Genomic DNA, 72,089 nt, shown 5'->3' with positions numbered 1-72,089 from the left:
CAGAAACTCAAAGTATAAAACCTTCACTGAAGCTTAATTTTAGAAAAATTAAAAACAATTTAGGGCACAATTCCTCTGACACATAAGGGTGTTCATCTGGAGATGTGCTGGGCTGGACTCCTAATTTCTGCACATAGCAGAACTCCACTGATGGTAAATAGAGTCTTATGTATTTATAGTGGTAGATATTATATTCTAATTCAGACTTATTTCTTTTTTTTCCTTCATACTTGAAGGGTGAAAATCAATTATTATTTGAGGCAACATTTTTACCGCATTTTCTTCAGTTGTTTGAGATTCTTTTTCTTTTTTCTTTTTCTTTTTTTTCCCCTTTCTTTGTAAAGTTTAAAGAAAATCCATGTGTCTGGTGTGGAACTACGAGGTAAGAGAAAAAGTGTATTCCATTCCGAAAATATTTCTCCCTTCTGTGTGAACCCACAACTCAAAACCAGGCTGATTTTAAACAAGCACTTTGTTATGAGGAGACGACTTTTCCTGGTCTGAAAAGAGATAGGACCGAAACAATATATGCACATCTATTTAAAAATCATAATTTTTTAATGTGAAATACAGTGCTAACTGTGTTTCTTTAGGCAGCTATGACAAAGTTAATTATCTTTAATGAGCACAAGAGTTAGAAATGAGGAAAACACTCAAAAAGATTGTATAATTTTTTTCCTCTCAAGTAACTAACCCTTTGAGCAATAAGACTTCTACTTTTGTTTAACTTGCATTTGGCTCCTTTATGTGTGTTAATAATAAATCCTTTTATCTGTTGCTTCCGTTCCCGATAGAAAATATTCCATTTATGAAGAAAATATTGTTCTTGTTAAATTGTGAAGCCTGATTTACCCAGGAAGACAGACTTGATTGACTAAAATTCCTTTCTGCTTGTAAATTTATGGATTTTATGATAGTTGGTTCTCTATCTCAAACCCTGTCAAAGTAATCTTGACTTCTAAGAGCAAGTGCTCAGAGCTGCACTCACTCGGAATTCGATGTGCAGCTTCACTGTTGTGCATGGACATAAGCCGTATAATTGCATATGTGTTTGTCCCCTAGCTACACATAAGTGGTCATGACACTTGTGAGAATGATTTTAACTGAAATGAACCTTGCCTTTGGAACAATCAAGGCACTGCATCATCTCTGCCTCGAAGCGCAGTGAGAGCAGGAAAATAGGGTGTGACACCAACTGTTTGGCTTCTACATGCTAATGTTATTGTCCAGCCCTTATGAGTCATTATGTGCAGGGTTCAGACTTAATAGAAATTTTAATTGTTGCTTGAAGCAGTGGATTTTGTCTAGTGAGACCTTCAGAGCAAGTAATCCAGTGTAATCCAGAGTAAATTCTGTGTAGAGCGGCCCTATCTCCTTGCATTGTTCACACCCCACACTAGAAGACTTGTCAGAATTGTCTGATTTATTAGTTGTTGCAGTTGCTGGTGTGACAGAGCAGCTCCTCCTCCACTGAGAATGCAGATGTTGTCCTTCTATAACAGGCAGTCATTATTTAGGGGAGTACAGGCGACTCTGGAGATCTGGAATATATTTAGCAAGATGTAGTTTATCAATTTGTGGAAAGTTTCCTCACGTCATGTGTACTGCCTTATTGATTCACTCTTTTAAATTAGAAGACTAGATATCCATGTGAATGTGGTTGCCATAGCAATAATTTTCTTAATTTGTGCTGACCTTGGTCAGGTCACAGATATAGTGGAGGCCTCAGATAGTATTAACATTCTTCACAGCCTTATAAACTCTCAAACTCCTTTTTCTAATGCTACGATTCACACCTACTTCCTCACCAGGCTCTTTCTATGCATATCACACTTGAGTTAAAGCAGAAGACTTATGCTGATGGATATTAACTTCATCATCATCTCTCTGCTGTACCTCTGCGTATATGGAGAGGGAGAGAGAGAGAGTCAGTCTTTATTAAAGTAAGTGGGACTCTTCTTTCTAGTTCTTCACCTTTCTTGTTCTAAGATACATTGTCAATTTTCTTTATAACCACATGCAATTTATAGATATAATTTGAAAAGCAAAACCCAAATGTTCCTTTCAGATCCACTCATCCATCAATCCCTCCCTTTAAAGTGACGTTACTAATTTGATTATCAAACAACAAAGCAACAAAATGCGTATCTTATTCTTTGATCATATTTATAAAATCTTCAATAAGAAAGCTGTTGATGGTCTATGTAACAGAGAAACTGGAGCTGGCTACCCACTAAAATTTTTCTCAGAATAAAGTTTTTAAAAACTTGTGGGAAAATTAATTATGAGAATGGCAGCTGTTACCTACAAATTGACAGTAAAATGGTTTTCCAAACTAATAGTGCTCCATTAAAGCAGTAAAGAGTTGTGTGCAGACAGTTTTGGATGAAGAATTTGGTCATAATTTTTGAAACCTTAGAAGAAAGCAGAATAATTCGTACATTAGCCTCTAGCCTTCTGGCAGCAAATGTGGAAAGAGTTAGATTGGAACTTCAGAGCATGTTCTTGGGTGTGTGGTGTTGAAAATTTTGTGTACTGAAGGAAGAAAATCTTAAAAATGCAGTGAAATGAAAAAGGATTTTTTGTTTGTTTGTTTTAATACAGGATCTTTTTCATACCCCATTCAGTTTGAAATCACTCCTAGAAGTGTTAAGATCAGTAAATAAAGACTATAAGCAAGTATACTAAATATTATTGCTAAGCAGGTCAAAACAAATAGATTGTGACTTTTGAGTTTGTGGCTCATATAAAATCACATCATATTCTGAGAGCTAAATGAAAAAGAAATATATCTGAAATTATGTGTTATTTTTCAATATTTCAGTTAAATTGTCTTTTATGTTTAAATTAGTACATATATGCAGACACACAAATACATATATTTTTCATATATATATATATATAACACATCTATCTGCACACATATACTTGAAATGAGAACATGAAGTTTAAAAATGAACCTAGGAGAAAAATTCTCAGTGTCTGAAAACTGTCACTGATGTTATGGAGTTGTATGTTGACATATGAGTGGAGAACCTAGTCTGTATAAATCATTCAAGCAAATTTTGAGGAATATTGCTGCATTTAAGAAAACATTTAATCATGTATTGAATTTGCATCAAGGTTAATGTAAAAAAGATATTGAACTTGAACCCATAATTCAGTGCTAAAATTTACAGTTGCAAAGCAACATTTAAGCAAAAATTAATCTTCATTGTTATCTTAAATTGCTGAATTTGGAATTTAAACATTTTGTAAGCAAAAGTTGAAGTTCAAAGAGCAATCTAGAATAAATAGGAGGGGTGTCATACAGTGATGTTCTCACTGAGCAATGGAGCACAAAGCAGAAATCTGGCAGGTTTACATCCGCGTACTATAATTAACAAAGACATGACATCAGGATGCTAAAAAAAATTAAATCTCTGATATTGTCCATGCTGAGCTTCCAGTTTGCCTTTCAGATATAATAATCTGTATTTATATCCTCTATATGTTTATCTCTATCTACACCTGCCTCTAAATGGTTTTGTTACAGAGTGTCAAAAATGTATGTAGTGGAAAAATCTATTTGCTTTAAGTATATTTTGAATTATATTGGAAAGAACAAGTAATATACCACAGAAAATATTTTATTCAAATTTCATATAGAGTGAAATAGAGAAATAAGTAATTGTATTACAATTCTCACTATACCGTGGGTCTGCATATTTCTAAATATTTCTACTTTAAACTGGAGCATTCTGGAGTGGGAACATTCATAGAACACACACAAAAATAATTAAGATTTTAATCCACTAAATAAAATGAATCCATAAATCCTACATATCTGAACCACATTTTAATTAGTCATCAGTATTCCCTGCAAGAAATATCTGATAGAAAAAGAATGACCAGTCTGTTTTTTTTTTCCTAGATGCTGTTTGAAATTTAGATTTCAGGTTCTTTAACTGACTAAAGTGACACCTATGTAGCTCAGAAGGACACTGACACGTAATTTCAGTCACTTTAACTGAGTGGAAATTCCATATGTTTCCACTACAGTTATTTTAAAGAGATGAACATTCTAAACTTATAATTCAGATGCAAGGTCAATTGTCTATCATATTAGACTGACTACAAGAGAAACTTAGGCTTAGTAAGTTCCTAATTCAAGTGTCTCTTTTAGGTACTCACTGCAAGGTTTCATAAAGCTCAACAAAATGCTATAATTTTACAAGAATGAAGAGATGCATGCTGTCTTGTACTTTATATTTCAGTGATATGGCTGAAGCACAGATGAACTTTGGTCGTTTCTAGCTTGTATGAAAGGTCTTTTGATACTGAAATACCTTACTTTTAGCTGAAGTTATTTGTCATTCACATCTTCACTTGTACTTGTTGATGATCTTGGGGAGTTTATTTTTTTATTAGCAAAACCTTTGCCACTCTCCTTCAAATTTTGAAATTAGTAGCGACAGCTTACATACTTTAAAAACATGTACAGTTATCCACCATAGAAAAAAAAGTATCATTTTAACATTTTAAAACAAACAAATAAGTACTTGTTTGACAAAACCATCCTGAAACCTTGCTGGAAACTAACACATGATACGACAAGTGGTTTATTTTTCATATCAGTCTCTTTTTTGCTATTGTATATTCAAGTTATGGCACTTGATATTAAATTGCACACAGTCTAGAACACAGAGCTCTGTGGTCTGTAATGATCTGTCCCTTCTTTGCCCAGACAGAAGTAAACATCATACATGTGGTACTCATTTCACATAAATTTCAGTTTCTGATCGGTGGTTACTGTCACTCGTTCAAGATAACAAACACAAAATTACGGGAGAGCAATGTGGTGCAAAGTAGCCTGGAAGTTATCCACAGAGCACGTCTTTTATATCTCAAGTTGTAATCCAGCTCACAAGAATGCCTTTCATGTATGAAGAAAGAGGTTATTATCCTATCAGTATACAATCTGTTAATAACAAACATCAGGGGAGAGCAATTCATTTGCCTTGACAGCTTTGTTGAACAGGCTTAGAAACTGTTCTGAATAGTGAAATACATTAAGAAAAAGATGTTATTTATGGCAGAAGACAGGAAAGGGAGCTTTCCTCCTGGAATTTAGTAAACTTCAGCCAGCCAAAACATAGAAAAATTTCCAAAATATGTTTGCAAGATTAATGAAAGACAGACCTCTTATTTTCACCTCAGATTTAAAGGTGAAGGCCATGTCACTTGACACATTTTTCAAGGAACAATATTGAAAAGCTACCAATTTTACTCATACAAAAACAGGCAGATATGAGTTCCTGTGAAAAGCTGGTCATTTTATTGGTCTGACCTCTGATTTAATTTTATTTCAGTATTGTTGATCTGAATAATTAATTTTATTCAACCTGCACTTCTGCATACTCTGGTCCTATCTGGCCTTTCTCAAGAAATATGGAATAGGAGATGGAGGCAACTTGTTTGTGCCCACATGGGCCTAGGCATAACCTACTTATATAATAAACCTCCAGACTTACTGTTTGTGATTGCTGTATTTGATATTACATGTGTATTTGATATTATATTTGCATTTGATATTATATTTATATTTTATATATAAAATATATATACACACCCCTATAATAAAAGATATTTTTGTTACTGAGTATCCTTCTCTCTGATTATGACCATGGTACCATCAACAATTCACTTAGAGCTAATAAAACAAGAGGTAAAGATTAAAAACAAGAAGAGATTAAAAACAATTATGCTGATAATTATTTTGTGCTACCTTAAGAAATGGTTGCACAGACATGGAGATGTATCTGAACAATTCAGAAATTCAGATTTTCTGATTACATGTATTTTGTACAGTGGGATTTGCAATATATGGTAGATTTGCAATAAGTTCTTGTCAGTTGTAACAAAAAGTTCTGAAAGAGTTCAGCAAAGGATCCGTGTGCTCCTTCAATCGGTGAAAGGAGGTTCTCCTTGTTTTGACAGCTTACATATTTCATCAATAATAGAAGTGAAAACAGAGCTAGAGAATTCCTTCCTTCCTCTTCCTCCTCGTAAGTGCTAAATCTGAGAATAAAATCCAGGTTTCCTCCCAGTCTAGTGCCTTCGTTACTTTACTCTCAGGCAAGCTGCTACGATGTGTGTGGGTCATTCAGTTGCAGGTGGCTGTTGGAGGTGCTGCTTGGCGAGGCAGAACCTCGGCCAGCCACAGGAGGCCACTACGCTCTGACAGCTGCTCAGAAAATACATGTATCAGAGATGATGAGCATGATAGAGACTTTATCAAGCTGGGTAAGTACTTCAAACAATAGCACAAAAATACCATTGTTGAATCTGACTTTCCTTGGTTCCCTGTTACATTCCTGTCCTGGTCTCCTGTAATTTTTTGGAATGAACCTTTGGTTTTGTAGTAAGAATATATACCTCCCACCTGCAATTTTACAAGTGTGAAATAATAACATCTGAAACCAACCTTTAGTGAAAAGGGACCTAACAATTTTTGCAATACTATGTTGTAAAATACATTTATAGTTCCTGCTCTTATTATTTGTGTTTTACGCTCACATGCAATATTTTCAAAGAAATGTGAGAGATTAAAAAAAAAAACCAAAAACACATGTAACAGTTTAGTTTTCCATTTATGAAGCAAAAGCTACTGTCCTTAATAGAAAAGATAATTCAGCAATCCAATTAAAGTATTATTGATCTGTTATGGTCATTACACAGTGAAAAGATTGACTGTGAGCTATTTTTTTACAAATATTTATTCACATTTCATGGTGGTTTGCTTTTTTTTTTAATGAACTCATCAGCTGATGAAAAGGTGCTGAACTTGCAGGCTGAAGTCCACTATTTATGTAAAAAAGACACGTAAAAGCAGGAAACCAGCATTTTCATTTCTTAAGAGGAAATATTTTCTGTAAGGATTCAATATTTCCTCTCTGCAGGACTAACAAGGGAAATCCATGTAGGGTAATACACCGAAACAAAATCCAACAAACTATATCATAGGCTTCTGTGAAGAACACAGACACCAGACAGCCTAATGAAGTTGATTTCTTTTGGATCTGGAATTCTGACTCGTCAATCAAACAATGAGCCTTCCCACTCTGTATTGCGTTAGTATGCGTCAGCCTACTCAGATAAGAGCTGGAAATCCTCGGTGAAGAAAGCATTATCTGTGAAGGGACGGCCAAACAGATATCTACTAAATCACAAAGGCTGAACTAGTTGGGAAAATCCATTTTGCATCTGTTGCCATCTGATAGATGGAGTAGGAGTGGATGAAAGATTTAAAGATAAATATTTTTCTATCTCAATGGTATTTTTTATTATCAGTCTTCTATCTTCAAGATTAACAGTTCATTAATGTTAGACACACGGATATCTTATGGTCCAAATTTCTATCAAATCTCTCATACAAGTTGAAGTGAAATCCATATGTGCATTCAAAAATTCGCATTTTCATCGCTAGCTGGTGACGAGAAGAGACAGTTATCCAAATCACATGTGCAGTAAAGATCAAGGATGGCAAGGTCGGTCTGAGGACTGAAAAAACTCGGCCCACAGGTGCATTTTTAAGTTCAAGTGATTTCTTACGAAAATAGAAGTGTTTATTCCAGGGCTTGGGTAATTAGGAAGAAGAAGAAACAGCCACCACCGGAAGTGCACACACAAATATATTTTTATTGTCATTTCAGCTTAAGTGATTTGTAGATGGCCTTTCTTCACAAGATCTTTCTCTAAGAGTGAGGATGTAATTAAGAGTGTTTCAAATGAAGAAAGAGAAAAGTGAGAAAAGACAGTTTTGCAAGTTCACATAGAAGTAGGTGTTTACTGAGATCCCTTATTAACACAACATCAAATGTACTTCCAGAAGAGATTCCTTTTTTATCCAGTTTATTGAGATTATAATTCAAGTGTTCAGTTGGGCATGATTGCAGCCCTCACTTTCTGCAGCATTTTTTTCAACTGCCATTTTAGAGCTATGGAAATTGGCCACATAATACCTTCCCGTGCTTTGAGCCTCAGGCTTTGTATTGCAAACCAAATCGACATTCCCCTTTAAATTCTATATAATAAATAGGAAGCTCTGAGTGTGATATTTTCTCAACAAAGACATCTGTAGAAACTGGGAAATCCATTTGGAAAGTCACTGAACAAAGTGACTTTGGATCAGAAAGACTAGTATTAGTGGCATTTAATTCAAGAGGGATGCATAGGGCATCCAAAGCCAGAGAGCGATTCAGACAGCTGCCAGATTTTTCCCATGTTACGACGACTCATTTTATATTTATGTGCTCCAGAGATACAAGTCAATCTACAAACCACTATTGCAAGACAGATAAAAGTTATTATCTGTGTTATAACGTTGAAGAACCCAAGACTGCGAAATTGTGAGACTTCACCTGGAGTACTGCATTCAGCTCTAAGGCCTCTAACATAAGAAGGGCATGGACCTCTCGAATTAGGTCCAGAGGAGGGCCACAAAGGTGATCCAAAGGCTGGAGCACCTATCCTATGAAGACAAGGCTGAAAGATTTGGGGTTGCTCAGCCTGGAGAAGAAAAGGCTCTGGGGAGACCTTCTAGCAGCCTTCCAGTACCTGAAGGGCACCTACAAGAAAGCTGGAGAGGGACTTTTTACAAGGGCATGTAGCAATAGAATGAGGGGCAATGGCTTTAAACTGGATGAGGGTAGATTTAGATTAGATCTGAGGAAGAAATTATTAACTGTGAGGGTGGTGAGACACAGGAACAAGTTGCCCAGAGAAGTTGTGACTGCCCTCTCCCTGGAAGTGTTCAAGGCCAGGTTGCATGAGTCTTTGAGAAATGTGATGTAGTGGAAGGTGTCCATGCCCATAGCAGAGGGGTTGAAACTACTTGATCTTTAAGGACTCTTCCAACCCAAACCATTCTATGATTCTATGACTCAAGCAAAATGTTGGATTCTCAACCATTACTATGCTTCATCACATTTTCAGTCCGGAAATTTATCTTTGTTCATGGTCAGAAAAAAATCATTGTGGAAAGACATATTCAGAATAGATGTTTTTTCCAGATAGCTATGGATGTTTGGGAGAGGCCGGCAGCTGTATGCATACACATTTACAGACATACAGCCCCACATTCACAACATTAAACTATTTCGGAATGTACTAATAGTGTCTTGCCTTTTCTCTAACTGCTTTTATCTGAGAAGATCCTGAAGAGCACTATAAAGTGTCAAATATATTGAGCTCTGCTGAAAACCAACTTCTTATATACCTGTTTACTAGTGGGTAGTTATGCCAAAGGCAGAAGTATAAAAAAATCCTTGTGTTTAAAAATTGTATGAGTTTGTTTCGGAGAGTCTCTACTAGCTTTGAAAAGGCACACTAGATTTTGTTCCCTCTCAACATTTCATGTGGAAGATGATCTCTCTCACCCTAGTAAGACTGGAGACAGCAATATGGAGAAAAGTAACTTGAATCTGTTTCATAAGCCATCAGGAAATACCAGCAGCTAAGACATATTATGGGATTTTTTTTCCTATCAGGAAGATCTTGAAGTCTTATTCAGTGTTTCTCTTGCTCTGTGCTGAGACCTGTGCTGTCTCTATGAGCTAAGGAAAACTTACCGGTGATGTCAGTTGTCCCTTACCGGTTGCTCATGGGCATTAGATTTTGTTTCCAACCAAAAAGAAAATAAAGAAAGAACTACAAATACTTACTCGCATGAAAGTCTGAGCGAGTCTCTATGACTTCCTAGAAAGTTATAGAGAGAGCAGAAAAAAAAAGTTACTAATCATATAGCCCAAATAGCAAAGTAACTATAATACATATGGTCATTCTGATGGATAGTACATTAAAAATACCCAGCATGGGCTGAAATGTCTTCCACCAAATGCATTTGAAAACTACATGAATAAAAATTTTTAGTTTACATTTTGGAATTGTTCCTCAAGAAATAATGTTTGATTACAATTATGTTAGTCAAAATAATTTTTGTTCATCAGTATCGTCTACTGATTTAGTAACAGCTGTTTGAAAAATTTTACTTCAGTGATGGGCTTGGTATTATCTATACAGGGCCAGCAGTAAACTAAATGCACAAGACCTTCACCTTTGGAATGAGGAGGTAGTAAAGAATATTTTTTCTAAGGAAAAATATGATATATTGCCTAAAATATCTTTTAATCTTTCACGAACTTTTATTAGAGCTCATGGTAAGCCAGTCCTTTGCAAACAACAGACCATCTTTAAAATCCCTTAATACTTGCTGATTTGCTTTAATTTCACAGTTTCAGTATAACAAACAATATTTCTGGACTTTTGTCCATTGCAGCTATTGTCTGTGGATGATTGTTAGGCTGGCTTGACACTTTTATACTAGAAACAAATGACTCAATCAAGAGGATATAACAAGTCTGAGTCACTCAAACATTTCCAAGAAGTCAAACCAGGATTTCATTTTAAAGTGAAAAAGACATCAATTTTTAACTATAATTGTAAATATTAGAAAATATTGTGATGAAGATGGTTCTCATAAGAGAATCTGACACCAGTGAACTTGATGAAGAAAAACTCACAAACTAAATTAAACATGTCCAGATTTCAATATAATCTTCTTGGGATGCACATAGCTATGAAATAGTAGATGAGGTGGCAAGGTTACATTTTCCTTTCTATGTACTCTTTTTCTATGTTATTGTCTGTAACAGGTTTGTTAGCCAGACTTGATTCAGCATGTTACAAATTAGTATGTACCGTATTCTTTAATAGAGATATTACCTTTGTTCTTAGTTCCATTTATATTTTTCCCTTCTAATAAAATAAATCATTCAAACTGAAATGTATCTCTAGGATTCAGATTTTTTTTAGTTAGCTGGTTGTAGCTGGTTTTGGTCTTTCTTGTGCTTATGACTATTACATTTTAGAAGAACAAACAAATGCAAGATGTTTCACAGGAGAGTTTTTATCACATTATACTTCCAGTTCAGTTCCAAATCCAGATAGCTGAGTAATGAATATGAATCCAACAAAAAACTAAACTTCCAAATATGTCAAGGTTCAGCAGAAAGTTCCAGTGTATTTCATACATGCAGTTTTGATATCTTATAAGATTTTAAGCTACGGTTTTCCAAAGAACTTCAGAGTATAGGGAACTGTTGCCTGTTTTCTTTAGTTTCTCCTAGCTATATTTGGCTTAATTTCAGAAGACCTTATTTTTCCTTTCAGAAGTCTCATGACCATAAATGTTATGTCAAAGGGTTTTGTTTTGTGGTTTTTTTTAATCTTACAATTACTAGTTACGAATTCAAAACATCTTAAAATGAAATAGCTTTTGGATTCCTGATTTGTGGGAAGTGTTTGACTGTAAGATATGAGCACACTAAAACATATCAGCTGTTAATCCGCTAACATTAAAGTTACTACTTTAATGCTACTAACATTAAAGTTAAGAAATAGTTCATATTTATTTATATTTCTGATAATTATGCTCCATATTGGTAATTATTGTTATTATTAAATACAGGGTTTAAATGTGTATGAAGAAAGTCTAGGCTAGTTCTATAACAGATTATACAAATGTGAAAGTGGAGACATCTTAATTTTTACCCAGTTCCATAAAAGCAAGTAAAATAGACTTTAAAATCTTGATTTTTGTGACTGTATACTAATACAAGTTGGTGGATTGGTGATGTTGGGGAAGACAGTCATCAGCCTTCACACGCTGCCTTGCCAGTGTGCTCCATCAAGGTCCCACACGCATTTCTGTGGCAAAGTAGAGACTCTTACTTTGATTCTAAGATAACACCACTAATGCATCAGCTAAATATTATTGAGAAGATTACACCTTTTATATATTTTTATCTTTGCTTGCAGAAACAGCAACAGCTTCCTTCAGGCACTATACATTAGAAAAATATGCATAATATCTGATCTAAGAAATCTGCTATATATAATAGCTAAATATGTCTAATGTAGATGTAAGTTTATGTATTTTTTTTCTTTTGGTTTGGGCAATATTTTTTTGACTCCACAGTTAATAAAACCCTTAAGGGTAGAAAAAAGTGACATTTAATTTTCTTGGCTTTGTCTACCACATTGTTGTGTCCACATGTGCATGCACTCATCTACTGCTGCTCATACCCACCCTGCCACCCACCCATATACACACGAAGCTAATCACAATGTTTTTTAAACAAAATAATTCCTTACTGCCTAACCACAATGACAACTTTGCCAGCTCATTTGACTCACCATGAATAAAATACATGGAATACTCCGCTAGAGAATCTTTTGGTTAAAATGAACATTATTTAAAACCACAGTATTTAAGGTTTTGGTAATTGAGCTGTGTTGTCTTCATTGTGATTCTGTGACAGTGTTAACAGAATTTGAGTTCACAGAGTTCATGATAAGTCAAGATCATGAAGCACTGCAGATCAAATGTGCTAATCTGCTCTGGAGCGTTGCCTCTTCCCGTCTGAAAAGTCTGTATTTGTGTTGAAGACATAACAAAGAGAACTTCTACTTTAAGACTCACTGAAGGTATTTTAAATACTCATCATGCTAAGAATCTCATTTATCATCAGTGCATTCAAATACCAATTTGATAAATGTACATTTGTATATATCACCTAGACATTGGAGATTTACATCTCTCACTTTCTCCACTCAGGGAATCAAGGAAATAAAACAATTAGTTTTGGTTTTTTTTTTTTATTTCCTTCCTGCAGGGCTAGATCTTTTACTTTAAAACTGGGAAAATATATGAGTTAAAGCCAAATCCCACGGTTGGAGTGCTTTTAAGACTTGGAACAAGTTAAGATGTATGTTTTCTTATTTATGAAAGAAGTAAAGAATGGCAGACAAAGGATATGATAAAGAGAAACTGCACTTTTGTAATTATAATGTGTGTAGCTGCAAACTGAGAGCTCTTTGCAGAGATTGTGTGATATTGGCCTTTCCCATGAAACAGGAAAAGATAAGACCTTAACAATGTTTAGAGGAGCTGAAATGCTTTGTACCAAACAGAAAAAACTCATCCTGTGGTGCACGATCCTTAATGGAACACGCCTCTAATTACTTTCTCCAATAACCCATTTTCAATAATGAAGTTTGGGTTTGTAATCTTTAACAGCTTTCATTACTAATATTGTCAGAGGTATGGCTATAATACAAGGGCATGCATAAGCACATTTCCACATTCATACTGTGTTAAAAGATGTTGCAAACTCAAGGAATCAAAATTAAGAAAATATAATTTTAATTCCACCAACTTAGGTACATACATTCTTCACAGTTTTGGAGTTTGTGATCCAATACTGCCTCAGTCACTGCCAAGGATGAATAATGTAGTGTCATGAACAATTATTTTTTTCTTTATGTTTAAATTCTTACTGCACTAAATTAATGCACTGCTCCAAGTGAGGTCTCACCAAAGAAGAGTAGAGGGAGAGAATCACTTCCCTTGACCTGCTGGCTATGCTTCTTTTTATGCAGACCAGGATGTGATTGGTTTTCCAGGCTGAGAGCGGACATTGAAGACTTGTGTCTAGCTTTTCATCCAACAGTACTCCCAAGTCTTTCTTAGCAGGGCTGCTCACAATCCCCTCATCTCCCAGCCTATAACCATTTTTGGGATTGCCCTAGCACATGTACAGGACCTTGCACTTAGCCTTGATGAAGGCGTCCACCTGGACTTGTGCAAGACGTTTGACACTGTCCCACATGACATCCTTGTTTTTAAAATGGAGAGACACAGATCTGACAGATGGACCACTTGGTGGATAAAGAACTGGCTGGATGGTCACACTCAAAGAGTTGTGGTCAATGGCGCAATGTCTACATGGAGAACAGTGTCAAGCGATGTTCCTCAGGGGTCTGTTCTGGGTCCAGTGCTGTTCAACATCTTTGTCAGCGACATGGATGATGGCATTGAGTGCACCCTCAGTAAGATTGCCGATGACACCAAGCTGCATGGTGCCGTGGACTCACTTGGGGGAAGAGAGATCATCCAGAGGGACCTTGATAGGCTTGAGAAATGGGCCAGTGCAAACTACATGACCTTCAACAAGTCAAAAAGCAAGGTCCTTCACCTGGGCTGGGCCAATCCTAGGCACAAATACAAACTGGGCACAGAGTGGGTTGAGAGTAGCCCTGAAGAGAAAGATTTGGGGGTGTTTATAAATGAGAAGTTCAACATGAGCCGGCAGTGCGCTCATGGAGGTGTTCAAGGCCAGATTGGATGAGGCTTTGGGCAACCTGGTGTAGTGGAGGATTTCCCTGCCCATGGCAGGGAGGTTGGGACTAGATGATGTTTGAGGTCCCTTCCAACCCTAACCATTCTATGATTCTATGATTCATGCAGCCCAGAAGGCCAACCGCATCCTGGGATGTATCAAGAGAAGCGTGGTCAGCAGGTCAAGAGAGGTGATTCTCCCCCTCTACTCTGCTCTTGTGAGACCCCGCCTTGAATACTGCCTCCAGTTCTGGTGTCCCCACCATAAGAGAGACAGATTTGTTGGAGCGTGTTCAGAGGAGGACCACAAAGATGATCCAGGGGCTGGAGCACCTCTGCTACAAGGACAGGTTGCGGGAGCTGGGATTGTTCAGCCTTGAAAAGAGAAGACTTTGGGGGCACCTAATAGCTGCCTTCCAATACCTGAAGAGATCCTACAAGAAGGCTGGGGAGGGACTTTTTACAAGAGTGTCCACTGATAGGACAAGGGGAAATGGGTTTAAGTTGAAGGAGAACAGATTTAGATGAGATCTTAGGAAAAAATTCTTCAATATGAGGGTGGTAAGACTTTGGAATAAATTGCCCAGAGAAGTTGTGGATGCCCCCTCCCTGGAGCTGTTCAAGGCCAAATTGGACAGAGCCTTGAGTAGTCTGATCTAGTTTAGAGGCGTCCCTGCCCATGACAGGGAGGTTGGATTAGATGATCTCTAAGGTCCCTTCCAGACTATGCCATTCTATGATTCTATGATTCTATGATCTTCATGAGGTCTGCAGAGGCCCACCTCTCAAGCCTATCAAGGTCCCTCCGATGACATGTCTTCCCTCCAGAGTGTCAACTATACCACACAGCTTGGTGCCATCAGCAAACTTGTGTGCACTCCATCCTACTGTCCATGTTACCGACAAAGATGTTAAAGAGCACTGGTCCTGATGCTCACCCTGAGGGACATCACTCGTCACTGTTCTCCACTTGGACATTGAGACGTCTACTGCCACTTTTTGAGTATGACCATCCAGCCAATTCCTTATACACCTGTGATAGTTTGATGTGTGGCGGGGTGTTCTGGTGGCAGGGGAGGGGATTTGCTCCCTGTGCCACCAGATCTGAGTCCCATCCCCCCCCCCCGGGGGGAGGTTGAGCCAAATTGGCGCCTCTGCGAATTGCCCTATTTAAGTTGGGACAAAGGGGCGGGAAATGGCTTTTTGCTCAGGAGCGAGGAGAGAGAGCAGGAGGGCGCTGCCCTCGCTCCTGGCTCCCAGCCGGGCGGCTGCCCGGGCCCGGGCCGGCGCCATGTGCTCAAGATGGCGCCGGGGGAGCCACATGGGGGACTCGGGAAGCGCCTCGCTCCCGGGGTGCCCGCCGGGCCGAGCTCCCCTAGAGAGGATTAATATCTAAGAGAAAACAACCACAACGACCAGGTCAGTTAAGGATGGAGCAGGAGGAGGTGTACTGGAGCTGAGGCTTCCCTTGCAAATCGGTGTGAGATGGCAGGCAGCCCCCCTGCAGCCAAGGTGTACTCGGCGGAGCAGAGACCCACTCGTGGCCCGTGGAGAAACTCACGTCGGGAAGGAGATGCCTGAGCCCAGGAGAGGTCGTGGAGCAGGGGATGCGCAACCAGGTACTGTTAATAATGGGGCATGGAATGCACGACAAGGTCGTGGAGGCATCTGGAATCTGTGGGACGACCCATGCCGACGCGAGTGGCAGCAGCTCCCTAAGAGACCGAGACTGGTAAAGCCCGAACTGGTACAATCCATGGGGAAGGATTGCAATCCTGCGGGCAGGACTCACGTTGGAAAAGTTTGGGGACTTTTTTTTCTTCGTGAGTAGGGGATCCACCGAAGCAAGGGAAAAATGGTGTAAAGACTCCTCCTCCTTTAAGAAAGGAGCGGCAGTTAACAACACGGGTGAACTGATCTGCACTCCCCCATTCCCTGTCCCCCTGCGCCGCTGGGGGGGAGGTAGAGCCAGGAACGGAAGAAAATAGGGGGGTGGGGAGGTTGTTGTTTTAAGATCTGGCCTTGTTTTCTCTTTTCTCCTCTCAAGTAACCGGTTTCGTTCCTTGTGTCTCTTGTTCGGTAACTGTTAATAAATTGTTTTGTTTTAAGAAGAAAGCCTGAGTCATGTGTTGCCCGGGACCATGGTTGGTGGGTGCTCCCTCTCGGTTCTTGTCTCGACCCTCAGTCCAAAAACCACGACAACACCAACTGGTCCACCTGTCAAATCCATCTCTCCAATTTAGAGATTAGGAAGTTGTGCGGGACAGAATCAAATTCTTTGTACAAGTCCAAGTAGATGACATTAGTTACTCTTCCCTTATCCACCAATGCTGTAACCTCATCGTAGAAGGCCATCAAATTTGTCAGACATGATTTGCCCTTAGTGAAGCTGTGTTGGCTGTCTCCAGTCACCTTTCTGTTTTCCATATGACTTAGCATAGTTTCCAGGAGGATCTTGCTAGGCACGGAGGTGAGACTGACTGGCCTGTAGTTCTCCGAGTCTTCCTTTTTTCCCCTTTTAAAAATAGGGGTTATGTTTCCCCTCTTCCAATCACGGGGAACTTCACCAGTCTGTCATGACTTTTCTAATATGATGGATAGTGGCTCACCAGCTTCGTCTGTGAGTTTCCTCAGGGCCCATGGACGTTTCTTATCAGGTTCCAGGGACTTTTGCACCTTCGGATTCCTTAGATGGTCTTGATGTAGAACTTTTCCTATAGTGGGCAGTTCTTCATTCTCCCAGTCCCTGCCTTTGGATTCTGTATTTAACTTTTTTCATAGTTCTATGGGGTACGGAAAAGGAACTATTAAAATCACAGAATGAGTTTAGATTTTTAGGTGTGGGAATGGAAATAAATATCTTCTTAGATAGTTCCCTGTTAATTATTAGAAGAATTTTTGATATCTTTCTTTTCCTTCCTTTATTCTTAATTATTTTATTTCACTTTGAGTTTTGGGAAAAGTTCTTGGTGTCTTCGGAAGCTGATATTTTATTACTGTGGTTAAGTTACGAAAGCTCTTGTTGAAAAGTGAAAAGAGTTATTTGTCTAGTGTAACATTTGCCAGTCTTTGACTCCTTTTGGTTCCTGGTGGCCACTCTTCAGGATATTTTCAGAAGCCTAGAGCAAGTAATTTTAAGATTTGTCCTTAACTCCCACAGACAGTATATCTCTTTCAAACCAGAGAAAACCCAAGACAGTAGCCATTGCTTTGAACAGTATAGTACCAGAAGAAAAAAAAAGCTATTATGATTAGTACTAAGACTTATAAAGTTACAATAATATTGTCTACATTACATCTGATGTGTAAATAGTTATACTGGTATGATGTATGTTGGCTCATTTAATTCCTCTTTGTAAGGAATTTCAGTCTCCTGAGATATTAATTACATTTCAAGTCTTCCTGGAATAATTTGTTGTAAGAATTTTATTTTTTTTTTCACACAGTAATCCTTCTTGTGAATTAAAAGTAACATTTAGAAGCAAGTTTATAACACATAAAATGAACAGTTATGTTTGATATTTTATTGTTACTGTTTAACAATCATTATTTAGTATTAATCTTTAACATTTTACTACCTATAGATTTGACCTATGTGAATAGTATGTATCTAAGAGAGAAGAAATCAACGCATTTTAGGTGTCTAAAAAAGCTCACTTCATAAATTAAAATAAATTAGACAGCTTTGATTCATATAATGAATTTTAAAGGGAGCCTTTCTCAGAAGATGTTTGTGGTAAATACATGTTTAACAAAGTTTGACAGTAATAAGAATCTAGATGCAAAAAAGGAGGGGGAAATAGAAACAAAACCTTTTTTCATTGTGTTATTTATGTTGATGTGAACTTTTAACAGTTTACTGTCTCTGATAGACCTGATTAGCTCAGAGGAAGACACTAAAAGAGATACAAAAAATGGAGGCAGGAGGGAATCCACCCCCACATCATTCAGGAGAAAGGAGAGAGAGTGTCTATCAAAAGAGCTCCCTTGCTGTCTGGGCAGCATATGAGTAAACACAGCAGCAGTCACAAAACTCGTGGGAACGAAAACAAAAAAACGTTTGAAAACCTGGCAATTGTCAGTGTGAGATCCATCCACTGCACCAGAGATGTCTGGATCGGTTCGGGGGTTAGGAATTGAGAAGCTCAGAGCCCCACACCATGCTAGGAGAAATTGTGACTATGGAAATAAGAAATAAAAAAAATAAATTCAAAACAATTACTATGATCCTTCACTTTCTAGGAGTCATCCTATTTCTAATAAAAAAAAAAAAGAAAAAAAGCTACAGGAAAGATTTTTGAGACAGCTATGCAATTATATTATAGTGCTAGCCCTTTAAAATTTATCATATAATTATTTTTGTAAGGTATTTTTATTATGATGTCATAGTCTTTATCCATTATGAAGCCCAGCAATTATCATTATTTAATATTCTGTTTTAAAAGAGACAATTTTTAATTGGTTTTTGAACAAAGATGTAGTTCTTTGGAAAAATCCCATACAGAATAAACAAAAGGAAATGCAGATGAAGATCTTATAGCAGCTTTCCCGTACCTAAAGGGGGCCTACAGGAAAGCTGGAGAGGGACTTTTTACAAGGGCATGTAGTGATAGGACAAGGGGCAATGGATTTAAACTGAAAGAGGGCAGATTTAGGTTAGATATAAGAAAGAAATTTTTCACTCTGAGAGTGGTGAGGCAGTGGAACAGGTTGCCCAGAGAAGTTGTGGATGCCCCATCCCTGGAAGTGTTCAAGGCCAGGTTGGATGAGGCTTTGGTCAACCTGGTGTAGTGGAGGGTGTCCCTGCCCATGGCAGGGGGGTTGGAACTAGATGATCCTAGTTCACCTTCTCCAAGCTCAGCAGAGGTGCATCCCGACGAAGAACAAGTCGGGCAAAAAGACCAGGAGGCCGGCGTGGATGAGCAAGGAGCTCCTGGACCAACTGAAAATAAAGAGGTTAGCCTACAGAGGGTGGAAGCGGAGACAGATAGCCTGGGAGGAATATAGAGAAGCTGTACGAGTGACCAGGGATCAGGTGAGGAAGGCTAAAGCCCTGAAGGAATTGAATTTGGCAAGGGATATAAAAAGCAACAAGAAATGCTTCTATAGGTATGTAGGGGACAAAAGGAAGTCCAAAGAGAATGTAGGCCCCCTCCGGAAGGATACTGGTGCTCTGGTTACCCGGGACATAGAGAAGGCTGAGGTACTCAATGAATTTTTTGCCTCAGTCTTCAATGGTAAAGCCTCTTGTCTTACCACCCAAGCTGTGGAAAGAACTAGCAGGGACTGTGAGGATGAACCACCGCCCACTGTACTTGAAGACCAGGTTCGAGAACATCTGAGGAACTTGAAGGTGCACAAGTCCATGGGACCTGATGAGATCCATCCGCGGGTCCTGAAGGAACTGGCGGATGAAGTTGCCAAGCCACTGGCTATTGTATTTGAGAAGTCGTGGCGGTCTGGCGAGGTCCCCGATGACTGGAAGAGAGGGAACATAACCCCCATTTTTAAAAAGGGGAACAAGGAGGACCCGGGCAACTACAGACCGGTCAGCCTCACCTCTGTGCCTGGCAAGGTCATGGAGCAGATTCTCCTGGGAACCATGCTAAGGCACCTGGAGAGCAAGGAGGTGGTGGGTGACAGCCAACATGGCTTCACCAAAGGCAGATCGTGCCTGACCAACTTGGTGGCCTTTTACGATGGGGTGACAGCATCGGTGGACAAGGGTCGACCAATGGATGTCATCTACCTGGACTTGTGCAAAGCTTTTGACACTGTCCCGCACGACATTCTTCTCTCTAAATTAGAGAGGCATGGGTTTGATGGATGGACCACTCGGTGGATAAGGAATTGGCTCAATGGCCGCACTCAGAGAGTAGTGGTCAACGGCTCAATGTCCAAGTGGAGACCGGTCACGAGTGGCGTCCCTCAGGGGCCCGTGTTGGGCCCGGCCCTCTTCAACATCTTTGTCGGTGACGTGGACAGTGGCATGGAGTGCACCCTCAGCAAGTTCGCCGATGACACCAAGCTGTGTGGTGCCGTCGACACGCTGGAAGGGAGGGATGCCATCCAGAGGGACCTTGACAGGCTGGAGAGGTGGGCCCGTACCAACCTCATGAAGTTTAACCAGGCCAAATGCAAGGTCCTACATCTGGGTCGTGGCAATCCCAGGCATAAATACAGACTGGGTGGTGATTGGATCGAGAGCAGCCCTGAGGAGAAGGACTTGGGAGTACTGGTGGACGAGAAGCTCAATATGAGCCGGCAATGTGCTCTTGCGGCCCAGAAGGCCAACCGCGTCCTGGGCTGCATCAAGAGGAGCGTGGCCAGCAGGTCGAGGGAGGTGATTCTCCCCCTCTACTCTGCCCTCGTGAGACCTCACTTGGAGTACTGCGTCCAGTTCTGGAGTCCCCAACATAAGAAGGACATGGACCAGTTGGAGAGGGTCCAGAGGAGGGCCACGAAGATGATAAGAGGGCTGGAGCACCTTTCCTATGAGGACAGGCTGAAAGAGTTGGGGCTGTTCAGCCTGGAGAAGAGGAGGCTTCGGGGTGACCTTATAGCGGTCTTCCAGTACCTCAAGGGGGCCTACAGGAAAGATGGGGAGAGGCTGTTCAGGATGGCCAGTTATGATAGGACAAGGGGTAATGGTTTTAAAATAGAGGGAGGTAGGTTCAGGTTGGATATTAGGAAAAAATTTTTTACTATGAGAGTGGTAGAACACTGGAACAGGTTGCCCAGAGAGGTGGTGGATGCTCCATCCCTGGAGACGTTCAAGGCCAGGTTGGACAAGGCCCTGAGCAACCTGATCTAGTAGGAGATATCCCTGTTCCTTGCAGGGGGGTTGGACTAGATGACCTTTGAAGGTCCCTTCCAGCCCTAACCATTCTATGATTCTATGATTCTATGATCTTTAAGGTCCCTTCCAACCCTAACCATTCTATGATTCTATGATTCTATGATTTAAGGTATATACTACCAATCAAATTCTTTAGTCATTTTTTGAGCAGAATATTTAGACAGAAACCACAAATTTAGTTTCTTTACAAAAGAATTTCCTCTTGTCCTTAACAGTGACTTTCTACCAAGACTGTAGTATGATATTTCACCAATCTGCTGAGGAAGGTAAGCCTTATCTTGCAAAGATAAAATCTCTGACAATAATAATCCTTCATGCATAAAATCTAATGGCTGAAGTTAGAACTTTAGCACAGTTAAGGTCTCAAACAATAGGTCTAAAAGCTGGAATTTCCTAGCTTTAACTAATGAAACTTCTTATTCATGACAAAGGAACTGTGCCTGTTTGTGAACTTGGCCCCAGGTGCGGAAATGAGGCCTTTTCAGTTCAGTTAATTCTCTCTGTAAAGTATTGACATATTAACATCTATGTAGCTGTCTAACTTGCCATTTTACTTGGTTGCATAGTAGATGACAAGTCTTTTTCAGCTTTTTGAATAAAATTTCCAGCACCCAGACATTTTCTCTGAAGATATATCTGTAACGATCACACATTAATTCATCTTCTGGCATTTGTTGTTAAGTGTACAATTATCTGATTTACCTTTAAGACTTTATTTTGTAAATTATGCATATTCCATAACAACAAAATAAGACTGAATTTTCACTGAATGTACATTGCGAACAATTTTTAAAATAGCGTTTCTGATTTTTCAAGTTTCACTTTTTGGATAACTTTCTACCCAAGTTGTTTGAAGTTAAATATCCAAAAATAAGGAAATGGTGGGTTTATTTTTAGCAGTTTCCCTTGCCATAGTGAACAACCTGATACATCTGTTTGCAAAGTTTAAGAAAATGACTTTATGTTCTGTCCCTCCAAACCATAACAATAGACTATCAAACCAATAAATTACTGACTTTGGTTCTGTTCTTAAAGGGATATTGTCTCCAACCTTAAAAATGAAATAAGGCGAAAGAAAATGAAAAAGTAACAGAAGGGTAATTAATGCTAATTGTGCCTTCGCTCTCAGCCTCAACTGACACTGGCAAGATTCTCTGCCTAAAATGACAGAACAATGTAAAATGAGGTCCTAAACTAGCAGAAGACCTTTGCCAATACATCGGCAAATACATTTTCTCAGAATAACTGTGGTCATTCACTCAATAAAAGCATACAGATGTGAACATCAGTGTATGTGCACATGTGTGCAGGCGCAAAGCCCTGAAAAAATGCCAATCAATCTCTCCATACATAGCAAAACCTACAAACCCCCCGATTTTGACATGGAAATGCCAACAACACTGTCCTTGATTTGATACATCCTACTTCTGGCAAAAATGTGTACCACTGTAGTGGATGGCTACAAAGACAAAATGTTTCTAGAATGGGCAAAACTATAATGAAGATACTTACAGAGCAGTGGTTCCATCATATATGAATTAAATTTGTATTTCCCTTTCAGTTCACGTATCCAGCATCTCTCATACCACTTCTGCTGAAAATATAGTACTCTAAGAACAAAAGAGTTAATAGTTGACTACATTTAAGGATTAAGCAGACATTTGGCTTTACGCTTCAAACACCTTCATGATAATGCCTATGCTATGACACATGTAGTTACACCCACATTATCACATTGCATAAGAATGTTACAGGATTTTTTAAAAAAATTATTTCTCAATCTCATATTGAATAGGCATTTACACAATGGAATTGTAGAGCTTTATGCAAACGTCTTCTACCCACCCACACAAAAATTTGAATTAAAATGGGTAGAGATCCAGACAGGCTATTTACAAAATATCAAGCTCATGAGCTACACACAGATCAAACACTTCTCTTAAACTAGACATCCAAGAGAGACAACAAGAAGTGATAAAAAAAATCTAATAAGCTTCCAAAACACAACCCTGCAGTTATCAAAAGTGACATCACCTGTACAATAATTAACATACTTAATTTATTCAAAGCAGTTCAAGATTTGCAAATAGGACTAATGTCTGACTAGAAGTGGAATCCCAGAGGCAAAATGAAATAATCAGAGGCTAAGAAAAAAATAATAGCTGTACATGAAAATGTTAAAAACCTCCTAGATAATATGCATGACATGTTCTAGTAAGAGATTAGAGTTCAATGTTCTCACTGTTTTCTCCAGACAGTACTAATTTGTTTCCAATTAGTAGAAAATGTACTGAAACTGACTTAACGCACTAAAGTGGTCACAGGAATATTGTCTCTGCTTGTGATCTTGCCACAGAAATCCGTTCTCCCTTGTGCTATCTTGTTCTGAAAAATTATACCCAGTCAGTTGTCTGCTTGCCACATACTTGGGTTTGGTTTTGGGTTTTGTTTTTTGTTTTTTCAATATGATATCATGTGTAAGAACACACATTAATTATAAACATCCCCTCAACCACATTAGATGCCACTAGAGAAGAGAGGATTTGTAGCTACTCTGGTGGAAATAATAATGGAAGTAATCGAAACTGATTATAATACTGTATTTAAACCACTTGCAACAGTCTGCAAGGATCTTGCATGGGTGTTATGTACTGAGCAAAGACTAAGAAACTTCTGTTCCCAATGTGGGGTTGTGGTGTGAGGGTTTGTTTGTTTTTTTTTTCTTCTTCTTCTAGTTGTTAATGCCCTAATCTTTAATAGGAAAAGGTTTCTTGCGCTGTTGTAGGAGTATGTATTTGTTTCCTTATGAATCTAATATTTCTGATGCTTTTGCATTGGCGTATGAGAGTCATCCTCCACAGTGTAGGAAAAGAAGCCACAGAAGGTGAGAAGAGCACAGTTTCTAAAGGACAATAGTGGACGTTTGCATTGAGGTGACACCATTGATTGTCTTTCCAAATAAAAGCTGGGAAATTCTTCTGATTGCTTCTTTTCCCCTCTTGCTAAGCTGTAGTTAAAGTATCAGGAAGTTGAAGAAATGTTAATATATCAAAAGAGAAACCAATTCAAGAAACAAAAATTTAATTTTTTTTAAAAAATTTTAAAATAAAACACACATCTCTATCAAATATGAAACACTAAATCATCCTACTTCTTAATTTTTTTTTCCTCTCTTACCATCTGATATTCCATTGAAAGAAAGAATATATTGGAAACTTAGATGAAGATATCAGTGAATTTAGAAATTTATTATCTTCGTCATCAGGTCTGTAATACTACGTTTTGATTTTTTTTTTTTGAAAAAGAGAGTGTTTTCTTAATTTATTATTGTCACTGGGAGATCAGATTAGATTTTACTTTTTCATAGCCCCAGTTTTTCTCACTTCTTGTGTAACTGTTACTCCAATATTGCCCTACATTTTCAATTAACGATCTCATCAAATGGACAAGGAACTTCTAGCCTCTATTAAGCCTTGGTGTGAGCTGCTTGGGAAAAACACTTGACATTCTTGTGCCTCAGTTTTCTCAAATTTAAAACAAGTGTGTTAAGAGTAATCATCCTATATTAATGACTCAGGTCTCTACCTCTTAAATAGCAGCTGCCTTTAAAGTTTTGCTTTTTATAAATCATTACTTCTCATTGAAAATGCATGTAGTCCCAACCTTTCTGACCACTTCTGATTAGCATATTATCATTAGAGAATAACATATATTTTTCTTAGATACATATAAATAATATGTAAATTATTTTTCAACTTGATATGTGCCCAATAAATAAAAACAGTTTATGTTAGCAACCAGCATCAGTCTACATTTTTTACAGTGATTTAGAGGACTGACAAAAATATAATTTCTGAAAATCAAAGTCTTCTTGTAAGATTGTGTGCTGGTTTGATTCAGTTTTGCTCCTTTATTTTGCAACTACTGCCGTGCACAGCAGGAAATTCAGCTGAAGACAAAAGACTAAGCAAATAAACAAAGCAGCTGCTTTAGAGTACTTCAGACAAGGCCAAGTCCTGAGTTACAGGGCAAGTTAGCTAAAATAAGGAAGGTGAAAAATCAAAACTGTGTAAAAATAAAATAAAAATCAAACTGTGTAAAATCTGTCACATTATAGAGAGCATTTAATTCCATTTTTAATTCATTCAGTGTTGTGTTGGTTTTTTTTTTAAATAAAGGAAAAGTGATGAAGGGAGATTACTAGTTAAAGACTAAGGGTCTAGTTCTGGTTTTGGGTGCATACGTGTGGTTCCTATTTGACTCAGAAGAGCCTGAGGCCACAGTTTGGCCCTGAGTGATTTGTGACAGATGGTGAATAACAAATAAACCCTCTAAGCAGAGATCAAGGGCTTTGGGTAAGCATCTCAGATTCTTGCCTGGGAAGATGCAAAGGCTTTGTTATAACTTGTATTTCAGCAATATTTACCTGTCATTAAATCTTACATAAACATAGAAAGCATGAAGATGGGAGAAATTTATTAAACAAATGTAGGCACAGATGCTCAAAGGTTGTTGTTTCTGACTGCTGATCGTTGTCACCTTCTTTAACAAGGTATGTAATCTAGCCTGACATAGGGACATGGTGGAAAAGAGAGACAGCTGACAGTTTATGCATTATACCAGAGTGACCAAGCCAACAGACAACACGAAACCTTTTGCTGAGAAAACCCTTCATCCTGCCATCATCTTGGTATGACATCATCAATCAGTCGTTGTACTGTGCTACGATGCTTCAATGTGCCTCCATGAAAGGAGCTTAGCGTAAAATAAATGTGTTTCGGAAATGAGAACTGCTTGTAATAGGTGCAGTATCTAGATTTGGGCCTCGTTTTAGGCAAATGTTGCTAATGGATAATGCAGATGGATTACTTTAGAGAAAAGTGTGTTTGTTTTAGACATTGACTTAAATGGGTACATAGATTTGTGAAAACATACTATGTACTGCAAGTTTTATGCAAGCGTGTGAACTAATATCCTAACTAATGTTCTATTGGACTGTGTCATTTGACTGAAATATCATTGATTCAGTGAAATAATAGTTTGCAGTGTACAGTGTGATGTTCTCATGTTGGATCCAAGAAAAGTGGTGCTAAATTGATGTTACCAGTTTCATACTTTCATACATACCCATGGTATTAGTTTTGACACTGACTGCACGCCGGTGGCTTATAATGCATAATATTGATCTGGAGGATTTTTTTTTTCCCGCTTCAGCTGTATCTTAGCTTCTAGCCTTGATCTTAAAAGTTAAGATGGATGTTCAGTATTATTAACTAGCTGAAAGGGTAAAAAATCAATTTTATATCTTGGTGCTTCATTCTCTCGTCTTCCAGTGCTCGAGCAGTGGGGTTGTAACAAACGTCAGCATAAAATCATTTATTAGCTGATGTTATGACAACTTCTGGCAGATGAATATATTGCTATATGTACGTTGATGCTCCTGAAATCAACTTTCTGATTAAAGATAAGAAAAGAGTATAGCAACCAATCAACTGTTTTTAATGGAGTAATAATTTCGTAAAGCACTGCATTGCAGAAAGAGAGTGGCAAGATCTAGCTAGGGAAAAACCTATGCGTGAGCCATGCATTTTTCAAGACTGATGGTGATAGATGATAGTTACTCATTATAGTTTATGGATTTTAAAGATGACTGGAACACACGAAAAAGGACAATATCAAAAATTTTGGATTTCTTCTTTCCAAAACTTAATGAAATCTAACAAAAGAAGGATTCTCATCTTTATTAACCCTGTGTTAAATTACTAGAAAACCTTTAATTCATCTTTAGCGTGAATTCTAGGTATAGATAATTCTCTATTAAAATGTATTTGTGAGTCCTCTAAACTTCATTGGAAGACTTCCTTATTCACAGAATGCCTTTGGAGTGGGAAGTAAAAACCTGTCTTTCCACCCTGCTTTCAGGTCAATATTTAGCCATAGCTGAGGATTTGTACCACTATCCCCTGGTCTTTCCTAACCTTTTAAACCTCATTAATCCTTTCCTGCCATGTCCTCTATAATTCAATTTGTTAAATGCAGGCCTCATTCAGCCCTTCATTAGCCCAGTAAATCTTTTTATGTTTGATTATTTTACACAGATTGGAATGTAAGCGATATCTTCACTATGGAAAGCAATATTGTTGAACTGTTAGTTTTTCATCATATCAATAGTTCTGTGTTCATACATAACAAGTTCATGTACAATATTGTCTACATGATATAGATAAAAATGTAACAGAACGAGTTATCAGGCTACACTAACAGTGTTTATGAGATTAATTTATTCCTTTGAAAAGATATCATGCAGGCTGCTGACTTACCAGAAGAGCTAAATCTAGGTAAAGGTTATAAAATGCATATGTTCTTCTGGTCTCCCTTAAAACAATATAGTAAGGAGTAGTACTGTTGTAATGTGAAGAATTTTATACCTACTTAAACTCACAGAATGGCACTGTAAGTGACTGCATATAATGAAATCATCAGAAGATTAGTGTTTTACATATTTTATAAGATGGTATTAAAATGCTGTTAAGACACCACCTATCTTTCTTAACCTTCAAATAGAAGCCAATCTACTTCTGACAGTTTCAATATTCCTTTTAAAAATGGAGCCAAACCTCATGGTATTAGATTAAACATCACAGAATATAAAATAAATGCTATATATTTATTTTTATGCTTCTTTCTTTCCTCTTTGTTTTCTTGTTTCTGACAATTCAAGGCTATTAAAGGAAAGAATTGAATTTTTTTTTTCCAAATGACTGATACATTTGGGGAAAACAAGAGTAAAGGCAGTAATAGTACCGATAAATAATTAAAACAGCTCATATTAGCGTATAATGACCTGACATCACGAGTTGAAAACTATAAAGGGTTAAATGTCAGGATACATAGCTGTGTTTTTGCTCTTCTTTCTGTTGTTTGTTTTTTACAATTCAGCTTGTATTTATGGAGATTTGACTTTCATTTTCTGCTTGTAATCAATATATATTTAAGTTCTTTAAAAGCTTTTGGACCATTTATGTTTATAGTGTATGATCATACATTATTAAATATGGTTTTGAAAACCAAAACTTTTAGATATTTATACATCTGCATAAAACGTTATGAAACAGGTCCATTGTTTTATCTTCTAAGGATTTTGATAAAACCTTAAAATTTTAGAGTCTATTCTTTAAATATTTGTATTTATTTCTCTAAAACATTTAAATATTTTCATACATAAAAAGCAAACATATTACTTCAGTGTTTGTTAAGTGGTCTCCTTCCTGGAAATTTTTGCAGAAAAAAAGTAATGAACTGACATTTTTGTTATATTTTACATTAATTTATAGAGATCAAGATCAGAAATACAAATATCCGATTAATTCTTTGCTGTATAAGAATAAGATAATTTTGTACTAATTTGTGAAAATTTTAAAGAAATTTATCTTGATTTCTATCAAGGTATCCTGATTAGCATAAACCCTAACAATAAATATTTAACTGACATCAGGTCGGTAGATGAACCCTTTATTTAATTGCCCACACATCTTAAGCCAACCGGCCATTCATTTTAAATGAGAAAATTTTTCTTTAAGAAATAAAAAGCAGAAGCTTTAGCAGCATAGAGTAAATTACTACAGCGCGCAGAGCTAAATATAATAAACCCACTCATTTTAATGATGTTTACATGTGTGACAGCACATCTATGAACATTATTCAGATGTGAGCTGTAAATATAAAGACTGGCACTGAAGCCAATTGAAATCCTTGTCAAAGGTAATTCTATACCTTGGAAAATAGTAATTTTGTTCTGCAGCAAATTCTGTGTTTATGGTGAAAACACCACCAGTAACAACATGATAAGGCATAATTCTTTGCTTCCCTCCATGCTGTTGCCATGCTGTCTCTCATTTTTTTAAAGGATAAAACACACGCAAACACACACAGGCTACACCTGGAATGGCTGGGATATTTAGACCCTTCTAGGGTTGTCATATGCAGCTACTGTGCTGACAAACCTGCTTTTCTGGTGGTGTTGACATCCTTTCTCTTCTCATCTGGTTGATCTTTTCCATTGCTTCTCATCTGTGAACAAAGGATAGTGAATTTAATTCTTTTCTATACCTTCATTTGTTTTAAGGAATGAACAGAAAACTTAGACTGTAACAGAAGACATTACTGTTTTGTCCCAGTGAGAATACGTGCCAGTGTTTTAACTATATAGGTAAATAAATACAGGTATTTAGCAGAGTAATATCCTGAATGGTAATTTGCTTATATCATCAGCTTTATCTAAGTATCACTCATGTCTTCCACAGTAATAGATGGCACAGTAAAAATAATTCTATCGCAAAAAGAATATATAATTGAGAAATTAATTTGATTTCCAATCAAATAAACTTGACATTCATAAAGTTCAAGAAAAGACAATAAAGAACCATAATAATGAGTTTCAATTCGTCCCTCATGTCCACGCATCTAAATATTAGCACACAAAGGAAATGTGGCTGATCTATATTAGCAACACTTACAGATTTGTGTCTGTGAAGTTATTTGTCTTCACTCAAACTGTAAATTACATGTGTCTAATAATTTTCCATCAGGAAGAAAAAATAAATAAATTCTGTAAGACCAAATAGAAATTCAGTAAAAAATTATATTCATATAATTGTGATTGTTTGAAGAGATGAGTTTCTGAAGAGTATAGTTTAGGGCAGGACTTACAAGCAGCACTGAACTTCTGTCATGAAACTGAAAGAAACTAGTGTCAGAAGAACAACATGTGAAGTTATGGAAATCATAACATATCAAAACCTAGGAAAAAGGAACGTATAATTTTTAATATGTTTCTGTATGGACTGTGTGCCACACATACTTCTGGAAAGGTGTTCTTGTATCTGAAATGATATTTTTTTCCCTTGGGAAAGCAATGCTTGTCTTAAAAGGATTGCTTTGTCTGAACTGTTTTCTTTAGAGCTTATATTTTTATTTTATTTTATAAAATTTGGGCCCAATACATAGGGTGAGAGATATATATTATTTAAAACTGACCAGTTTAAAACTTTTCCTTGAAACAGAAGGCCTGGACTGACCTGAACTTTATTGACATTATCCCTTAATCTACATTCCTACTACCACAAGAGAAAAGCATTCTTTTTTTCTTAGGATTTTGCAACTCATATGTCTATTTACTTCAAATCATGTTCAAGAAAACCAAACAAATCTTCATAAAAAATATAATGAAAACAATCTTAACAATATAATTAATTTCAAATAAATATTCTGATGAGAGCAGTCTGAGGAATCTTAGCCTATTTCACACAGTAAGAGCCTAAGCTCTGCTTTCAAACAGCTCGTAGGCAATTAGATGAAAATGGTCTGTTGCAAAGGGCCAAAGTTTAAGATGCACATTCCCAGATCTCCTCAGCTTCTGTGGAATTGCACGACCAGAAATCCAAAGCAATTGTAAACTACGGAAAACACCTGCTTGTACGTTATCTTTTCAGCTCACGTCTGAGCAACTTCATTTCTACAACAGCCTTGTGATGAGGGAACAAAAATAAACCAAAAGACCATAGTTAAAATTGATAAGTTAGGTAAAAGTTGCATGTAGAGTAAAATGTTGTTTCTGAGTAGAGAAATGTCAAGAAGACTACTGCACATGTCTACATGTGCAGAAAACATTGTTCTTTTCGCTGTTGTTTGGAGTGAACAGTACTGCCACTTCATATACAACTGCTGGGGAAGATCCTGTCATTAATATTCAGAGGTTAAAAGCTTCACTTTTAAACAGAAGAAAAGGACTAAATAGAATCATAGAATCACAGAATCATAGAATGGTTTGGGTTGGATGGGTTCTTAATGATCATCTACCATGGGCAGGGACACCATCCACTAGATCAGGTTGCTCAAAGCCTTATCCAACCTGGCCTTGAATACCTCCAGGGATGGGGCATCCACAACTTCTCTGGGCAACCTGTTCTGGTGTTTCACCATACTCATTGTAAAAAATTTTTTCCTTTTATCTAATCTAAATCTGTCCTCTTTCAGTTTAAAGCCATTGCCCCTTGTCCTATCACTACACACCTAGCTTTCTTGTAGGCCCCCATCAGGTACTGGAAAGCTGCTATAAGATCACCCTGGAGCCTTCTCTTCTCTGGGCTGAACAAGCCCAATTCTCTCAGCCCGTCTTCGTAAGAGAGGTGCTCCAGCCTTTGGATCATCTTCGTGGCCCTCCTCTGGACCCGCTCCAGCAGCTTCATGTCCTTCTAATGTTGAAGGCCCCAGTGCTGAACGCGGTACTCCAGGTGGGGTCTCATGAGAGAAGAGTAGAGGGGGTACAATCAAAAGAATCACTCTCCATAGCTACTACATCTTTGTTTAGGGATCTAAATGGGAAAAAAAAAAAAAATTGAAGCAATTAGGGAATTAATTTGGTGACAGTTTCCCATAGATTTTCTGTATGTCCCTAAATAAATTGTTTAGAATAATTGGTAATTAGTCTGTGTTGCATGTATAAAATAACTGAAGTGGAGACATAGTTTATTCTAGAAGAAAATACCTAAAAAAATCACCCAGCAATGTATACAACTTCTTTGGTATTTTACATCAACAAACTTATTTAAAATTACATAGATGGTTCCCTGAAGAATAAACATATTGAGAGGGAGTGTGGATGTTTATGTGCATACAAACAAGTTGCCCACTTACTGAGTAGTGGTTCCATGTATTTAAGGTTTGGTAGGTTTCTGGCTATTTGAAGCATAGGTGCTTATTAATGTAACTAATATTAAGTGACAGAGAAAAAAAATAGCAGCAAAAAATGTCTAAATTCTTGGCTTAGTTAAAAAGTTTCAGGACATTTTTAAATACCACCTATTTCTTCTTCACCTGCCAACCTTCTAAAGGATTTGTCCCAAATTCTTTCTCTGTGTGCAGTATTCTGCATTTTTGCTGAGGTGTGATAATGGAGTTTGTGATTGACCACTGAAGATATTATAGAGCTAGATGCTTTTTCACCACAGGGATCAGCTTCTCAAAGTGACTCACACTTCTTTTCCTCCTTTAAGGAGAATGACAAAGGATTAAGCCATCTGCAGAGATGTCGTATAGCTCTGTATTAGCTCTGGGGATCCCTTCTGTAGATACAAGGAAGTGAAAAACAGTAATAATACTGTAGAGGTTTGGTTTTGGAATATGAACTGATTAAAAATGTGATCCAACATGGTGGAAATCGATATTGAAACACAATTAATGTTTTTCATTCCAATTGCTTCTCCTTTATTCTCCATTCAGCTTGACTCGTGTCTTACGGAAGAAAAATCCCAGTATTTTCAACTGAAAATGTTGTTAAAACTTTATTTATAGAAAGTATATGTCATTTAATTGCGTATAAAATAAGTAACTACATGAATAAATTAACAAGACTAATTAAAACCCACAATACAACATTCATTCTCCACCTTAGCTTAAATCCATGGTAAATCATGTCTTCTGTCTTCCCTCAGGGTACGGACGCTTGTCCTCAGAACTGTAGGGTACTCATAGAAACTTTTTCATTTTGTGATATTTTTTGTTGGTGTCCTTTTCAGATTTTCCAGGGAAATGGAGCATGTGTCTGAAATTGGACCTCTGAGGACTATTAATGAGGTGCCTAAAAAACAGCACAGGTGGGCTCTCAACCACATTAACAAAAAAAGGCTCACAGAAGTTCTTCCTATGTATTGCAGGTCACCGCAAGGGAAATATCCTTTAGCTCAGTTGCTAACATTAGTTAGCAGGTATCTTTGGACAGTTAATCCTTTTTAAACTCCGCTGAATTTGCTTCATAAATATAGTCCAGCCTACTTCAAGTCTCTCGGTTTCTTATTAATACAGAGATATAGAACACACGTAGCAAATCACTTCAAAATTCCATATTACCACACTCTGCTTTTAATTAAACTGAATCAAAATACCATAGACATATCTATAAATGTGGAAGAAAGTGTCCACAAATATTTTTATCAGAAGTTAATCAGAGTAATCCCATATAGAGTCCCTGATTTTTTCTTTTTTTCTTGAGAAGAAATACTGAGTTTGTAGAAAAAATAAAATAAAAAAGACCTCAACCTCAATAAACTCAATGAGTTTTGGAATGAGGGCCAGAACCCATATGTATCTTGGAAGTCAAGGGTTTGAGGACTTTCTATAAGTCTGTGCATGTGTACCTAAGTATCTACAAAAATAAGAAAAAATATTTCTTTTTGTTATTGTCCATTTACTTTAGGTTTATTTCTGAAGATTTTTTCACAGTCGAAACATATAACATGCGTATATCACAAAAAATAAATAAATAAATAAATATCACTTTGATTGTCCAATTGATTGTGAAAATATCATTTTGATTATCTCAAAACATCAAAATTTAATTATCAAAATATCATTTTGAGAATATCTAACAGATAGTTGAGCAAACCACAATGATTCACAATGTAGTTGGGTGGAAATCTGCCTGTCTGGACAAAGATTCTTTATTTTTGCCTGTTATTTCTCCAGAATTTTGTTATGCATTATTGAATAATATTGCATATTGTATAGCATCATGTTGCATATTGTATAGCATAATCTCCCATATCTAAATCATATCCTGAAGATCTACAGCAGTGCACCAGGTATTTGCAGGAACTCTTTTACCAAAATATGATTTTCCCTAAACAAGTGCTCTGTCACCCATGCTATCCCTGTTTTTTTTTTTTACCATCTTTTTCATTACTAATGGATGATGCCGTCCTAATGCCTTTTTTTAACTACTTATTCAGAATCTGTATTCCAGTTATGATTATCATTGCCGTCTTCAACGCTGTATTGTTACTTTCAAGGGATACTAATGCCAGAGAAAACACTCACATGTGTGACATTAGTTGCATCTTTGTACTTTTTGAGAGCCAAGAGTGTTTAACAAGTCTTCTGTTGTAGAAGAAAATCACTGGTAATCATTAATGGGATTTCTTTTAAAAAGAGTAAAATAAGGAAACAGCAATATGCCTGTTCTGAGGCTGTTTCTCATTTCTCTTTTTCTGATGGGCATAGCAAGCGTTTAGGTTGCAATCCATAACAATGCAGTGTTTTCCCATTCAAGGTGACTGCAAATTCAATTCTTCCTTGCAGCACAAATTATTCACCTCTCAAGTTTTCCTTCTGACACTGAAATCAGTTGCACAAGGAAATGTGTCTAGCAGCCTTGAAATGGAAACAGACAAATTGTAAAGAAGGGTAGCAAGGTATCTAAGCACCTCTGCCGCATCTTGCTGACAGATGGGAGCTGTAACACCAGTCACCAGTGCCTGCAACTCCAGTGCAGTTAAAGAAAAGGAAGCATTCATCAAGCCATTCACTTCTCATTCCTCAAACAGAAGGCTGTTTACATCATGTCAGCAAATGATTACCCTCTGCTGCCGTTGTTGTGCTACCTATTGGAAAAGGTGAAGAGGTTATGTTTTGAAATCCTATGGAGATGTTGATTAAGGAAACAAAGGAACCTGGTTCTTAACACCCAAAACCAAAAAAAATAGGAAGCAGACATCAGCGCACTCACATCTCTGATATGAGAAATGAGATCTTGGAGACAACAACGAATTCAGAATACAAACTTCCTACATATATCAAGGGAGAACCAAAGGGTCTACGCGCTTTCCCTTCCAACTGGGTCATGCCTTTAGGTCTTTTCTGTGGTTTTAGGTTCTTATTCAGCTCTTATCTGAGAGCTGGCCTGGGATGACATGGATCCCAGATTTCCTTGGCTTCTTAAGGCTTCGTTAGCTGTGCCTAAGAAAACAAAGCTATATAACCAGTGTGGAAGTCTGCAAATGTTTTACTTTGTGAATGAGTCCATTTAGACTATCACTAGAGAAAAATAAGGATCCATAAGCTGAAAAAGATTAAGAACTACTGTTTTAGGCATTGAATTCCTAGAAAGCTTAAGTTAAAATGTGCTCAGGACTCCTAGTTATCATCCAGTCTTTGCAGGGTTTTTGTCAAGAACAATACTTGGTTTAACAACCCATGAATTTTTTGAGACTTGGAGCTAAAGTCTTTGGCTTTCAAGGAAGACGGGAAATGATTCTATTGTTAAAGGTAGAACTTGGCTTATTTGAAAACATCAGGTGTAACCGAGCATAAAATTATTGTGTTGAATTCCGTGATTTATTTTAGTACGAGCTGTCTCCAAGACCTTTTTTTTTATTTGAATGTGTGTATTTCACCACTCTTGAAGAACTGATTTTGCTCCCTCAGATATTTAGTCTAGTATCCAGGCTTAGATAATTGTTTAGAAAATTATTTAATGTGTATGCAACACAGAAAACAGTACATTCAGTTTAAATAGGATCAACATATTTTCTTTGCTTCCTGTTCAAAACTGCTATGTAAACAACTCAAACTTTCCTCCTGTGTGATGGCTTTATTTCACTTTCCTTGAGCATTTAAAGTCTAGTAGAGCTTTAGTGCCTTTTCTGTCTTGGAAGATGAATTCTATTTTAAAAGTGTATAATTATTATACAAAAACTCATGCATTCTTATTGTAGGCTAATCTAAACTTTAGGATTCCAGGACTATTGCTCATTAAGTGGATATTATATTATGTAGATTATTTTTTTCCTTCTCATTCATATTTATCTCTAGTCCACCAGAGACTTCATCCTGTCTCAGAGTGGCAAACTTCTGCCAAGTACATTGAATTGGATTTCTTTTAGTTCAGCTGTGCACATTTTAATTTAAGGCTGATTTGAGCTTTTTTCCCATGCTTTATGAAGTGTGGTTGCCTTTCCTTCTTATTCTGTGCAAGTTGTACACAAGTAACTGATATACCCTGACTTCTGCCTCAATAGCTGTTCCTCTCTTTGCACTTGAGTTGCTCCTGTGAAATAAAGTAGCTCCCAGCACTGAAATTCTCTTATCCTTAGCTGTGTCCTACAGGAGAATTTTGGGTTCTGTATTGTTTCAGTTCCCAGACACAGTCCCTTAAAGAGGTTACTCTACACATGAAAGCTCCAATGTAATAAATAAAAATTTATCTCTGTGGATATTGGAGGTAGAATACAGCTTCCCTGAATGCTTATATTTATAAAACTGTTTTATATTTAAAGAAAATGAGCAGCCTGATCTTATCCATGTGATCAACCCAAAATTTACATTTTGATTACGAAAAAGTTGAAACTACATCTAATATTTTTCTCTTCATTGTGACACATTCGTGTTATAATGAAAAATATAATCATCATTTTCAAGATTTTTGGGACATCAGTGTCTACATATGACATGAGCTCTCTAGATGTTTCTACAATGTTTTTATTCAGAAGATGGTAAACAGAAAATGCTGTGTATATACGAGGAAGGTCTCAAATTGATGAAACAGAGCCAGCTCTAGAAAAGACACAGTATATAAGATTATACAGAAATACAGGAAGAGAGTAAGACTTTCATATTTAGCTGATATGCCTAAGGTGGAAACTAGAAAAAGGAGAGATAAAAGGACTGACTGGTATGGCTCTTAGTTAATGTTTTTTCTATACGGCTCAGCAACTTCTCCACATCGAAACTAGAGTCAGCTCTGGTAATTTTGGAGGTAAGAAAAATGGACTGGGTCTTTATCTAATAATTGTACTCTCAAAAAAATAGATAATTATACTTAAAACCCAAACACTACTAGGAGACACTGATGTCAGAGCAAGAATGGAATACCTAATTTAAAGGCATAAGTTTAAAATGATGTGAATCAAGAATATTAACCAAAACTATTCAGTGCGTTGATTAATTAGCTGCCTGTTATACGAACTTTTCATTCTTTGATTTTGTTATATAATGAATATTTTTGTTATTTGACATAATGTATAAAACCAAATACTGTGTAAAAAGTCTGAACAGCCCATTTGAAAAACCCATAGTACTGTGACTGAACATGATTGTAAACATGGTACTCAGAGCGGAACAGGAATGTTAAACATGAAACTGTCTCCTTTAACAGCAGTACTCTAACCCCTGTTAGCCACAAAGATTTTGAACAGCTGGGAATTGTGTACAGACAGTTGGCTTGTCATTAATACAATACAAAACTACTTTTCTTATTTCTAACCAATGTTTATATGCTATTCATTTGGCAGTTCTGAATTTTGCTCAGTTTCTGATTCTAAACCTCAGGTGCATTGCAACTTACTGCCAGTACTGTAACTTCTGCATAGGACTCTGCTAGGTTTTATGATCCTAGATTAGGTAATTCACACCACTGCTGACGATGTTATGAATGGCTAGCATAAAATGAACACATAGAATCATAGAATCATAGAATGGCATAGGCTGGAAGGGACCTTAGAGATCATCTAATCCAACCTCCCTATCATGGGCAGGGACGCCTGATTGACTTCAAGTAACAGACATTGACAATAAAAGGAAAATTGGTATTTGCACTGCATAAGTTTAGATAGTTACAGCAGACTCTATTGAAAACAGGGCTATTTTGAGCATATTTGAAATTTTTAACTTCTGTCAGGTATTTAAAGACATACAATTAAATACATATATATAAATCAGAAAGTACAAATACACAATCTGTACAGATAAGACTATATAGATGGTGGGACTGTTCCATAATCAGAACTTCAGTGGTATCAATGGGGCAACAACTATATGCCAATGGGGGCAGGTTAATGCATTCTGACGAAAAGAATATAATAAACTTCTACATCTCGAACCAGTATACCACCTGAATTAAGCCTGGAGTTAGGTAGTTTTGGATTTCCGACAATATTTTTCTTTCCTCTTTAAGCTGGATATTCAACCTCCTCAAAGGAGCATGATCAGATCTAGGATCATTGCTGAGTCAACAAAACCCTTCCAGAAGTCATTTCAAAAGCCATTCATGCTACATGGCAAATCACAAAAACCTGCAGATTATTCCGTATCAGCACCTGGAGATTTTCTTCTTTACACCTGAGAAGTTAAGAGGTGGAACTGGTTCGTAGACTACTTCAGCACCTACAGAAACAGATTTAGATTCAACCTCAGGTGCAGTACTGATGTGACTTACTCAGACACTGCAGTCTTTCTCTGAATCAAACTGACAGATCCCTTTCTATGTTTTAAAAAAAGTAATTATTTAAGTAAAAAACTATAATATGCAGTACCAATATAAGTAACTAACTATGTCAATATATCCATAGAAGAACAAAGGGGAAAGCAACATTTTAGTGAAGAGGTAATCTAGAAAACCATTGTCAATGAGAGTTTGTTAATATATGGAGAATGCTCCCGTATCCTGTATGAGGACTGAAATTGATTAGCATTACTGTGAGAGAGGCATGAGAGTAAGATAAAGAACAAGGGATTTCAAGAGATGATCTAGCATACTCATTCTCCCGGGTTATAACTGTTACATCTGTGCCTTTCCTACCAAAAAATAATTTATAAAAGACAATATCTAGGAGCACTGCAAATCAAAGCAGAGATGTATCAGCACATTACTGGCAAGGAGTGAGACAAAGATAAAAGTAGGAAATGGTGGTGAACAGCTTCAGGGGCTGGTTCTGGGTCCTCACATGAACATGTCCAAAACTGGCAGCGTGCCAAAGTGACTAAAAGTGCTAAATGAAAAATAAAATACTACAAAATTTAGTACTTTGCTATTAAAAATAATACTATTGAAAAATTAATTTATAACATAATAACTTTACTGTAGTAACATTAATTGAAATTTAACAATGATAATGCAACATACAGTGTTTTTATAGAGTATATAACACATGATAATTATATGTATGATTATAATATAATATACTATGTCATTTACCATATATCATATTATATCTTATAGTAATATTTTTATATTAATTTAAAATGTTTGTGTTGAAATTATTAAAAATATCTTACTGGATGAAGACTCTGAAATCTACAATGTGTTCTATAAGAAAACCTAATCATCTAGAAAACTTTAAGACATGTTGCTTAGTTTGCCTTAATTAATTATTAATGGATGAGAAGAGTATGACCTTATTTCTCTCTTCCCACCTCCCTGATCATTCACTCACACCTAGCTCCCTTGTCTCTCCAAATGATGCTGCTACTCTTAGGGCAAAATTTTCCTACTCTACTGCTTCTGCCGTTTGGAATAACATTCCTGTAATTTTTTGCCTCATTAAGTCATAAAATCATCTGAAAAGCTTTAGTCTTTACAGGTCTGTGAATTTTAGCTTCTTTTTCTTTTTTTTGACCTCCTAACACCATATTATTCAGTCCATCAGTGCTTATGGCAAGACAGGTGGATCATAACACCGAATTTTGCATAGGCTTAGTGTATGTCTCTAAACCTAACCTAAACTCTTAGCAGAGAAAAAAACAGTGTATAAAAAGTATATAAGATGCCTTACAGATATCAGCCCATAAAATTGATTCCATTTATTCATCATGCACAGAAGCATACTGTACTATAAATTAAGGTAAATTAGGAACCTGTTCATTTGAAAGATGTTACCTAAATTAAACTGGAACAATGTTGCGTTATGATCAGAATCATTGACTATTTGAGAATATCTTCAGTATATGCTTCCAAACAGATTCATTATCTGAATTTACGGCTTGATTTACAAAGTTGTTTAGTCCTGTAGACCAGCAGATATCTCAGTTACCTGTACACTTAGCTGTTTCAATGAGTAAATAACTTCTTAGGTTATTTTCATAGAAAATTATTTTGCACATATAGATAGATGCATTCATTACTTGATTGTCAAATTCCTTTTGGTATTTATTGACATGAATAAGGGCTTCAGTTAATTAGGAAAATCTATTTACCATTTGTTCTCTAAATTTCTTCTTAGAGAGAAAGTTTAGTTTGGTTTTGTATCTGGGGCACTAGACTGTGAAATTTCTGATTATGGTACTGAACTTGGTACATTTTTCTTTTTAGGTATAAAGGAAAGGAATATAACATTCTTAACAATCTTCTTTTATAACAGTTCCCAGGGTTTGGAGGAAATGGGTCACTGATGTTGTTAACAGTATTGAACAGTTCACTGATGCGAAGAAATATATTTTTTCTTTCTGACATGGCAAAAGTAACTGAATAGAAAAGCTCTTGTTCATTGGCACTTAACCATACTGTCTTCTACCAGTCATGCAACAAATACATGTAATATTTTTTCAAAAGGAATCAACAGAATAATATTACTAGACAACCCAACATTTAGTGCTGTGTTCCATTCCTGGATCTGTCAGTGGCTTACTGCTTAGGCCTGTAGATGTAGTTCATTTAGGCAATGTACAATTTGATATATTGAGGCATTTAGAGTTTTGATAACATAATTTGCTTAAATGTTTATGCAACATAGTGTGCTTTGATGTTATAAAATACATATGAACATATTGTACTTAACGGTAGGTCAAGCAGCAGAATGTTAACAAAGCTGTTTTGAATAATACTTTGCCAAATGTTAAAACTTTCATTTCCACCTATTTTTTTTTCTTTTTAATTTGGGATAAAACATAGTCATCAAAATCTGAATGAGCCAAATTATACATTTGTGTCTGCGAGAACTCTGTGTTTCAGTGAAATGGTCCTTTAGTGGTGTGCTATGCGCTAGCCCTACAAATCGTATTAATTCCAATGAAAAAGAGCTATCAGAAAAGTAAGATTTCTGAACCTTCTTACATAATGCCACAATCCTGAAAATTTCCAACTTGTAATTTGCTTTATATGACTGATGGATTGAATACAAATTACTCAAATATGAAAAATTATTCATGTTTGTTTTGTTCAGCATCAGAGTCTCAATAACTGATTGTTAAAATTATATAACTCCAAATCTCTTGTTTCATATTCTGACTTAGTATAAAGTATTCCTTTAGTACAAAGGCTAACTATCTCTAGTTATTCAGTTTAAGGGATGATAACTGAAGTGTTTCTGAATCTGACTTTACAAAATATTCAGTAATGAGCAATCTATTACCATAGTTTTATTAAAAAAATAAAAAATCTTCGTAAGAGTATTGTTTTAAAAATCAAAACCAAATGAATGCTGACTTACATTTGATCTAATATGAGTATCAATGTACTATGTAAATGAGAAAAAGCAAAACAGACCCTGATTTTCCCAAGGAAAAGATCACACCCCTAGTACTATGACAGGTTTAATTCTGTAACTCAACAAAAAGGACAGTAAGAAAGTAATTCAGAACACAAGTTTTTATTTTCCCTGTAAGATAAATGGGTAAGGCAACAGGATAAAGAAGCCAAAGCCAACTCAGGGTGTTTTAGAAGAGAAAATGTGTGTCTACATCTGAGCTTTGGTGATGTTCAGGTAATCTAGATCCCAATGTTTTGATCAGGATTTATTTCTAATCACCCCTGTCTTTTGGATCACAATGTAAACACTAACTGAGATGAAGGTTTAGGGTAATTCCTAAATCATACAAACTATTTATATTATTTTCCTATTGATGCTTCAAGACATAACAGTAAGACCATATTGATCTATTTGTTTTAGGGATAACTGATTTTCAAACTTCTGAGTATGGAAAATCTTTGAGCACATCTACAAGCAAGGAAAAATACACAATTCAGACAATTTTTTCAAGTTCCACAATTTCAATCTTTGTCAAAGATTATTAACAACCTTTGTACTGCAGAAATCGAAGTCTAGCAACTCATCAGGTTCTTGAGTGTTAATCAAGAAGAGCAATCACATTCAAATCATGCCTTTTTATTATTTTTCCAGTAAAATAATATTTCCCAAATAGAATTTGTTGCTTAGTAAGGTGAATGCATTTTACACATTGTTCTGTTTAAAGCAAATTTGTGTTAATAAAGTCTCTGTAAGACAGCCAGTAATTCAGTCATAAACTTCATTTTAAGATTAGACTACAGTTCTTCGTGTTGATGTTCAACTCTCAAGAACTCTATTACAAAATCGTTCCTTACATGCAAAATGAGTTGGGAGAGTGTTTTAGAATATTTTATATAGCAGGTGTTTCTGTTTAGTATCAGAACTCATAGTTCTTTGAATAGTCAGAAACTTTAATGGCCTTCTCTAGCATCTACAAATAAATATTTCAAGTAACACATTGTTGCATTGTTTACAAGTTAATCATCAGGTAATATTAGTGATCATATGGAATAACATCTGTTAGCATCAATCACCATGATTTTAAGCACTTGAAAGGTTCATGAAGAATTGGAAATCCTTCAGAACAAAGTAGTTCTTGGTAATTTTTCTGATAAGCAAAATTAAAAAAACCCTCCAAGTAACCCATGTAACATTGTTTACTTTTCATCTAATTGATACATAAATCATTAAAAATATGTATATATAAAACCAGTGTGAAGATCACACAGAGAATAGCAATATTTAACTGTTACCGAAGATGCAGATGCAAAATCTTATTATTCAAGAGGCAGAAGAAGGATTTTGTTACATATCATATTGCTTCTTAACTTACACGTTTCAGGGTGACTGCAAAGGTGCTGGGTTATCTGCCATGCCTATACTCTTCACTATAGGCTTTACATCAATGATTAATACTAAACCATAGATGATCCTAATTGCTATGCATATTTAAACACTTTATAGTTTGCTTGATTTTGTCTCTGTTAAACATTATATCAGTGTGAGCAGATTTCATGTAAGAAGGGATAGGATCTGCATGAGAGAACATAGGAAGTCTTCACATGCGTAAGAGAGAACTTTAAAGTTAATTTTTTTGCCCATGGCTTTCAGATAGGAAAGCTTAATACAGATTCAGGAACCTTTCTGTCTGCATTGTAAGACAACCTTCACAAACAGGCCAGTGTATCTGGGCTATCCTGATATAACAAAATCCGTGATGAAGGCATGCCTGCCTTGACCTCTGGCTTTGTAGAGAGTGGTGCAAATCTCTGTGTACATTAACCAGACATTTATGAGGCGTCACAAGGTGCTTTCCAAAGTACACACAGAGTGATGTCATTGGATCTACCACAAGCACTCTGTTCTACTCATAGGTGTGACAGAAGTGCTGCCCAAATGCATGGGGCAGGAAGTACATAGCCAACCAGAGCTACATGGAGTTTCAGCGGAAATATCAGATGGAAGGATTATAAGTATATGCAGTGGAATTTGGCCAGGACACCAAAATTAACACAATCAACTTTTCTGAAAAGCATTATGCGATCTTGAAAAAATGCAAGCATTTGGGATATGTTTCATATCTCATCCAAAAATAGCATACTTTTAACACCATTAAACTCCCTGAAACCATATCAGAAAATATATAGGCTACTATCTTAGAAAGTACCAGAGGTATCTATTAGTAGCATGACTTAAATGATGTTAATCCTAATTTACACATTTATACAAAGAGAAGAAAAATAGGTCTTAGGTTTCCTTGCTTTGCTCCTTGGGAGGGGCAACAGCCTCATGAAATCCTAGCTCATTTGTTAGGCATTTCCAGAGCAGAGCAAAAGTTATGCCAAACATTGCAATTCACATGTGGTCTGAGCTCAGAAACCCCAAGACTATTTCATTTACAAGGATATAAAGTTAACTGTAACTTGAATCACAATCACACAGGGGAAGACCTAGTGTTCTGTTCCCCATATTCTGAACCTCCTTGATACTGCCTTAAGTGCTTTCAGGTTGCATTTGTTCAAACCATGCTCTGTGACATGGATTTTATCATGTCTAATTGGAACTACAATGCCAATGCAAGCGTGTAACATTACACAGTACTTTTTGGAGACTTTTAAAAAGACTCTGTAGTTCAGTTTATATTAACTATATATTAGTCTGAAAGCCATAGTATGCTATAAAACCTGAAATATATAAACACCTTCGGATAATGCTCTGAATGAAGTAGCCAATTTGCCTTTACAGATTAAATGTAAGGAAAGACTTAATCTGAGTAATCTTTTGTTGTTTCAGACAAGGAATTTTTAAAATTTTTAAGGTCTTTGTGTGTAAAAGATGTTAATATTGGAGATATCTAAAGAATTGAGAGAATGAATCCTAATGAAAACTGTTGTTAGCTGGATATTTAAATCTATAAAGACCATTTTGACGTCTCAGCAAAAAACAGTCCACGTACATTTAGCTGATGATTTAGACTGAAAAACTAATTAAGTTTTTTGATTTAGTTTAAAAGCCATGCCTGATACCAAAATTAAATTAATATCTTGAATGAAGTTAAAATATGTATTTTTTCACATGTTTATAAAATTAAAAATCTCCTCATATTCTGTTACAGGATTTTAAACAAATCAGAGCAAGGGGAACAATGATCTGAACTTAAACTGTGGTTTCATTTGATCCAGATCAGACAATTACATTCCTGTCAAATTAGCCAGGGTACATGTTAGGGAATTTTAATGCTGGCATTATGCCAGCTGTAGAAGGACAGATGATACACAACTTGTCATAAAGCCAGCTCATTCAAAATTTATGCATCACAATTTTTGATAATATTTAAACCAATAAAGTAAATTATTGCTTATGGCTATCACCCAGCTGGCTTGTATTGGTAATTACCTAATTAAGGTTTAGGCCCTGCCTACAAAAGGCGGGCCATTTCTTCTTGGCTGTGGGAGGTGTAATGACATCCTTGGAGCTGTGGTCTGGGCTGGTGAGCAACAATTGCTGGTTAATATTTTGTATCAACTAGCCAGAACATTTTTGAATCCAAATTTTAAGTGTTTAAAAACTAGATTTCCTTCTCTGATGACTTGCACACAAAAACAGCAACAAAAAAGGACATCTTCAGTGGCCAAACCCACCTTTACCATCAGAAAGACGAGACATGAGAAGTAGCACAGTCACAGAGAGAGCATGAGAAATGAGTTCAGTGCCCTCAGTTAGCTCTGAGGTCTCAAAAAGTATATTCACTTTTTTTGTAAAGGTTTACTAGTCCTCCTGCTATCTGCTCTTCAGAGTAAAATATTTCTCACTCTTTTCTTTTGATGGTTTTTTACTTTGTATTAGAAACATAAAACTGCAAGGTAGTCTGACAATTACGGCAAGTATGTGGGACACTGGTGTTTCCATTCTTGCATCAGGGAATGCTCGAGTATTTAGGAAGATGTGAAACATATTTTCTTAGAAGAGACTGGCTGACAGGTCATTTTATTTTATTTCTAATAGGCTACTTAACATTCTAATAAGATTTGGGAGATATGTGTATGACAGATTTCAGGATATAATTTGGTTTACATTAGTAGTGGCTCATAGTTTTTAATCTCAGATTAAGACTGATCAGAATCATCAATTTTCCATAGGAAATTGTGTGGATCCACTTACTCTTCTCACTTGCTCATCCTCTCCCTCTCCCTCTCCCTCCCCTCATACTGAATCCAGCTCTCCTGAATCTCTGTTGAGTGTTCAAAGCACAAGACTACCCTGTTGTCTATGGAATCAGATGTGAATTCCAACTGCAACAATCTACATGGGATTTTGTTTTGGCCTGGCAGACTATGTGAACAAGCAGTAAAATTTGAATTTATACTTTCCCGTGGGTCATGGGTGTTCAGATTGCATATTTAGTTTGAGGCTATATCTTGTAAAAAGAGATTGCCTGCTTTCTGAGGGACAGATATGGCACGAAACAGCAGCAGGATCAGAGGACTACAATGACCCTCCCCCCCATGATTCCTTCCACAGCCCCAACTGAGATCCTGGACCATTATGTTTCTATTACAAGCTACTGGTAAAAACTCTGCAGGCAGATTAAAAAAAAAAAATTGCTATTAAATACTGTAAAACTCAGTTTTAAATAAGTTTTTAATCTTCAAATGTTTTGTTGGTTTTTTTTTCTTCTGAGCACATAAAATACCCATTAGAGCAGTACATAGTTCAAGACAGAATTTAACATTTTGAATTTTTTTATTCCGTGAGCCCTGCCTCAGAGGAAAAAAGAAAAAAGCGTCCCAAATCAACAGCTTTTGGTTTGTAACATTGTACACCCTATAGTTCTTTCTTTCATCCTTTTTTTTTTCCAGTTGTTTTAAGCTATTAATTTTTCCAAATGCAAATATTAATTAGAAATGCTGTAAATTCTTTCCACTCCAACAATTTGTCTGTATATCATTAGTGCAAGAAAGCAGAAGTCACAGCAGCAGCACCTGATTTCTCATGAGACAAAGTTTGTTTCTGTACTTGCTTGCTTGATGTATTCTATATTTCTCTAAATCAAAACCAAGATCTAATATTAAATATCAGTGGCAATTACTGTAGTTGCTCTTTGTTGTTATTGGTTTATTTTGAAATGAAATTGAAAGTTAAATGTTTAGAAAAAAAGAGTATCTGTTTACAGTACACTTGGGCAATCAGGATTTTTTTGGTCTCCACTAGGTATAATTTTAGACTATCCTGATCAAAGAAACAAAAGTATAATGAATCAAGTAAGAGCTTAATAGCCCTCTCTGGTTCATTTATTCCCAGTTCTCCAGTGGTGAATCAGTATGATTATCTGGAAAACATATTAAATATATACATTTCATACAGATTTTAAGAGATGAAAATGCCTTTTATATGAATGAGATCTTGATCTTAGGTTCTGGAATGACACAGTTTCAGAAGAACAGCTATGAATGCATTGGATTACTCATTTCTGTATGTCCTGCATGTAAATATAAATAAGTAAATGTAATAAAACTAAAAAAAATAAACCATGAAAACTCTTGGGGAGTGTTCAAGAGTCTCAATCTTTCCTCAGCATTTCTCATTTTTAGCAGCAGTGTTTCAGCCACTTCTGTTAAAAGTGATACCAAACAACTTTGTTAAGGTTTGTCATGTCAATTCTGTTATGCAATACTTCTAGCTTGTAAGAGAGGGTGGACTCACCTATGCACTACTATAGCAATCACACTTTTATTATCGCTCTTCTTATATAAGATTATTTGAATGCGGTGTCAAACCTTGAATATGATGTTCAAATGTACATTCTCACTCTATGTAGCTCTTTTTAGTTTTACCTTGTCTTCCTTTAAAAGGTTCTGTTTCAAGAAAAGTCAGTCTCAGAGTGTCCACACTTCAGTTATTAGAGATTCACTTGGAGGGGGTTGAGGGGGTGGAAGAAGTAAAAAAAAAAAAAATAAAAAAGAAAATCTTATTAATTTGATTCCTTTGTTAGAACAAATGAAAGTACAATTTTAGTTTTGTTCAGTTTAAACACAGCTGGTTGAGATCATGCAACATTATATTAATTAGAACACAATTCTCCCAGACCTGCTGTTATTGCAACAATTCATTAAACAGTCCAGGTGTAAAATATGAGGGATTTGATTGCTCATGGGATTGGTGAGAGCATATGGAGTTTTTCACCTCTAAGTTGTTGGTGTGAATCCAGCCTAGGCCAATAGTCAGCAACTCTTGAGTTGTTACTCTCTAATGACTCTTCTGTAGCTCAGGGGATATGCCTAGGTAGTTACAGTCTCATTCCCAAGTGTCTAACTCACAAAATTTCTAAACATTACCTTGACATTTTCAGCTAATGGAATGAATAGTAAAAACAAAAACATAGACTGATTTCTTCTCAGTGGTCCAGTTTTGAGACATGTTCAAAAACGTTTAGAGATGATGTTCTAAACATTCTTTCAGTAGCAGAAGAGATTATTTCCTAATAAACCATCTTCAGCAAGCACTCATTTCACAAATAAACTATATTACATCTCACCATTTTCTAGCTAGCTCTCTGCCTGAAGGCAGAGAAAAATATTTCAAGACATGAGACCTTAAATAAAGGCCCAGTTTCTATTTGTCCTCAAGGCTTTGTATTTTCTTTTTCTTGATAAGGATAATTTCTTTTATTGAAAGGAGTAGGTTAGATCACAGTAGTGATTTGCCTTGTGTTCCAATGGCTTGGGAGGGTCTGGTCTTTAGTTCATGTAAATGGAGGTTGATGAAACAATGATATGCAACTGAAAGAAATCCAGGAGCAATGCATACATAAAGAAATGATTAACAGCAGGAAAGACCAAATCTAAACTCGTTTTATTTTACAAAAAATATTTACACCTCTCTCTTGAATCCTTGAAAGGGTTTTTATGTCTAGTTTGCAAGTCTATTTTTTAAATTTTTTTAAGTCACCAGGCAAATGCAGTTAGAAGTTCTGCTGCCGACTGATCGGGATTGGGTCGTCCTTGCTGCTTTGATGTAATGTAAGTTTCTATGTAGCAGGTGGTCTTTCCTGCTGTTTATAGTGCAGCCTAGGGTGGTCTGTCAGATGTAACAGCTCTTCTTTATCTGCATGGAATTTGGGTAAATCACAATGGAACAGATGGAAAAATACTCACGTACCACCACAGTCCCACCTCTTAGTAGCAGCTTGTAAAATTCCACACACATGTCCGACTCCCCAGAAGATGGAGAGAAAAAAGTCCAGTGGGTATGTTTCTGAACTGCTGGAGGATATTCACTTTGTTTATACACAAACCTAAACCTGGGAATTAGGGAAAGAAAACAAAACTAACAAACAATTTAAATTATCACAACTGTTCTGTACACATATTTTACAATTATATTCCAGATTTCTGCAGGAAAACATTGGGAAATTGGAAATTATTCCCTAATCTCCTGCGCTAATTCACAATACATTCCCTTCCCTTGTTTTTCTTTTTCCTTTCTCTCATTCTTTTTCCTTTTCTCCTCTTATCTCCTCGCCTTAAAATTTGACGCACTGGACTAATTAATTTTGTAAGAAAACTATTTAGTGAAACCAAGAATTGTTAAGATTATTACCTAAAAAACCTTTCTTTTCTTTAATGAGTAGGTTGATAAACATTTGGAAAAATATTCATCCATGGTTTTAAAGAGCTCTTTCATGTTTTAAAAGATATCAAGAACTACGTATGTATAACAAGTATAATACTTTAAAATTATGTATTAAAATAATGAACGAAAATTCATTTAAGGGGAAAAACAAATTATTTACTTTAGAATTAACATTCTTGATACTGATGGTTCAGATTTTCAAAATAAACAGTTTCCTTTTGCATACCAAAACAGTGTTTTATTTAAAACCAATAGCATCTCTAGCACACTAGGTACAGAATTTCCATTGAATACTTGCCTGTTTTGTAGGTGATAAACGGGGCAGTGATTTCTTTCATAAATGCGACATGACCACATATGTACACTTATCAACAATCCATGTTTCTTCCAGTCTGATCTGATTTTTTTTTTCTTCGTTCCAGGTTCTTTTTGACTCCCATTTGCTTATAAAACGAACATGAAAACTCTCTAGAAAGCTATGCATGTCCATTTAGCAATAGCAAAAACTTTATCAGCTGGAAGTCGTGAATATTAACTCATTAATTCTGTCTATGTCTCTAACTATATGATAACTGTACATGGGAAAGATGGGTTCAGTCCCAAAGGAATTTAGTTCAGTCAACAGTAGCCCAGTTTCTTTTCATATTAATTTTATTTGTAAAAAGGACAAACCTGTCTCATAGGAGAGTTAGAGCTACACAGTGTGCATTATGATGTGCTCAGATGGTTTGATACTGAGTCACATATAAATATATTTCTGCATTAATATTTGACTAAGAGTTACATTCACCATTAAGTTCATACATGTCTGTGAAGTAAAAAACATTGCTCTGCCCATCTGCTTCACTTGACAAGCTCACACGGTTTTGGAGCTGAAATCAGTCTACTTGTAAAGGCATAGGACAGACTTAAACTAATAAGGTGAACTTATTTACCTGCAATACTACATAAGCCCAACTTCACATGATGCATTTTATTATAGTGGATGAAGATTATATTATCCATCATGAAGTTCCATTATGTAGGGGACATTTCTGCTATGATTATCTGATTCTTGTATTGACTTCTTTCTCTCAATTCTTTAAAAAGGGGAAGACGCTTTTTTTTTTTTTTTTAAATTAATTAATTACCAGGACTAAATCTCATTGTATGAATATACAGAACTAACCCAATGAGATCCTGATATCTCATTGAAGTCTCTAGGCACCATCTTACTATGAATAATAACATTACAATAATAGAAATTTAGCTTATATGCAAAGTTAGGACAACAATTAATTCTGTTTTTCATATATACAGAAAACCTTTCATCAGATAGAGAAATTCTAGAACTGAAAATTATTACATCTGCTGGTACCACTGGAAAAGAAAATCTTTTGTCAGCTACTTGCAATGCAAAGTCCTTGCTGGAAAGTAAACCCTTCCCTTCAGGCATTTTCTCCCTCACTGAACTGTATCCATTAATTAAAGGTAGCACAGAAAAAGCTCTGTGTTGTCTAAGTAAAGATGGGGGGAAAAAAATGTGAGCGAGAAAGAGACAGAAAAGCGGAAGTGTCTTAGCAATTTCCACTTTGGGAAGTTACTTATGTTTCCTTTTTGCACTGCTTGCTTCTGCCAAGAAGCAATGAAGTGAATAAAGGGGTGCCCCATCAAGCATCCTGTATGTCAGAGTACGCTGTAAATTTCAGATCTATATGCCAGTGAAAACACACACTTCAAAGAAAAGCAGAATTGATCAGCAATTGTGGACTAAAAATAACAGCTCTTCATTTCCAACTAAAAACCACAGCTGCTAAGTGCTGATGAAGCTTTTTATTTGATGTGATCTTCAACGTAACATTTTCTGACATATTTAAGATTAGTACTTGAGGCTTTGGCAGGTAAATAATAACTTTCAAAGACAGTTAATATTTTAATTTAAGACTACCACTCTGTGCTATCTTGCCCTGCAATAATTATTTTTCTTCTCCTGCAGAGCCCAGAGTATGCAGGATCACCAGATCATTGTTATAAGAGGCAGTACCACCTAATAGAAAAAAAGCCTACTAATAACGTGTTTGAGTCACTGTGGAAATCTGGGGAAACTGCTTAATTGCTTTGGCCCTAATTCAGGGAATATTTTAAGTATGCTTTTAGTGTTTAACTTGTGCTTAAGTTCTGCTGATTTCTGGGAATTATACATTCATGTTTAGATTGCTGTCTTGAACAAGGGTACTTCCCTATAGCAAATCACTCTGTTATAGTATTTGCATCTGTATAGTGGTTGTGATTATTTTTATTCTAGCAACACATTCTAAAATATAATCACTGTTTCTAAAGTGGTTTGACGTCTTGGGGCAAATTTTAAAATACAATTTTAACATACAGTTCAAAAGCTAAATGATAGTTTTACAGAGAAAAGAACCTAACTAGTCTATGTTCATTTTGCAAAAGCAAATTTTCTGGTAGGAATATGCATCTGCATTGCATTGGGCAGAGACACATTCTGCTCAAAATTTAACACCATGTAGTTCAACATCATCTCTTCTACTACACTGAAACTGTATTTCGCATTAAGTAATTAGCTAAATATCTACCTCTGTGTACCAAAAATAAATATTTTTGACCTTGTGACATTTTTTAGATATCTTGCACAATTGAAACAGATTGAGTGCTGAAAGACTTTCTTGAGCGAGACAGTTTTAAAGGAACAAACAGATGTATTTGTGTCTTATGCATCCTATTCTGTTGTGTATAACTTCTTAAACATATTCCACCTCTGAACCTTGTTTTGAATGTCTGTCTTTGGAAAAAAAAGAGTCAATTAAAATAGCAGCTACAGCTGAAGTAAACAATCATTATGCATGTACTGCCACTGTCTGTGCACCCAACTTGAAAATACTGTTGCGTCTGCACTTCATCATTTCAGTGTGATGTCTAGTGACATTTTTTCCCAGTTTCAGGGCCTCTAAAATTTTGCTGAAAGCTGAAATCTTTCCTTTGCTTGAACTACTAATTAGTTTTGTGTATATGGGATTTATGAAGCACTGGGTGTTTAAATCATATCTCAGATTAGTTCTGCCTGGAAGTGCTCTACATTACAAAATAGACAAATAAAAGCAGCGTCCTAACAAATACAAGGTTTGTGACTTACGTCCATGCAGGTCTTATGGATAAAATTAATCTGTAAATCTTTTAACCAACAATTGTTGATTTCCCTAGTCCTCGTTTTAATCATATTTCCTTTGTTTAAATCCTTTATCCAACCTTGAATGGAATCATAGTTCTGGCCAAGAAATAATGAAAACAACATGCAATGCCAGGGCTCCCCATCTCCCTGGTTGTTTTGCTGACAGAGAAAGGTTTGTAGAAATCTTGCACAGCTTCTGTCACCTGATAGCTGAGTTCATTGCCTAAACAAGGGAGAAAACAATAAAGCTTATATTTTCACCTTTAGATTCCGTAGACATTGTCTTATTAGGAATCCAATCCGTCAGGAAAAACAAAGTCTATGCAAAGAAATTTTTATTGGCTCTGTGTTATGTTACGGTACTTTTATTAGATGGTGACATTCCTAAGACAGCACCTGCTGCATGGACTTGGGCTGTTTGCCAGAAAAGAAATAAAAAAGAAATGTGTGATTTAAATCTGAGTGGCAATGGGCTTGCATTACTGTAACAAATACCCACATGCCTGAACAGTTGGAAAGTTAGAGTGAATCACAGTTATAAGCATTAGGGATAAATATATGTACAAGTGGCACTGTTATCACCATAACTTTCAGAGCAACAAAGATATAAAATGTCTCTTCTACATCTGTTCTCCTTTCCCTTGCGAATGTGACTATTGAATGATATTTTCTACCCAATATGCATGAAAAGAGTGAACTTTTTCCTTCCTTCATCTGTGGATTTGTTAGCACACTCTGGCCCATTCTACTGCCAAAGCAACAGAATCTGTAATGAAAAAAAAAAATCAAATTCTATTTTTCCTTGTATCCTGTAAATCTGGAATAGCTCTAGATTTACTGCTGTATGAATGTGGCTGAAAGCAGAATTGTGTCTAGAAATATTTGTGGGTTTCCAGGGCTGCTCAAAGAATAACTGTTCTCCACGTGTTAAAATTCACTCCCCAAAGCCAAAAGAGCTTATGAATCCAAAACAAATGTACTCCTCAGACATGATATAAAAGATCATTTATCATTTGTGAGTTCTGCATTTGATATGCTGGAAGGGAGATCTGGATATATGATCAAATCTAAAAAGCAAACAATAAAATAAATAAGAAAACAAGCAGATACTAAACTAGAAGTCTGTAAGCCTTTTTTATTCTACAAATCTGGATGTAGAATTTTCTTCCTGAATTTATATTGTTTGTTGATATTCCCCCCAACCCCCTGCAATACAGAGCAGATGTCATAGAATTCATTTTCATTCGTCACAGGCAAGTTATTTTAGAAGGAACATAAGAGAGATCATGTCCCTCATGTAAAGAGGGAGCTTCTCATTTAGAAACTAATGTCTAGCAACGAGATTGTCATTGAAAAAGCCAGTAAGTAATGTTCTGTCAGCTTCTGACATTCATCACTTTCTCAGAAGAGCAGTATTTTAGCCTTTGAGACATCTGTCTGTTTAAGTTCAAGGGTGTTGATTTTACGAAATTAGTCCAGATGACCATAACTTGATGTGAAGCAAGTGCAAGTAATTCCTCAGACTTTTAATGGGAAACGTCTAAGATACAGATCAGTTGTTCTCTGTGTGATAGTCACACTCTCCTAACAGATACAGGACAAAAGCAAAAATTCCATAGTTTGAGTAACAGTATTTAATGGAAGCCTATAGTTATTATTGCTCCAATTTATTTAGCAGCTGCCTCAATGTTTTAGGAACTTTCTAAGTATTCAAGAAAATTCCTACACTGAGAAAACTCATAATGATTGGAAGTCATTGAGAGGTCCTTGACTATGTTCAGAAGGTATGGTTAAATCTTCCTTTATAAGAAGCGTTACGAGGTTGGAGGTATAATGAAGGCATAAACTTCTGTAATGTTGATTAGAAAAGTCTTATGCAACTTGATATCATTAAATTGTGACCAGTTTTGAGACTTGTGGAAAAGTATGCTTGCCTGGTATTCTGTTCCAAACTGTGGATGGTGTGGCAATGTGTATAAAGTAAATGCTAATGAAGGATTTTCTGATGTTCTTTGAGTCCTGCTGGTGCGAAGGTATAGTAATGTTAGAGCAGAAGAGAGCTTTCAGTAACTTAAAACTGGACTTGATCTCTTCTGCTGATAACCTTTCTATACACAGCCCTGCGCCTGTCTCCCTTCATAAAACCATTCATACATTGTTTTGCATGTGCTGTTTGATCTTGTTGTTAGGTGGTTTGAAAAGAGAATGAAAATAAGTGGAAGTACTATTCTCCATATATTTGACATATTTAAACATCTTAACATCAGTCTAAAAGGACTGTTTCTGAAACTAGTTTAGATATCAGGGGTCTTAAGCTCCAAAATTTCTTCTTGAAAAGGAATTACTGTAAGTCCTAGAGTCAGTGCTATTGATTCAGATATTGAAGGCAACCAACTAAGATGTCTCTTATGTTCATGAGCTCCTCATTTGCATAATATAGTGGTATTAATATTGCTTCATTAATAGGGAAATAGGAAATCTTCCTATTTCTAAAGGTCAATATCATACAAAGTTAAAAAAATGTTCTCTAGGTAACCTCTATTTCTGTTTATTTCTATTTCTGGATGTCTGCAAGTCACAGATTTCTTTTGAGATCATCCTTAAAATATTCCAAGCTTTTGGAGGGGAGAAATGGATATCTTATTTTTCCTTTACTTAAATGGTTTACATTTTGGAGAAAAGACTGTCTTTTTACTCTGTGGGTGAACTGTACAACCCAATACAGAGTGGAGATTTTTGTCCATGATTGGGCCTTTAATTTTTTCTCAGTCGTATTAATTAATACTAAGAGTAATGATGACCTTTCTGATTGACAGCTGAATAACTTATTTCACTCCAGTCTTTTCACAGAAGGTACCCATGCATCAACTTCCAATGAGCATCTTACAGAATGTACATGGGCATGTTACCCATCAGTGATGAGCAAACCTAAAACAATTCAGAAGACAATGCACTTCCCTGAACCTTGGGCAGTCATTCATGTCTAGGCGCAACACTTATAAATCTCTTCTCTGTGTGTAGGTGGGTATGATTTCATGAGGATCAAGACTGAAGAACTGGGTCTCCCAGGTTTTTCAACTGGGCTCTGATAAACTACCTGAGATTGATATATACCTGGATCTCCTGAAGCTTCTAGATAAAACTTTCCTGAAAGATCTCCAGTAGCTTCTAGGAAGCGTAACCTTGTAGATGATGCAGTGTGTCAGTACTTGGCATTCCTTGTGCTCCCCTGAACTTTCTGTATCTAAGTTTATTCTACTGGAAGAGAGGGTTATTGATTAGTGGTTTCCCATTTAATATAGGAAGATTAGGTTTGTTCTGGTTTTATCTAACTCTGTGAGCATATAAAAATAAGCAGCATAGTACAAGACTAAGTATCATGCTCATTATTTATATAATCCTTGAATATTGTGATTTCATGTTGGGATGACACTACTGTAAACAGTCGTCCTAGTGGTATTTCTGTGATTCACTATCAAGGCAAGTGACTGTTACTTTAAGAATATGGGAGTGAAGATAAATACTTAGAAGAATAGGATAGCTATGACAACAGTAACTGTCCTTATCTCTGTTTAGCAAATTATATCCAATCTCTAATTCTTTCTAGATAAAGCCTTGGTGTTTTGAGGTTTTTTTGTGTTGTTTTGTTTTGTTTTGTTTTCTCTCTAGTTAGGTTATCTCTACTGTTCTTATTTAACACATTGGTATTTGCCATAGGTTTGTGAAAAATGCTGGCAGATGTTACATTACTAATTTAAAAACATATAATACTGAAAGAAATCTCTGCTGAGCCACTGCTGGTGTGGCCTTTATTTTTGAAGTAGTCCTATTCGAATCAATTCCCTTGTTGGCAACACCACTTTTTTCCCATTGCTCATTGTCACCTGCTGCATTTTCCCTGTCCACACACGACAGGCAGGTTGGAACTAGATGGTCTTTGAAGATCCCTTCATACCGAAACTAGTCTATGATTCTAAGAGTAATGCATACAGTTTTCTTTTTACCTTGATTTCCTTCCCAGACTGGGTTGTTCTTTTTAATCCCTCTACACAGAGGTATTTACATCACTACAGGTCAGGTAACCTGAAGCCCTTACCTTTTTAGCTTTGTTGCAAGTGAGAAACAATGCATTCACCAATTTGGCAAAAGAGACTATGTCACCGAGTACCTCACAAACAAGTGCTTTTTAAAAGGCAATGAATTCACTGTAAACATAGATTTTTTCTGTTTGACACATTCCCAGTTTTTATACTGTTTATTACTGCAAAGCATTAACCTCAGAATCAATGCATATTTACAGGGAGGTTAGAAGAAAATTAATGCTTAAAAATGTTGCATTCATCGTCTCTTTTTGCATTTGAATGTTGACTTTTGTTCTGGTCTTTAAAACAAACTTTGTATGGCAGTGTTAAGTAAGGCTGTTATAGATCTCAGGGTATCATTTTGCAAGTAATTAAAGAGTGCCAATGGGTTAATTATCATGAAAAGGTAGAGAGGTCGTAAAGGAGGTCATAGAGACAGGACTGCTCTAGCTCGTAGGAGAATATGCTTTCAGGACAGAAGATGCAGTCCTTGTTATAAGTGTAAGCTCACAGTGACTTGTCAAACTTCTCTAGAGGAGTCATAAAAGATTGGTATTTAGAGAACACACAGCATCGGTAAAGGTTAATTTCCATGGTTCCCAGAAGGAGCACTGGGACAGAAAAAATGAGTCCCAGGACAAGCACAGGGAAATCTTGTCAGTACAATAAGAGGAAGATTCTATCAATGTATAAGCTCTTCTACATTAACTTTTTTTCAGCAGTGAACCAAATCTCATGCCAGGGCTTGAGGGCTCTGAAATTCTGACGCTAGTAAGTATCTTCAAAGGTAAGACTCTAATATTCCTTCAAGGAATGTAACTTTAAAAACCAAATTACATAGATGTGTTGCTTTGAGTGTGAGTATGGAGAGGACACCTGCTTTTTTCCTATCTAAAATTTTGTAGATCTGCTTGTCTGTGAGGTGTGTGAGAATCCTATTGTCTTCAGCATTTTCAGAAATTGCAAGCATGTGAACTAGTATCACACATTCATCCTTGTTCTGTATGCTATCTCCCGTCTCCCTGCAATAAACTTTTCCTTCTATGAAAAGAATTTTAAAATGCAAGATTAATAAGAGAGGGTTTTTTTCTGAAATGAATGTTTTTCTTAAATAAATGTTTCTCTTCCTTATTTTAATTACGAGATTACACTTAGAATGAAATTCTGGATTTTGGTCCTAACACTCACTCATTTGTTCTGCTGTAGATCAGGAATAATTAATTTAATATTAATTAAAATACCACACTATCAACAAGATAATTGCAGCCTACAAAAGTAGCTACTTGCGTCACCCTATTTCTCTGACTTCGCCCACACTCCTGCTCTGCAAAGAAAAGCAGGAGGCAGCTGGGGAGAACATCTTCCAACACCCATTATCCTTCCCTGTTCATCTCCAGTGATCTGTCACATATCACGTTTTCCATTTTTGAAGGCATATGGTGGTTATTAGTGATAATAGCTGCAGCATGTTGAACCTGGCCCTACACACCCTTGTTTGACACACTAGATTGTTGAATGACATTTACCTTGGTAAAAAGAGTTGCATCTGCCTTTTCTTTTTCTGCTTCTAAACACATCTAACATTTCCCTAAATACAAGTGATGAATAGAGTTTCTGTTTGGTTTAGAATTGATTTTCGTATTCAAGAATGAGATGAAAACTGTCTCTGTGTTAAATGGACAAAGTTGGACAAGTGTCACCAAAACAAGTGATTGGATTGCTTTTCTGTTAACAGAATATCTGCAAAGGGACTGTGATTTCATCTGGTCTGTGTTGTTTGGAATAGTTTATAAATCAGTAATTATTCAAAAGCATGTCCTGTGCCATTGAATAAGTTTTTGAGCACATAATTTACATTTCAGTGTAATATTTCTATGCAGAAGACAAGCACAGAGTAGCACCAAAATTAGGATAAACTATACCGCATGAATTGGGCAGTAAGGCAATGGAATATGTGCACATGGGAGAACTTAAGGTTTCAGATCATTATCAACTTTCCTTCCAACTCAGTCTGTGATCTCTTGCTGGCCTCGATGCATACTCTAGACCAGAGAAGGGGCACAGGGTCAATAGAAGTTATAGGGTATAACAATTTTTATTTATGATCTGTAGGGGATTTCTGTTTGGTTTTGTTTTCTATTTATTAATCTGTCTCTACGGGAGTAAAATATTTGATCAATTTCTGTGGCCATATTGCTGTAGTGTGTAGTGACTTTGTATATATATATGATGTTTTGGAGAAAATTGACTTGTGCTGAAAAGGTTCTTCTTCAATAACAAGGACTAATTGTAATCAGAATGAGAAAATTTATCTTGGGTTATACAACAGAGGACTGTCTCTCTGGAATTAGCATAGAATTATTTCCCTCAATATATTGATTAATGCTTTTATCAGTCCAGTTCTAAAATGCATAAACTACTAAAAGGGTTTTAACCCTTTTCTTCGGGTCATTAGGAAGTTATTTGTACTGTTTTATCACTGGAAAATGTTGATATCCTGTAGTTCACTTTGTTTTCTCACTTTTAATCTTTTTTTTTTTTTTTTTTTTTACCAGTTAAGTAAATTTGGATAGAACTTTTGGACAGATCACATGGTCCTAACCTTCGTACTGTTGTGTCATTCTTTTCTTAAAAAATCCACAATCCGATTCATTGCAAAAAATGAATGAGTTGCAAAAGAGCTTTGAAAAACAAATGTTGGTTCCCTTTAAGCATTTATTACTTACAGTTCTCATTTGCTCATCTCAGTATTGAACTTTTATCAAAGGAAAAAACTGGAATAAAGACCTCCAGACTGGGTTTCTACCTTTGCTTATGCAAATAGCATTGTCTCACACAATAAATTCCATTGACTTCAGGCCTTTTTTACTGAATGCATTTTTGCCTTTAGGTCAGGTACTTTGAATTGTATACTTTATTTGAATGGTACTTACAGATATCACATAAAAATTACTTGAGAATGTGCGTGAACATGTGGACAGAGCTTCAGTTTCATACCTTTTGCACTGTTTCCAGTAAGATTAACATCCCCACACACTCATAGCATATCTGAATTTGGACAAAAAAATGTTGCCCATTTTTAAAAATAATAGCGGGCATTTCTGATTTTTAAAAATGTTTCTTCACCCTTTCACTTACAAGGGAATGGAGGCAAATGTCAAATTATGATACTTTATTAACTATCTGATGTTCTATTATTTCAATGGAAGTAAGTAGGGACAATTAACGAAAAAAAGTTACTTGAATTAAAATATACTAAATAGTAGTAATACTGTGACTTCAACATAACTGCTCTCCTTTGTGTTTCATGGATACATTTCAGACACAGTCATCAGTGCTGGCAATTTTTGCAGTGAAGGCAAGTTTTGTCAGTTCAGTGAACTTTTCCAGAGTTTGATTTAGAGAGATTTTAACCACATAATCACTTAAGCTTGCATTTTCTCAGTTGTAACTTTCTAGACCCTTTTCTCTTTTTTACTTTTTTTTCATTAGAAGCCATTTACCTCCTCCCTCTTTCCTGCAACACAACAAAGGTATCTTCGTACTGGAATGTTTAAGTTTTAGACAGCATGTATTCCCAGGACCTAATTCTGCCATGATAATAGCCTTGATATCTAATGACTTAATTAGATAATCCTATAATTGCAATAAGTAAAAAACTTGTGCAAAATAGAGTAAATCATTGAAATCAATTTTTTTTGGAGAGGAAAGGGTAAATTTAGAATTTCATAACCTTAGTATATCACCATCGCTAATTAGACCTTGTCTTTTAATAATCTATTAAAATAGCTGCTGAGAAGCTAGCCAAGTATATTTTTTACTCAGTAAGCCTTTATATGATGAACATAAACAGTAAAAAACCTTTCCTTCCTCCATCTGAGAAAAAAGTACATTCTGTTACCTCTATTGCCTTTTTTTCTCCTCCCCCCCCCCCCCCCCCCCCGCCCCGACTGACAGGAAGAAATTAATTAAGACTGAATTAGTATGATCTACAAGTTAATTTGAGAGTGGTGTGTATAGGTTTCTATTTTCAGTCCCATTTCCATATCACAGGAGCTAACTCCTAAACCCCTTGTGGAGTCTTTAAAGAGTTCCATCCGAACTAGTCAATTTCACCTGTGGATGAGTTTTAGATTTGGCCCGCGCCAGACACAACGTATTCCAAACTGCTGCTTTGCCCAAAATTATTTTAGCTATGACATAACCAGGGTGTTATCTGATAGCTAGTCAAGCAATCTATTATTTAGGATTACTCAGTAGGATCATTACTGTAACTGCATTAAGCGTGACTCCTGATTGTTGAGAAGGATTTTTAATCTAATAATTGTATATATGTTTTCATGATATTTATTTTGCCATTAAAATTATCAGGAGGAAAAAGTTATGTGGGACCTACTTGAAGGAATTTTGTAATATCTGAGAAATGAGAATGACTTTCCGTAGTTTATCGTGAGTGTTAGACAGATGATCCCATCTTTGAACCTTCTCATTGTTATAAATGTCAGAGATGAAATAATGAATGATGTAACTTTCTGAAGCTCTTCTGTGCCTTTTTTTTTTTCTTTATATATACAGCCAACATTTTCAAGCCTGACTGCCTGCCTTGGGCTCCTCCAAATAATGTTATGATTTCATAGATACTGACAATTGGATTGAAAACTATATTCTCCAATCATAGAATCATAGAATGGTTAGGGATGGAAGGGACCTTCAAAGGTCACCTAGTCCAACTCCCCTGCAAGGAACAGGGATATCTCCAACTAGATCAGGTTGCTCAGGGCCTCGTCCAACCTGGCCTTGAACGTCTCCAGGGATGGAGCATCCACCACCTCTCTGGGCAACCTGTTCCAGTGTTCTACAACTCTCATGGTAAAAAATTTTTTCCTAATATCCAATCTGAATCTACCTCCCTCTTTTTTAAAACCATTACCCCTTGTCCTATCACAACAGGCCCTCCTGAAGAGCCTCTCCCCATCTTTCTTGTAGGCCCCCTTGAGGTACTGGAATACCGCTATAAGGTCACCCCAGAGCCTCCTCTTCTCCAGGCTGAACAGCCCCAAAATTAAAAAAGTAGTTTTATATTGTGGATATGTTACTGGTTGTCTTTCCCAAAGTCACCAACACTACTTCAGGCATATGTGAACTAACAGGTTGGATAGTAGTTGTGGCCACACAGAGCACAGTCAGGCTGCAAAATCTGTCTGTGAAAATGAATAAATATTAATATGTTTAGTCAATGCCGATATCTGTCCTACTGAGGTTATATTGCTGTATACAATGACTGCCATGTAATCATGCCGTATGTCACACAATCTGGCCTTAACTTCTTGTTTGTTTTCTTTTGGGGGTTAGGTTCATGTTCCTTTTGGTCTCATCCAAGAGCAGCAATATGTTAATAAGGAAAGGGACTTCCCTTGGAGCTATTATTAACAAGGAATATAATTTACGATATATATGAACATATTTGGATGGAAAATTACATTTGCCATTACAGATGTGAATTTGCTGACTCTGTAGAAAGGAACTGATTTTTGAAGGCTATTAGGGGAATGTTCCCATGCTCACATCATAGGCATTTGAGAGAAGCTTTTTGAAAAGCCTGATTACCCAAAAAATGAAACTTTAAGATCTCGACTTACTTACGAAGTGTTGATAAGCTCTGACTGGTCCTGAAGGCAAGTGTTATCCATAAACAGGTTCATATGAGGCATCTAGTCCTAGCAGAGCAAATCCATGGCTGTACATTTCCATTTTCATTTAGAAGATACTGTTGTTTTAACCCAGCCTAGCTGTTTCAGAACCACTGAGATTAGCAAAACTGAAAATCAGATATCAGATAAAATAATCATTCACACTATTTTAAATACATGGATTTAAACCCAGGCTTTAAAGACTCACTTGGGACCTATGAGGTTTCGGGATTCTGGTCCTTACAGCCTTGCTGAAGTAAGGCACTGGATAATGCTAGTCACTGGGAGACATTTCATGATTTCCAAAATGGGTCTACAAAGCCACAAAGCTAGTGCAATATGTACTCTGTATCTCACATGACTGTAATAACTGTAATAATATATTACGTTCTGAAAAAGTATCCTGGCTTGAAGATTGTCACTTTTCCAGAGATGGAAAGTCCTTATAACCATCAGGTACTTACAAATCACCCTTAACATCAATGTAAAACTAAGAACTGAAGTCTAGCCACTAGGCAATTACTAAATATATAGAAATGTATAAGAATTAAATTAAATCATACTTACAATCTATTTTTGCTTTAGATTTTTATCTAAAGGGTCTGAGCTGCAGTTTATTAAAATTAGGAAACTGCTAAAAGAAGGCAAAAGTATTTTTTGTGTAGATGGAAACTGTCACAACAACAGTCAGAAGTGTTGTTTAAGGCTGATGGCAGTGAAAAGCAAAAGCTGATAGTATGGCTTAGGATCTACTCCCAATAAACTATAGCATGTAGATGGATCTACAGGTTTCAAAATCAAGCACCTAGTTTACCTTTTTGGTCTTGTACTTTACGATTTAATATTATTCAGAAAGTAGTCTCTACTATTTTCAAATAACAAGAAAAAAAGAGCATTTCTGAGTCTTCTGTAAATTGTTGATTTTTTTTTATTAGTGATATAGTAAATTCCATGATTTTTATTACAAAATCTTTCAATATCATTGAAATGATAGCAAAACCAAAACTATGCAGTCGGCATCCATTCTTGTTTGTGGGTAGCATTAATAAGTAATTACATGTGAATCATCCAGTCTGGTGTCTTGCATTATTCTATGCATGGTTTAGATTTTTTGCAGAAATCCTTTTGCAATTAGATTTGTTCCCAAGAGATAAGAAAGTCCATAATAGATTGTGGATTAAACTAATTTACTTAAAGCTAGGCATTTGATTTTTTGATTTTTGTCTTTGCAGTAAAGCAAATGCCTGATTTTACACAGGAAGTATTCCAAAGAAATAAAAAAAAACCCTGCTCATGTGGTTCAGACCTTAATTCTTAGCTTGGCCATATTTATTTTAGAATGTAATAGATCAAATCTGACTTACTTTGTTCATGTTAACTGGCAACAAGTGTTGATAAAAATGTATATAAATACTAGCTCAAGACTTCCATATTTTTAATTTCAGTATGGCTATTTAAAGTTACATATGTTTTCTTTTTCTATTTCATAAAATACAAGGATTTATTGGTGACTTTTAATAGGGAAAAAAAAATACTGTAATCATGTAAACATATTTCTATTAAATTTCTCTGTATTCAAAATTATTCAGAAAAATCTTACTCTTTAAACCCTTCTTGCAGATATAGTCTGACAGACAGGTAGACAGATGGACAAAGAGAATTGGCAGATAGGTATCACAGTTTATTTTCTTAGTGACTAAGTCGATTACATTGAGAAAGCTGGCTATACAAACACAGGGGATGGAAGAAAACAGATGGTATGCATTCCAGTGCCTGGTGGCTGTTTGGGCATTAAACATTTGTCTGAACCAGTTCCCTGTAAGTAAAGAATCAGTATATTTTAATATCTTCAATTAAATGAAGACCCAGTGAGTGAGGAAATAATGAAAGGAGAATGAATTTTGTAGCTTGTAATGTCATTTAAAGGACTTAAGTGTTCTTTATGCATTAAATGCAGTAAACTATCATGGGAAAGTCTTTGTTTAAAATGAGGATCACATAAAGGAAATTATAAATACTTAAAAGTAGAAATAGAAAAAAGTAAAACTTTCAAGCGGCTATGCAAAATCCGTTCCGAAATGGTTTATTCTTCCATCAAGATATTTTGCACCAGTCATTTTTAAGAAGCTCCCACCCATTCCTGTTGACTGGGTAGAAATATTGGCATGCAGGTCTGCTTGCAGATGGATGGTGGAGTGTAAGCTCTTAAGTTTTATATTACTGCTATCCTAATAGCAGAATCAATGACATTATACAAACCTGGCTCACACCCATCACCTGCAATTACAATGAGTTGCTGTTCATTGCATACATGGTTGTTGTTTTTAAGTCACTGAGGATTAAGAAAGAGAGAAAAATATACTACAGTCTAAAGTCATGAAGGGGAAAGTGTGTGAGAGTCACATACGCTGTGTATTTATTTACTTATGATGAGCCCCAGCCACGAGCCATCAGCTTACAGTTTCTCTTACAATCACCCTCATTGGCTATTCATGAACAAGTCATGAATAGCAGGATTATATCACTTTGTTTTTGCTTCCTTAATAGGAACTATTAAAGAGTCACTTTTCAGATCGGTATTATTAACTGTTTGTTAGGCTATATTTTACGAATAGTGCTTTCCTTATTCAGAAGAGGAGAACACCATAGAGAGCTGGAAATGGTTTGAGAAGTAATATGGACATCAAATTATTTGTAAGACAGGTAATAATTGGTATATAATATAGGTTGAATGAAATAGCTGAATACCAGCGTATTGCAGGAAACAGAGAAGTTTAGACGGTTATTCTGAACAGATCTGCACCTCTAATATCCAAATTGCCTACATTGCTTTTTCAGGTGAGTAGATTTTAAGCCCCAAAAGAGGCATTTACATCTTAACCTAATGACTAACAGACTATAGGACAACAAATTTCACCAAGTGATCCAAAGTGAAAAGTATACGTTTTTAATGTTTTAAAGAAGCAACCAAACATACAAAAACTTCATTTTAAGTGTTGAAACTACCTCATTCCGTGGCATAAAAGATTTACTACATCTCTAGATAAGATGTCCCAAAAGTTCAACACATTCTCCATTACAAATATGTAGCAAGACCTGAGTCCAAATTTGTGTAGCACTGTGTCATCACTTTTTGGGAGTTTTGTAGTTAACTAAGGACTAACAAGTCAAAAAACTTAAACAAGATAAGGCAACAAATCCTGCACTATGGTATACATCAGATCATTCCTTGCCAATAGACAACAAATTATGGATTTTATTGCCCTTACTTGTTCAAGAATTGAATTTCAGAGCCTCTTTTCCAGGCGTGTATTCTGAGTGGCACAAGGTAAAATAAAATGTTTATCTGACTTGCTAAGTTGCTTAGGGTTCTAAGTGTTGGCATCTCACTTATAAAAGATGTATCAGTAACGTTGATGAGTTTGTGCCAAGATGATTATACTAGAAATAATCGGACATTTTTCCAAAGGTCTTTAAATTCAAATAGTCTTTCTATTTTTTATTCCATGTGATTTTGTGATTTTTCTATGTAGAAAGCAAGAGATGTAAATATAAACTCAAAAAGAGAAATTTTAATTTGGTTGGGGTTTTTTTTACACTACAATATTGTGGTACTTATTATTAATTATTTTAATCTTCCTTTTGTTCTGTTTTGGAACACTAACTACATTATTAAAATTTCAACATTTACTTTCAAACTGAAGATCAGGTGTTAGCCATACTATATTCATAACTTTCCTTTACCCTTGAAATCTAACATTTATCATTACTGGAAAAAAAAAAAGGATTAAGAACTATAGGAAACATAAGAGAAAATTTTAGTGGGGAGCGACAGACTTCTGTAGTCATTGAATAAAAGGATTAATATTTAATTGAATACTTCGTTTTCGTTAAATAAGGAAGCAACACTAGAGTTGAAATAAACATTACATCAATCATGGCTCGATATCTGTCCAAAAAGGCTGAAGGGCAAAAGGAAGCATGCAAGGATTTTAATAGATGTATTTGTTTCCATGGAGGTTAACAGTCATTATGACAAGAAAACTCAGCTATTCAGCTGCTCAGTTTTTTTTAGTCTTACATATTATCGTGTTTGTTCAAGCCGTGAAAATAATAAAAGTTCACCTAAAATTAAGAGATCAAAACTCTTTTGCCTTCTTTATTAATATAAATTTGAGCTAAATCGCATTCAGCAGATATCATACAATCTTAGTATAATTCAGGTTGGAAGGGAGCACAGGAGATCTCTAGTCTAAGCCCTTGCTCAAAGCAGTAGTTATCAAATCAGCACTTGTATTCAGTCTGATCCTGAGAACTTCTAAGACTGCTTAATCTCTCTGCACTACCTCTTCCAGTACTTGAATGTCCTCATGGTCAAAAAAATCGTCCTTACATCCAATTTGAACCACCCTTGTTTCAATTTAGGCCTATCTTTCATCCTGCTATTATGCTCCATCATGAGGAGTCTGACTCCATCTTCTCCATATCCTCCATGTAAGTGTTAAGTCTCCTCGAAGCCACCTCTTCTCCAGATTGAACATGCCCTAGACTCTCAGTCTCTTTTCACGGGACAAGTGCTCCAGCAGCCCTAATCATCTTGGCAGCCCCTGCTGAACTTGCGTTAGTTTATTGACATCTTTCTCATAATGAAGGACTTAAAACTAGATACAATACAATACTCCTGGTGTTGTTCTTATCCTTAGAACTGACAGGTAGAGACGAGCATGAAAACAGGCTGTCAAAATGCATCACAATGCAACTTTGTCTTTTGGAGGGGGAAGAATCTCTGTAGTTGCAAACAACAAGGCATTAAACCTTTGTTAGCAAACATCTTCGTGTTACTGTGGAGTTTGCACAAATGTTTTTGAGAATGTTACAGGTATATGTAATCAAATGGACTGCTAGGACTCTCCATAAGAGAGACTGATAAACCCTTAAGAATGAAGATGGACACTCCTTCTCCATAAGATGCTATTACAGAAAGTATCAATAAGAATTACACCTTTTCCAGCCCAGCTGGTAACCTAAGTAAGATTGCAAACACGATGATTTGCACAGCATGATCAATAGAAAAATGATATGTAACACATAGAATTCAAAAACTACTGGGTTATCTTTAGATCACTGGTAAGAAAGGCACATATTTTTAAAAAAAATCTTTTTTTTTTTTAATTCCTTGATCATCTCAGAAGGCAACATAGTGGATATGAAAATATCTCACTAACCGATAGAGGCATATACATATATGATTATATAAACCTATACTATATCCCCATTTTTAGGAATATAACAATTCTTGCCTGTATTTGCAATATTACTGGTATGGTAAAAAGTCAGGTCATATCAGTAGATAAAAAATTGGCTGCATTGTTACCCTCAATGATTTGTGGTCAATGGCTCAATGCCCAAGTGGAGACCAGTGAGGAGTGGTGTTCCTCAGGGGTCAGCATTGGGAATGGTGCTGTTTAATGCCTTTGTTGGTGACATGGACAGTGGAATTGAGTGCACCCTCAGCAAGTTTGCTGACAACAAGCGGTGTGGTGTTGTGGATACACTGGAGGGAAGGGATGCCGTCCAGAGGGACCTTGAGAAGTGGACCCATGTGAACCTCATTGTGTTCAACAAGGCTGAGTGCAAGGTCCTGCACGTGGGCCGAGGCAATCCCAAGCACGAGTACAGGCTGGGCAGAGAATGGATTGAGAGCAGCACGGAGGAGAAGGACTTGGGGGGTGTTGGTGGATGAGAAGATCAACATGAGCTGGCAATGTGCACTTGCAGCCCAGAAAGCCAGCCGTATCCTGGGCTGTATCAAAAGAAGTGTGGCCAGCAGGTTGAGGGAGGTGATTCTGCCTCTCTACTCTGCTCTCATGAGACCTCACCTGGAACACTGCATTTAGCTCTGGAGTCCCCAACACAAGAAGGACATGGAGCTGCTGGAGTGAGTCCAGAGGAGGACCACAAAGATGATCCGATGGCTGGAGCACCTCTCCTGTGAAGACAGACTGAGAGAGTTGGGGTTGTTCAGCCTGGAGGAGAGAAGGCTCTGGGGAGACCCTAGAGCAGACTTCCTTCCAGTACTTAAAGGGGGCCTACAAGAAAGAATGAAAGTGACTTCTTGCAAAGGCATGTAGTGATAGGACAAGGGGCAATGGCTTTAAATTGAAAGAGGATAGATTTAAATTAGATCTAAGGGAGAAATTTTTCACTCAGAGAGTGGTGAAGCACTGAAAGAGGTTGCCCAGAGAAGATGTATCTGCCCCACCCCTGGAAGTGTTCAAGACCAGGTTGGCTGAGGCTTTAAGCAATCTGATCTAGTGGAAGGTGTCTTTGGACGCGGCAGGGGAGTTGGAACTAGACGATCTTTAAGGTCTCTTCCAATCCAAACCATTCTATGCTTTTATAATTCTATATTTCTATGTAAAAAAGGAATATGACAGGGAAGAAACAACTCCTAAGACGGAGTAGGATACTAGTGGAAAGAGACTTTTGTCTCTTTCCATCAAAACATACTTTACATCAAAGCATACTTTTAAATCTGTGTATTCAAAAAAATTGTAAAATTTCAACACTCAATTCAATACCTTTAACTTGTTGGAGCATCCAGGACAATTTATTTTTCCCTTGTAGCTATGTTTCAGACTCACACACAGATTTGTATTGCCCACAGCAGTTGCAACAATGGCAGAGTAACACAGCGATTGTTTCAAGAAAATGGAAACTGTGCCAGGGGGTATTCATTCCAGGATTTGCTTGTGCAGTTTTCCATTAGCATCTGCAGTTTGCGTTTGTGAAATTGCTTAGGTTACATGATATCTCTAACAGACAACTGGTTAGTAATTTCTCCACATTCTCTCATCAGAAGCACAATAGAAAGCCTATCTATAGGAATCTAAAAAAGGTCTCATCCAGTCAGATGGAACCAGCAACTCGGAAATCTACTTACACAGCTAGAAGTCCGGATATTGATTAAACTTCAGGTAATGGGTCTTTTTTTTTGGGGGGGGGGGTGGGGGGGGCGGGGGGGGAAAGAATCCAACCTCAAATTTTAACTTGTACCTCCACCTGTGAATTCTGTTTGTTTGAGGGTTTTTTTTCTATTTTTTTAGAAACATTTTTTGCACTAGGGGAGAAACAAAGTCACCATGCTCACACAAACACAAAACTAGTATTACCTCACCTATCACTGCTTAGAAAGAAAGGACGCAACAAATTTTTATTACAATTTGATTAGAAGCATAAAATATGGGGTTTTTTTGACAGTACTTAAGAAGAAACAATAAAGTTCGAGTTTCCTTGTTCTTATTAATTATAACTGTGCTACATGTCAGTCACTGACAAATTTTCTCCTTTGAAAAGGGTTTCCAGCCCTGTGGCATGCATGAAAATGTACCTGTCTTTTCAACCAATCTCTGCCTGCTCCTTGTAAATTGATACCTCTGTTTTATTAGCTTTAGTGCAACACAGTCTTCTGCAGTGAAGTTATGCCTCCCCTCCTCCTTCTAATGAATGGGCTCATTGTTTAAAATTTAGTGGTTACACTTTTATTAATCTTGGCTTCTGCAGAGATGCAGAAACATGTTGACTAGTCAGAAGGGAGGCTCCTTTTCATGTGGCATTACAATACAGATAGTTTTTATGAGTTTCTGTTTAGATGCCAGACTCAAAACGGAACATACCCATCCCAGTCCTTTTCCTGTGACTTGCGGCTTTACGGGTGCATGCCCGGGAGGCTGATTGCTGAGCGAGTTTAACATGATCTCAAGGGAAGAAAAGGGGGAAGTTATTTAAAAGAACTAGTGTGTAAGTATAGCAAAGGAGTTTTCTACTTACTAAAAGGGCTAATTGTCAATTATTAAAATGGGTGTGAGAATTAAGGACACCTGAACCAATAAAGTTCAATATTTGTATTTCTGGAGGAGAGAGAACAAATAAAAAATTTGTGAAGAAAGTGAACTTTTCTTGAAAGCTATGAGAATTTGAAAAAAAAAAACAACCCACAACCCGAACCAAAATACTTTGTGATTATCCTTGTTTAGTATTATTTGATTTCACCTGCTAAAACAGAAAAATAGATAACTTGTGAATGGGAAAGCATATTTTTAGTGTGATTCTTTTCTTTCAATTTTACCAGATATCTTGTTTTCACTCTTTTCCCTCACTGTTCTCATCCCTAAACCAAATCTACTATTGATGATATTGGCTTGCATTATATGAATATCATGCACTCAGCAGGGTAGGATCCTTAAGCATATCCTTTCAGCCATGAAGTACAGCTATGTCTGTGTGGAACCTGACAACAGTTTAGCAGCACATGACAGCTTGACACAGTAGTGAAGGGCAAGAAAGGCTGGATTGAGCTGAGCATCTCCCGCATGGCTCTGAGAGCAATCACTTGCAGGATACGTGCGATGCACTCAGTTGCCTTCAAGTTTGAGAAGTTTCTTCCAGGAAATGTCATATAAACCTTGTCTTATTCAGTGTTCTTGTGTCACTATTTTCCCCCACAACCTCTTCTCCTGCCCCAGACTTGTATTATGCTTCTGGTTAGTTTTAAGCTACTTGTGACAGGAAAGATATAATATTTTCTCCAACGATTTGATGTGAATAAACAGGGCAGTTCAGGACAGTAGTATTTCGAAGGTGATATCTGCTTATTCTCAGGTGAGTGTTAGAGTAGGCACAGTTTATGGATCTCTTTGATCGCTCATTTCCATTGAAGTCAATTTGTTTTGTAATACTGAAAAACTATTGATCTGACATTTCGTTCTGAGATTGTTTGCACTGCAATAAAAGGGGAGAAGCTGCAGAACAATCAGTCCCCATACTGTGTGAATGATAGTCTTACTCTAGAGCTTATTTTTTTTATATCACTGCATAGTTAAGATATAGTGATAGTCCATCCTGAAATGTAACCCAAACCCAGCTAGAAGAGTAAAAGGCTTGTGTGAGAAGGGCTTAAAGTTATTGCTTGCAGTCTGTCCTACCTGAGCGTAGCCATGTCAGTCTAAATTTACCATTCTCCCTTTCTCTCTGCAATGTGAGATGCGTTCTGACTCTCCTGGTGTTACTGGGTTTGGGGACTGTTGGAACAAAGGGCTTGTGGGTACGCAGTAAAGAGGAAAACAGCAATGATATGTGCATACAGTGGAGGGTAAATGTGTTACACAGCTGTCGTTTTGCTCTGTAAGGTATGAGTAATCCTTAGAGGGTGAGACCTAGGAAATACAACAGCCGTGGTCTGAATGGCCTCATGCCACCAGAGCAATTTCCTTCAAATGCTGATTCTATTCAGTGTTAACCAATAGCATATGAATCATCAGGTCAAATTCATTTCAGATGTACAGTTCTCTTCATTCTATACATTTGATCACTGCTGGGATTAGGTGAAACATGTAGAATGGTGGTATACACTTCTCATAAAAAAGCCTGCATGTGGCAATGGCTGGGGAGGATGGGTATAAATCTTGAACAACAAAGAGAAGTACTGGAAATTGTGTGGTTGTGACTTTGAATTGATACTCAAGATTCCATCATAAACAGGAATAGTTTAGGTACTATCTGTGACAAAATGATACTTGCACCTTACTAAGAACAGTCACATGCAAATAAAATCACTACTATTTTAATTGTAGTCCTTACTGCATCACATTTTCCAAGAGATTGTCCCTAAATGGTGCTTTTGTATGTAATAATCATGACTGCAGTTTGTCCTCTTTTTATCCTGTAGCAGTAAAATTGAGTGATTACTTTGCAGTCCCTCTGTCAGTGCTTTACAAGACCTTAATCTCATTCTAGAGGTAATAGGCAAAGGAATATACTGAGTACACTGGGTAATTAACTAGAATTGAAGTAATTAAACAGATAGAATAAGTAGCACTTCTTGCAGGCAGAATTTGAAAAAGAATAGTAGCATGAATGATGATAGAATCATAGAATGGTTTGGGTTGGAAGGGACGGTAAAGATCTAGTTCCAAGCCTCCTGCCATGGACAGGGACACCGTCCACTACATCCAGTTGCCATCCAACCTGGCCTTGAACACTTCTAGGGGTGGGGCATCCACAACTTCTCTGGGCAACCTGTTCCAGTGCCTCATCACCCTCAGAGCGAAGAGTTTCTTCCTTGGATCTAATCTAAATCTCCCCTCTTTCAGTTTAAAGCCATTACCCTTGTGCTGTCACTACATTCCTCCACATGTCCCTTTCCAGCTTTCCTGTAGGCCCCCTTTAATACTGGAAGGCTGCAATAAGATCACCCCGGAACCTTCTCTTCTCCAGGCTGAACAACTCCAACTCTCTCAGCCTGTCTTCACAGTAGAAGCACT

This window comes from Tauraco erythrolophus, chromosome 6 (assembly GCF_009769465.1).
Source record: "Tauraco erythrolophus isolate bTauEry1 chromosome 6, bTauEry1.pri, whole genome shotgun sequence".
NCBI classification, from domain to species: Eukaryota; Metazoa; Chordata; class Aves; order Musophagiformes; family Musophagidae; genus Tauraco; species Tauraco erythrolophus.
Note: the sequence above shows the minus strand (reverse complement) of the source record.